The sequence below is a fragment of the Canis lupus genome, chromosome 2, assembly GCF_011100685.1.
Source record: "Canis lupus familiaris isolate Mischka breed German Shepherd chromosome 2, alternate assembly UU_Cfam_GSD_1.0, whole genome shotgun sequence".
Taxonomy (NCBI): Eukaryota; Metazoa; Chordata; class Mammalia; order Carnivora; family Canidae; genus Canis; species Canis lupus.
Genome location: NC_049223.1, coordinates 84,094,519 through 84,163,841, shown reverse-complemented (window position 1 = coordinate 84,163,841; position 69,323 = coordinate 84,094,519). Strand labels below are relative to the sequence as shown.

At 58.6% G+C, this 69,323-nt stretch overlaps 1 protein-coding gene across 1 annotated transcript; it reads left to right on the top strand.

Annotated features, from left to right (window-relative positions):
• Nucleotides 1-11,260: 11,260 nt before the first annotated feature.
• On the top strand, nt 11,261-40,299 carry DISP3 (dispatched RND transporter family member 3). Its single transcript, XM_038532028.1, has 20 exons — nt 11,261-12,320; nt 13,539-13,758; nt 23,146-23,282; nt 24,156-24,290; nt 24,555-24,715; nt 25,922-26,061; nt 26,920-27,068; nt 27,288-27,449; nt 28,207-28,368; nt 30,202-30,315; nt 30,993-31,129; nt 31,927-32,111; nt 33,632-33,762; nt 33,835-34,007; nt 35,040-35,166; nt 35,574-35,719; nt 37,340-37,499; nt 37,723-37,836; nt 38,254-38,420; nt 39,012-40,299. The coding sequence occupies exons 1-20, from the start codon at nt 11,261-11,263 to the stop codon at nt 39,372-39,374; spliced, it is 4,143 nt and encodes a 1,380-aa protein (XP_038387956.1). The 3' UTR covers nt 39,375-40,299.
• Nucleotides 40,300-69,323: the final 29,024 nt, after the last annotated feature.

Genomic DNA, 69,323 nt, shown 5'->3' with positions numbered 1-69,323 from the left:
CGTCCCCGCCTACGCATCATCACACAAACCACAAGTCGAGCAAATACAGAACATGTGTCATGTGCCAGGCACCGCTAGATGCTTTACGCCCATTAATTGACGTGAACCCCACAACAACCCAGAGGCGGGTGTTCTTATTCCACCTCGCGGCTGAAGGGACCGAGGCGGGAGACGTTGGCTCACCTCCCCAGGGTCGCACAGCTGGCTAGGAGGTAGGTGGAGCCCACACAGCCCCGTTAGCAGCTTTGTTCTGGGGACAAGGAAGGAGAAAATCTGGAACCAAAGCCAGAGGGAGGAGGAGCTGCTGGGCAGCAGCAGGCTGCTTCTGTTAAACCTCCGGGCCTTGTCACGCTCGCGGGCATCGGCGCCAGCAGGAGCTGCCACTCTGCCAAAGCCTGGAAGGAAGGAGCCGGGTGCGGGATCCCGGGACCGTCCCCGGGGGCCTTGACCACAGCGTCGGGTCTCCCTGGACTCGGGGGAGAACCCACCGGGCATGTGGAACCCTGGAGCACGCCTTTGATCTGGCATCCTGCTTCCCTCCTTTGTTCTTCCCCCTGAGGGAACCGGACCCGGAACCTGGGAAAATCAGAAAAAGCCGTCACATGGCGGATCTAGGGTCATGCCGTGTGCCTTGAACTTGACCCCTGGGAATGAGGAAGTGGTGGGGGCGAGGGGGGAAGGAGGGGCTTGGGTTCAGATGCCGGTGGCCGGATCTAGGTCTCTTATAGGGGATGCTCCTTGGAACCAGGGATGGGGTCCTGGGAGACAGTGTCCAGAGGCCTAAGCCTCCTCTGCCGGAAGAAGTCTTCTCAATCCCCCACCCCACAGTCGGCCCGGGCAGCCCCATTGCATGCCAGGCACCGGCTGCAGAAGCAGAAAAGCCTGTGTGTGTCCCTGTATTGCTCGCCAGAGTCTCCCATCCCCTCCCGGCATCTCCTGCCTGGAGCAGAGGTGACGGACGAAAGTGATGGACGAAAGTGACGGCTTCTCTAGGTCCCCTGACAGAAGTAGAAGGGGGACCCAGGTGTCCTCTGGGGCTCAGAGCACATGGTCAAGCAAGCAGGCGTTCTAAGGGTCAGGGGAGCACACTTGGGTGCTCTTCCCAGTTTGAGGTCTTGGCGGCGGGGTGGGGGGGGTGGTAGGGAAGGCTCATCCCCACCCGACCGTCTGCCCGAGGCACCCCACACACGTGCTGGCACCTGGACAACGCGTCCTTTGCCAAACCTTGCTGATGGAGGAGTCGTGAATGCCAGCTGGAAGCCGCTCCTACCTTGGAGGAGAGCGTGGTGATCTTGTCTCTGGGGGAGGCCGCTTCAGTGGGGCTGAGATGGGCAAAGCGTTTGGCGGACGGGTGCTCCTGGGATGTTGGGGTGGGGGGGCTGTGTCCCTGTCCTGCCTCCTTCTGGCCTTGGCACCGTCCCGAAGGATCTCTCGTGTTTTAGCTGGGAGAGCTCTGCAGGGCGACCACCCCGGTGGTGACGCTTCTACTAACAGCCGACGTATTCGGTGTTTACTACCTGCCAGGCACTAGGCTTGGAGCCTTATGGGGCATTACAGTTTCACCCTCACACCTGCCCTACGAGGGCGTCGCTATCATTATTCCATTTTAAGGATCAGCAGTGTGAAAGGCAGAGAGGAGAAGCAGCTTGCTGGTGAGCCGTGGAACGTGGGCCAGCTGGCCTCAGGGGCCGTAATCACAGCCACCATATGACGACCGGGTTGATCCGAGTCTCTGGGGATTGCAGCCGGAGTCCCTTAGGATCCTTCGGTAATCTGAGTAACGTGTCGTATGGGGCTGTGTCCCGGTTGGCAGGGCAGCACAGCTTGACCACTTGCTTCTTGACTGCCAGGCAGCCAAGTGGATCGTGTTGGGGTGTCCAGATGTGAGCAACATCTGGCAGGCTGGCAGGACTTGTCTGGCTTTCCTCCAGATGTTTCCCCTTTTCATCCCGTGTAGACACAGCTGGGACTTGGGTCCCCCTGGACATGCCTGCGTGTGTGAAATCCCTGGTTGAAAGGCGTTTGCTGGTTTTAGAGCATCATCCTGTGACTTCCCAAAGGCAGGGGGGTGGTTTCAGTCCCCGTCCGCCCTCCGGGCCCGAGACACATTAGGCGCTAACCTGGAAAGAAGCCAGGCTTTGGGACAGCAGCCGGAGAAGAGCCCCCTGGCCCGTCTGCAACCGGGGGAGCAGGAAGGAAGCTGCCTGGTGAGGGTTCCAGAGCCTCCTGGAGGAGAGGAGTTCAGGGTGCCGGCCACGTCACAGCACATCTTTATGGCAACTAGCAAGCGCCGAGGAGCGAGTGCGCTAAGACGATGAATGAATGGATTCGCGGGCGAGTGAGTGAATGGCGAATGCAGCGTTGCTAAGTGGACGTCGATGGCCAGGGCCTTGATTGGACAGAGCCTGGCCCCAAGTACTGGCAAAGGGAAGGGACCTGACCGTGCCCCCTGGGCGCCCTTGACCCTTGCCCTCCCGCTGCACACCCCACCCCACCCCGCTCTGCAGGACCCTCTGGTCACTGAGCAACTCTGGCCCCTGGCCATCGGGACCGGGGGCTGCAAAGCTGCTGGAGGTGGCCGCCCCAGCACCTGGGACGTGCAGCGCTCCCCACCTTCCCAGTTGCTCCCCGAGCCCTAGGCCGCCCCGCTTTCTTGCTTCTGTGTCCTGGCCCTTTGGGGATTTTCCCAAACGACAGCTGGGAGGTGTGTCTGAAAGCTCCCGGAGTCCAGCCCTCCCGTTTGACAAAGTGCAAACTGAGACCCAGGAAGGAGGGCTTAGCCCGAGATCGCAGGCAAATAGGAGCCAGAGCCCCGTTATCGTGGAAGGATTTGGGGGACGCTGCCCCACAGAGCAGGGCAGGGGTGGGCAGAAAGGGGCTGAGGTTCTTGAGCCCCGGAAACTTCACTGGGGTCTCTCCTGGCCTCCGGGGCTGGGAGCAGCGGTGAGTTCCTGGGGCGCCGACTCTCCCAAGCCTCCCAGGGGAAAGGCAGCAGAGCGGAGGGGTGAGGTCCGCTCCTCGCCGGGCCCTGGCCCTGACTGCCCGGCTCCCACCCTCAAGTCCTGCGTCTCTGGGCAGGTGTGTCGTCGCGGAGCGTGGGCCGAGCCCGCGTGCCCGCCCGTGTGTGCAGGGGTGCGGCCCCCCCCCACAGCCCGGTGCCCCCCTGGACGCCCCAGCTGACACACGCTCGTCCATCCATAGCGCCCCGTCCCCCTTCCCTGCAGGGCGGCCGCAAGCCCGGGGGGAGACGGGGAGGCCGCGGGTCAGGAAGGAGGGCCCCGCAGCTCGCAGCGTTTCAAACACGGAGGACTCCGAGGAAATGTGGTGCGGTGACGAGAGTGGCAAGCTGATCAGAGATCTGGTTCAAATAATCCCTTCGCTTCTTTTAGCCTCCGTTTTCTTGTTTGCAAATTAGAAATAATCCCTAAGATTTGAAAACCCCATGGAAATGACGGACAGGCTGTAAGTTGCTGCAGAGACGCGAGATCGTTCGGTCCCCCCGGAGGGCAGGGGCAGGGGGTGGCTCTGGCCTGGGACACGGGGGCCTGGGGACGCGAGGGCATCTCCTTGCTGGGTGCTCTCATCCGGCTCTCACCCTTGGCCCCCGGCGAGCCCCGCAGCAGGGGCTGGGGCAGCCCCAAGGGCTCAGAGGGGACAGTGGCCCTGAGCTTTCTCCCTTTTTTCCAGGCAGTCAGGCTGGGGCACAGCCTTCCCAGTCGCAGTGGCCTCTCTGGCCTTGAGCCCTTTGCATTATGTGCTTTGTGTCGTTCAGCTTCCAGTTTTCCTCCAAGCTTATCTGCTGTGCCGTGAGGTCAAGAAGGCTCTTACTATGTCCCTGCACCCACAGATGTGGTCTGGGCGTGCTGCGGGGAGGGTTAGGGCCTCCAAAGCCACCCCCAGACCTAAGGACCCTAAGCACATTGCTTAGCTGGTGTCATTGCAGGCCCCTCCCTGCATGTCCCCGAGCCCCCAGTTACACAACAGCTCCCAAATAGGGTGAAAGGGAGCCCTTTCCCCGTCCTTTGTCTCCTTGTCTCGGGCAGAGGCTGAGAATCCGAAGGGAGAAGGTTTGAGGGCGTCTCGCCCCAGAGAGGGGAGCACCGTTCAGGGGTATTAAGTGACTTGCTCTGAGTCACACAGCAGGTTGGCGGTGGCCGGGGGCGGTGCATCCCTACGCCCAGCCCCGGGGGCCGCTGCTTCTGCCCCAGATGGGGACCCCCTGCTTCCGCCTCCTTCCTCGTGCTGAGCTCTGAGCCGCGGGGACAGCCGGCTGCAGCCAGGGATGGCAGGGAAATTGTTTTACATTTTTGTTAATCAGGCCTCAGAGGAAGAGAAGGACCCCAAGCTCATCATCCACGAAGGAATCCAATTTGGCTTTTATGGCCTTGGTTATTGGTCGTATTTTGTGGGGATCTTTTTATTTTTCATTAACCCAGTGGTCTGGGGGCTGAGGAGCCGACTGGCTGCGGGGCCCAGGGGGTCCTCCGGGCTCACGCTGAAGTCCAGACAGCGGCCAGGACGTGGGAGACAGTGGGAGGGGGACAGGTTGGCCGAGGCATGTAGTGAGGGATTTCAGGAAACTTCCGGCCCTTCAGGCAAGGGGCGCCTGGGGCCTGGCTGTATTTTATGGGCTCTGTGTTACCGGTTTTATTAAGCTTTCGTTGCCTTTTCTTTAGAGATGCTGAGGCTGCTTGAGGGGCTCGGGGAGCAGGACTCGTGGGTCTGGGATATGGGGCCTGAGCTCCGAGACAGCGAGGGGGGGTGGGGGGAGGGCAAGAGGGGGCCACCCGGGGCGGCTTTCCTCCGGCCAGTGGAGCACAGAGGCTCTGGGCTCTGACATCGGCTGCAGGGGCCGGACCCCAGCCCCACCCTCCCGGAGCTGAGGCTGGATCCGCGGTGGCCTAGTGCCCGGTGCCTGGTGCCACAAAGCACCAACCCCTCCCGCACGGCAAGCCCTAGGCCTTCAGGCGTCTTTCGCTGCTCGTTGAAGAGCAGGTTGGCCGATGTGGGCAGCCCGCGTCCCTCTCTCTGACTGACGTCCCGTGCCGGGCCCGGATGCCATCACTCCTTCGCTCCCCGCGGCTGGAGGAGTGAGCCCTGGCCAGAGATCCGGGAGGCCGAGTCCATCCCGGGACCGGGGAGGGGTGCGGCAAGCCTGCAGGGGGGCAGGTGTGGGCCCTGGGGTGGGGGAGGCCGCAGCCTAGAGCCCCCGCTGGGAGAAGTCACTGGGGACTGGGGAGGGTGACCGGGCGGCAGGGTCTTTCAGAGAATCCTGGGCCGCTTGCAACAGAATCAGCTGCGGAGCAGGTGTGATTCCTGGGGCTCCAGGAATGTGCAGATTCCTGGGGCTCCCCCTTGTCCCCCGCCGCCCCCCCAGAGTCTGATTGACCGGATCTGGTGGTTTTAACGAGTGCACCTGCCGATGGACCCGTCGTGGAGGTGAAGGCCAAGGTGGTAGAGAATACGCGTGGGCTGTGGCCAGCCTAGGGCCCTGCCCGTGTCAGGGGCAGATTTGGGGGTCTCCGGGCCTCTGAAGTTCATCGTGATCGTACCTGCAGCTGTGACTCAGCAAGCATGGTGTCACCATTGCCATTTTACAGAGGAGGACACCGCAACTCCAGGCCCCCGCCAGTGGCAGAGCCGCGGTTTGAAGCCAGGTTTCTCCGACTGCAAAGTCCGTGCTTAGCCCCCCAGCCCCCGGGCCCGGCCCTGTGTCTCGGTACCCCACATCCTTCAGCGCGGGGCACGAGAACCCGGGGCGGGGAGCCGGCCGGGCCCTGGCGCGCGCCGGTACTGGAGTCCCCGGTGATGTATTGACCAGAGCAAAGCTTATTTGCCGGATGTGTACTGCGCCGCCGGGCTGCCAAGCCGGGGCCTAGTTTCCTCACCAGCTGTCAGCCCGGGGAGGCCAGCTGTCCTTCACGCGCTCCGTCCCCGCAGCCCGCAGCCCGCAGCCCGCCCCGCTCTGCAAAACCAGGACTCCCCGGGGCTGGGGCAGGGAGGATGGGAGATTTGGGGTCTTCTGGCTGAGGGAGGGGCTCGGACGAGCCCCAGGAGCCACCTAACCACACCCCTCCCTCCGCGGGTTTGGAGGGCATTGCTCATCTCATTGGAGATGCTGGGTAAGGCTCCGGGGTTTTGGAGAGAAGACTGTAGGAAGCCCCCGCGTCCCTAACACGGCTCTTGGGCTGAGAGGGGGTGACTGGTGTCAGAGGGGCCTAGGCGCCAGGGGGCGGGGGGCAGGCACCTGGCTGGGGCACCTGGGGGGTGGCGGTCTCTCAGATGATGGGACATTGGGACTCAGGAGGGCCCTCCCCTCCCTTCCCCACTGCGGATGAGCTGCCTTCGCCAAAGGACCAGACCCAGGGGCAGGGAGCAGACGACACAGGTCCCCTCCTCGGCGCCGGGGGAAGCGGGACTGGATCTCTTTTCCAGCTTGCACCCAAATCTCCCAGCTGAAGGGTAGGAGAACCCGAGCCCCCGAGACGCCCCCAAGGACTGGCTGCCCCGGGGAGGCAAGACGCCCCGAGCCGGGAAGAAAAAGCTGATTAGCTCCTAATTGCCATTAAGTTATATATACATATACGTATTTCAAGTCGAATCTGCATGTCTAATGTGATCTTTTTTATTACATTTTAATAGTCTGGCTGGGATAAGGGGATGAAGGAAGGCTTCTGTCGCCTACGATGGGGAGGAGGGACACGGTCACCGGGGCTGCAGGCGGAGCCATGGGCTGGAGGGCAGTGGGGGGGGCGCTTGGAGGATCTTGGCGGCGCCGTCGCCTCCCATCAAAGCCCCACTCCGTCCGCCTGGCCTGGACTTGAAGAACGCTTCTTTCCCTAGACCTTAAAAATTGCTTTCCTGTTTGGCTTTTTTGGGGGCACCTGTGTGGTTTGTCCTGGGGACTGCCACCCGCCCCCCGAATTGGGCGATGGAGCGGATGGAGCCACAGTCCTGGCTCTGCCCCTGAAATAAGAGCTGCAGAACGTCCCCTCCCTTGGCCGGGCCTCGGTTTCCCCAGCTGGAGGATGAAATAGTGGGGCTGGCTGTGCCCTGGGGTCCCCCCTCTGTTCGTCTCGGGGGACCCGGGGGTTTCCAGAGCCAGTCACTCACTGGGCGTTTGCCGGTCCTTCTGCTGTCTCGCCAGGGTCTGTCCTGCTGCGGCTCGGCCTCCCCCTCCTCGTGTTCTCTCCTTAGTGGACGCAACCCTCCTCCCAGGCCCGCGATAGGATCTCCTCCTCAAAGAGTTGAAGGCTGTTGGCAAAATCCCGTCCACACACATACGTACACATTCTATTTTTAAACAACAATTCTCATTCTAAAACTAAGGCTGCACCTAGGTGATTGCAGAAAAATTGGAAATCAAGAAGTATAAAAAAGAAAATAGAAATCACCCGTAATCCTCCCAGATGGAGATAAACCAGTGTAAATGGTTGTTTGTTTGTTTTTTAATACATATACATGTGGATTTTTTGTTGTTGTTGTTATAGGATTGAGATCATGCTTCAAATGTGGCTTTGGGTTGCCCGCGCGCCGTCCTTAAAGCTGAGCCAGGCTCCTCCTTCCCAGGCCCCGAGGGGCTGCTGTTCCGCGGCAGGCGGCTGCCTGCTGGCTTTTCCCAGGAGAAGGGAGAGCTTGTTTTTGTTTCGTGGACGGGTGTCCAGCTTGGCTCCTGGGCTCCCGGAGGCCCAGAGTTGATCTCTGGCCACGTCTGTGAGTGTGAGTGTGTGTGCGTGTGCGTGTGACAGAGGCAGAGCGGGGCAGGCGGACGGCGTAGTTGTTAGAAGCACCCCCGGGCCCACCCTACTGGGAGGCCGGGGACCCCAATGGAAATCGGCTCATGACGGGCGCCGTGGACGTGTCCTTTCCACGGAGCAGCTGGAGCTCCTCGCGAAGATAATCAATTCCCGCGGCTTGAGAAAGGAGAATCCATGTGCAGTTTGCTGCCCCAGCTGGGGAGGGCCCGGGAGGTGGGTGGTTGCCCACTGAGGCGTCGCTGTCAGCCCCCACCCGGGGGCCGGCCTCCCTGGGCGCCGGAGGGCCTCAGACCTCACCCACCCTCGTTGGCCTGCAGACCGGGGCTCCTGTCTGCTCTCTGGGTGGGGGATGGCCCCACCAGGAGGACCCGGGTCTTCACCACCCCAATCCTGGAGGATGGAGACAGGGCCCGGGACGGGAGGGACATGCCCAGGGCCACACAGGACGTTGGGGGGCTGAGCCAGGCCAAGCCCTTTGCCCACTGGTCTGGTGTCACTTCTCACGTGGCAGCTTCTCTTTTCAGGGGGGACTGAGAAGGTGGGGTGGGGCCGGGAGGGAGCATGATAGACACGGAATGCACCCCATCCACTTCCTGCATGTCCATTTCGTGCCCTTTAAGATCCTCCCCGTCCCCACCCCGGGCACAAATAGCCCGACTCCCAGCCATGTGGTCGTATTGTTTGGCGACTCTCCTCCGTCCAGGAGGAAGTTCTCTCCAACGTCTAGCTCAGATTCTCCCGAGATTCCTTTGCCTTCCTCCATGCGACATGTGCTAAGCGCCCGTCACCCTGCCCCACCAGGTACTTTAGGCCACAGGAACCCAGCAGCGAACCTAACAGCGAAGTCCCTGCTCTCGCGGAGCCCAGGCCCACCCAGCTGGGGGGCTCTCACCGGGAGGCAGAATGGCTGTGCCCAATTTTCTGGTCGCTTAAATCCAGCAAATGTCGTCTGCGGGGCCTGGGGTCACAGGTAGGGGACAGGGCTCCATCGCAAGTGTTTCAGGGACCGTTCCTGTGTAAGCAGTCACCCCCAAACTTCGTGAGGAATGGCAACCAGTGCATTATGCTCGTGGAGCTGTGGGCCAGGGGTCCAGGACGGGGTGGCTTGGCTCTCCTGGCACCTGGGTCTCAGCTGGGAAGGCCTGAGGGCTCGGGTGACTCCTCGACCGGAGGGGTCTTTGCTCACACGTCCGGTGGTTGCCGCTGTCGGCAGGAGCTCCTGCCGTGGTGACTCGGCTTCCTCCCAGCACAGCAGCAGGGTTCCAAGGACAAAGTGTCCCAAGGCAGCCAGGGGGAAGCTGCCTCCTGTCCCTTGGCCTCATCTCGGAGCACCCTTGCTGCTGCGGTCACAACACCCCACCCCGGCCCCCAGACACAAGGGGACGGAGGGCAGACGTCACCGCTGGATGGGGAAGCCCAGTCATCCCGTGAGAAGAGCACACGAGATGAGGGATGCTGCTGTGATCACGGCAGCAAGTTCAATGGGCCACGTGGGTCTCACAGGAGGTGGCTGGGGGCTGGGGTCACCCCCTGTGGATGTCATCCAGCCCCCTCTGTGAGGGGTACCGTGAGCCCCATTCTGCAGGTGGGACAGCTGAGGCTCGTAAGCCTGCTGTAAGCCACACAGCTGGGGTCTGCAGCCAGCTCTGCCTCCACGGCCACAGACCACAGACCCGGACGCCTGGGGAAGAGTGGCTGAGAGGATCCCACACCACTCAGAGAGTGCGGCTGTGACCCAGAATCCTGGCCTCAGACCCCCCCCACTCATACATCAACACATTGTAAACTGTACACCCCGAAAAGCTGGAGACAGGGCACATGGACCCCAGAAAAAAGGCGAAAGTGGCGTCGGCATCCTCCTCCCCAGGCTGGGAGTGGGGCCGCGGTTCCCACCGGCCCCACCTGCACAGGACCCCCTCATGCCGCCCTCTGGATGCGGGGTGAGGCCGAGCTCAGGAGTTTCTGCGGGTGCAGACTGGGCCCCGCAGCATCCCCGTGGCAGGCGTGCTTGGGGCAGGCAAGTGCACTTTGGCTGTCCCATCACAGGCATCTTGCATATTCGGGGAGCAGTCCCCGCCCCCTCGGGGCCTCTCTCCCTTTCACGTCTTCTGCTTTGCCCTCCTTGTTCCCCCACCCACCCACCCGCCTGCCCCACTCTGTGCCTCTGTCCCTTTGCTTTCCTATTTGCATCGCTGTCTGCCCACCGCCACCCAATTCCACCCTCCCCGCTGGCTCCTCTTTCCAACGGTCTCTGTCTCTCATCTCCCCTTGCCTGTCTCTCTGTCTCTGCTTCCCTCCTTCCCCTCACCCTCTCTTCCTCACTTTCTTTGGGCTGTCGGCAGCCCCCTCTCTTCCTGGACAGACCGTCTAATTGAAATGGAGCACTCTAGAGAATGTTAATAGGAAAGGCAGCATTAATTAGCCAGCTCTGGCATAATTAGCTTCCTCTTCTCAATGCCTGGCGTCTAACTGGATAATGGGTCTCTCTCCGTCCAAACAGAGGACAGGAGGGACAAGGGGGACAGGCCATGCCCGGGGATGCTGGAAGGCCTCCTGCCTTCGGGCCACCCTGCTGGAGTCCTCAGGCTGCCCAGCCTGCCCTCTCCTGCCAGGCCCTCCTGCTGCTTGTGCCCAAGTCTTGGGGAGACAGATGCCCGGCCCCTGCTCATGCCCAAAGGTCTGATGTTGCTGGAGCTGAATGTTAAGTGGCCCGAGCCTGACAAACAGTGGCTGCAGCTGCGGCGTCCCAAAGAGGGGGTGGGGAGCCATCGAGAGTTCTTGAGGAGAGCTGTGACAGGCAGCCAGCTCGGGCACAGCCCCATGGGCCCTGGCTGAGCACGTTACAGCTCCCAGAGGGGAGCAAAGAAATCTGTGTAAGTGACAGATAATAACATGCTACACAGACTGCAGAGCGCTTCCCCCTCTGACCCCCGCCGTCGTGGGAGGCGGGAAGGGCCACCTCTATTGTATACACAAAGACTCTGAGGTTCGGAGAACATGCCGGCGTCCACACTACCGAGACCCAAACTCGGGTCCATCTGACTCCAAAGATCCTGTTCTTTCCCCTCTACCCTGGTAACTTCCGCAAGGTACTTCGGCGTTGGTTCAATAAGAGAGGTTACGGTGGAGTGAGAGACGCCTCATGTTGGCCCGGAGTTCTAAAATCCGAGCGTGAAGCCAGAGTTGGGACATCCTGCGTGGCCCACGATTTCCGTCATACGTGACGTCCCCTTCCGTGGGGAGGACCTGTGTCTTCCGTTCGCACCTGGGCTGTGATTGCTCCCTTTTCTGTGACCTTGAAAGCCAAGACCTAGCTGCGGGAGGTGATGGGCAAATAAACATTTTTTTTTTCTTTGTCTCGTGCCCCAGAGATTAAGTGCAGTGGAGGTGAATGTGTGCTGGATGCAATTCCGTGGTAGTGTTTGTGGGCGGTGGGTACCGGGGCGGGCACCATCCTCTCCCTCCCTGCAGCCTGCTGACCCCCTCTCCCTCTCCTGTAGGCTATGGACCCGGAGGATGACCCCTTGCTGCAAGACGTGTGGCTAGAAGAGGAGCAGGAGGAGGAGGAGGCGGCGGGCGAGGCCTCCGGGAGGGCCCCGCGGGCAGGGCCGCGCGCCGAGCCCGCGGGGCAGTGTTGCTGGCGGCGCTGGGCCTGGCCTTCTGGGCCGCCGGCCTCGGGCTTCTGGAGCACCCTGGGCTGGGCCTTCACCAACCCGTGCTGCGCGGGGCTGGTGCTCTTCCTGGGCTGCAGCATCCCCATGGCGCTGTCGGCCTTCATGTTCCTCTACTACCCGCCGCTGGACATCGACATCTCCTACAACGCCTTCGAGATCCGCAACCACGAGGCCTCCCAGCGCTTCGACGCCCTGGCGCTGGCGCTCAAGTCCCAGTTCGGGTCCTGGGGGCGCAACCGGCGCGACCTGGCCGACTTCACCTCCGAGACGCTGCAGCGCCTCATCTCGGAGCAGCTGCAGCTGCTGCACCTGGGCAACCGCTCTCGGCCGGCGACCCGGTCCCCGCGCGCTGCCCCCGGGGGCGACCCCGGCCACGAGCCACCTGCCGGGCGCGGGGGGCGTGTTCGGCGCGAGGCCCCGCCCCCGCGGGACCAGGCAGCCAACCAGGGCGAAGGCCCGCTGAATCGGCGGCCCGAGGGGGGGCGGTGCCGACGCAGCGCCCCGCCCCCCGCCGCGGCCGCGGCCAATCAGAGCCGGGCCCGCCGAGGGGCCTCGCGCTGGGACTACTCGCGCTCGTACGTGAGCGCCAACACGCAGACGCATGCGCACTGGCGCATCGAGCTCATCTTCCTGGCGCGCGGCGACGCGGAGCGCAACATCTTCACGAGCGAGCGGCTGGTCACCATCCACGAGGTTGAGCGCAAGATCATGGACCACCCGGGCTTCCGCGAGTTCTGCTGGAAGCCCCACGAGGTGCTCAAGGACCTGCCGCTGGGCTCCTACTCCTACTGCTCCCCGCCCAGCTCGCTCATGACCTACTTCTTCCCCACCGAGAGAGGCGGCAAGATCTACTACGACGGCATGGGCCAGGACCTGGCGGACATCCGCGGTGAGCGGGGGCGGGGCCTGCGGGGGGCGGGGCCTGGGTGGGCGGGGCCTGGGGGCCCCCTGGAGGCCGGGAGGAGGGCCAGGACCTGGCGGACATCCGCGGTGAGCGGGGGCGGGGCCTGGCGGGGGCGGGGCCTGGGGGCCCCCTGGAGGCCGGGAGGAGGGCCAGGACCTGGCGGACATCCGCGGTGAGCGGGGGGCGGGGCCTGGGTGGGCGGGGCCTGCGGGCCTCCTGGAGGCCAGGAGGAGGGCCAGGACCTGGCGGACATCCGCGGTGAGCGGGGGCGGGGCCTGGGTGGGCGGGGCCTGGCGGGCCCCCTGGAGGCCGGAAGAAGGGCCAGGACCTGGCGGACATCCGCGGGGGGCGGGGGCGGGGCCTGCGGGGGGCGGGGCCTGGGTGGGCGGGGCCTGGCGGGCCCCCTGGAGGCCGGGAGAAGGGCCAGGACCTGGCGGACATCCGCGGGGGGCGGGGCCTGCAGGGAGCGGGGCCTCCTGGAGGCTGGTAAGAGGTGAAACCTGGCCTGGATCTCACCGCTGGAGGATGCGGTGGGACTGGGCTGTGCGGGCCGAGCCAGGAGGTGACCTGACCCGGAGGTGGTAGGTCCAAGGGCTGGGGCGAGAGGGGCTCCGGGGGGACAGGAGGGAGGTCTGGGCGCACACCCGGGTTGGGGGCGGTGGGGGTTAGAGAAAGCATGGAGTGGGGGCTCGGGCGTGAGGCTGGTTAGCGGGAAGCCCGGGTGCGGTGACGGATGGGGCATCGCTCAGAGAAGATGCGGCCGACTGGGGTGGAGGGGGACCAGCGTGGGGTTGGGTCGAGGCAGTTTGGAAGATGAGACTTGAAGGAGGCTAGAGAATGGGTGCAGGGCGGGGTGCGGGGGCTTGGGTGTGACTCCTAAGGGACCCGTGGACAGGGTTCTAGGCAGAGGGGGACCGGAACGGGAAGGTGGAGCTTTAGGACTGCAACGACTGAGCCTTGGAATTAGGTGAAGCTCGCATGCAAATAAAACGTGAATTTATCAGGAGCTGCCTGAGCAGGTCTGGGGGCTGCTGCCTCCCGGGCAGTGAGTTCTTTAAACCCTCACCCTGTCCCATTAGGGACAGTTGGAGGCAGCCTGAGGAGGAGTTTCCTCCATCGTGAGAAAGGAGTCGGGCAGGGTGACGTTGATGGAGGGCTGGGGGAAGCTGCCCCTCTGAGCTCCTGGGGCCCCCACCCCTGCAGGCTCCCTGGAGCTGGCCATGACTCACCCCGAGTTCTACTGGTATGTGGACGAGGGCCTCTCCGCAGAAAACCTCAAGAGCTCCCTCCTGCGCAGCGAGATCCTGTTTGGAGCACCCCTGCCCAACTACTACTCGGTGGACGATCGCTGGGAGGAGCAGCGGGCCAAGTTTCAGAGCTTTGTGGTCACCTATGTGGCCATGCTGGCCAAGCAGTCTACTAGGTAGGAGGTCCAGCTGCACCCCGTGTGTGTTTGCCCCTGTGCATACCAGGAAGGGGCTGTGCTAGGGTAAGAGATTATCTTCCAGGTGCTGCTTTCTCCTAAACCCCAGATCACCTACCCTCAAACTTCTCCCTAGGAAATCTTTCTGCCTGAATCAGGGGCAGAGCCAGACGCGTCCTCACCGTCACCGTGACAGCTGAAAGGCTCCATTTCTTGATCAGTGCTAGTGGATAGTGAACATGACCATTTTGGCGGAGGCAGGAAATCCTATAGCTCTTGCCCCTGCAGGTGTGGGGGTGTTGATGATTTTTCTCCTGAGACGGTGCTACAGGGTTTTCTGGAAAGAGTATTGCCCAGGGAGTATTGGCCTCTCTGCCTCTACTACCCAGGGAGATAGTTGGCAAGTCAGTCTACTTCTCTGGGCTACTTGTAAAATGGGGATGGTGAGTCCTGTTACCCTTCTGGAGGCATCAGGAGGAGCTGAGCCAAGAGATGTGAAGGTGCTCCCAGGCCATGGGCACCTCGGTTGTCCTCCAAACCTTGGGGTGTGTGTCTAACAATACAACTAGCCCCTTCCTCACCCAGAAAGGGTGAGATCGTTTGTCCGTCCTGATGGACAGTAACTGGAGTGACTCTCAGTCCCCTGCCCTGAGGAGGCCAGACCCAGGAGGAATCATTCTGCTTGGAATGCCCTTGCCCCTTCCATCACTCATCCATTACACTGACAATTACCGTGAAATCAGAGCCAACAGTGATGCAGGTACAAGCCCCTCGTACACAGCGTCTCATGTAATCTTCACACCGACCCAGTGAGGTAGATGCTACTATGGTTACCTCCGTTTTACAGCTGAGGAAATTGAGGCACAGCACAATTCAGTCAGTTGTCTGAAATGATAAAAGCTCGTAAATGGTGGAACGGCATTAAAATCCCGGCAATTAAAATCCGGCATTAAAAGCGGTGGCTCAGTGAGTTAAGCATCCAGCTCTTGATTTCAGCTCAGGTTATGATCTCAGGGCTGTGAGATGGAGCCCCACGTTGGGCTCCGGGCTGGATGTGGAGGCTGCTGAAGATTCTTTCCCTCTCCCCACTTACATGCCGCCATGCATGTGCTCTCTCTCTCTAGCTCTCGAAAGAAAGAAAGAGAAAGAAAGAAGGAAAGAAAGAAAGAAAGAAAGAAAGAAAGAAAGAAAGAAAGAAAGAAAGAAAGAAAGAAAGAAAAGAAAAGAAAAGAAAAGAAAAGAAAAAATCCAAGCTTTCTAATCTGAAGCCCTTTACCCTTTGGGTTTTTATGCCAGTCACGGTGCTAGGAGCCTCCTCCCAGCCATGTCTCTTTGCCAAAGAAACCCGTGTTCATCCACTAAGATGCAGCCTGGGCAGTTTTTCCCTGAAGCTGGATCAAAGGGCTGCTGTACCCCCTCCCACTGTGCCCTTCCTTCTCCCTCAGGAGGCAGGAGAGAGCATACGTGGAGTTAGATGTGTCTGGGGTCACATCCCAGCGACTCCACTTAGGTGTGGGAGTTTCAGCGAGCTCTTTCACCTCTGAGCTGCAGTTCACTGTAGCCCTTGGTTGTCTGTTTTTGAGTCGTTTAATTCCTTGTCGCTCAAAGGGCAGTCCTCAGATCAGCAGCATCAGCGTCTCCTGGGGGCGTGTTATCGATGCAGAATTTCACGGCCTTTCCTTGACCTGCAGGATTCCCTGGTGACTTGTTTGCACGTGAACGTTTGAGGACGGTCTAGTTGCATTATGTTTCAGTAGAGTGTGAGTTTGTGGGGGCCTGGATTGTTCCTGGCTCACTTCTGTAGGCCTAGCCCCTAGTACAGTGCCAGGAAGCCCTTAGTAGGGATTTGTCTTGGGAATGAGTGAGTGGATGGATGGATGGGTGGATGAATAAATGGAGGTGTTCCTGAGAGAGGTACTTGGCTGGATTGGGAAGCTGGGAGGGGCTGGCTACAGGAGGATCTTTAGGGTTTCAGGTACCGACAATTCCCTCTGCATGATATGTTCAGCTGCTGAGTCAAAAATCTTTGCCTGGGGACACCTGGGTGGCTCAGTGGTTGAGTGTCCGCCTTTGGCTCAAGGTGTGATCCCGGGGTACCGGGATTGAGTCCCACCTCTGGCTCCTCACAGGGAGCTTCTCCCTCTGTCTGTGTCTCTGCCTCTTTCTGTGTCTCTCATGAGCAAATAAATAAAATCTTTTTAAAAAACCCTCTTCCTGGGTAGAAAAACCTCTCTTCCCCTTCCCATCCCCCTAGAGCTTCATAGGTGTGGTGACAAGCCGAGTCCCTATAGAGCTTACTTTAGTATCTTCTCGTGGAATAATCAGATCTTTTTATTACTCTGTTATTGGTTACCCAAGAGACGGCAACATCACCTTGACTTACTACAGAATAATACAAATGATCACTTTTACTACTTCCCTGACAATACTAGAATCTTAGAACATGTTCACTGTGTTTATATCCCTTCAGCCATTTGCATTTTGTTGCATGCATTTTAATTCTATATACATTTAAACCCCGTAAGACATTACATTATTATTTTACTGAGTCAGTACTCATTTATATTTACTCACATATTTACTTTTCCGGTTGCTCTTCATTAGTTTCTACAACTTCATGTTTCCCTCTGGAATCATTTTGCTTGTATCTGAAGAACTCTCTTTAGCATTTTTTTTTTAGCATAGGTTTGCTGGTGATAAATTGTGTTGCTTTGCTTACAAAACATCTTTATTTTATTTTCATTTCTGAAGCATATTTCTGCTGTTATAAAATTATTAATGGGCAGTTCTTTTAATGCTTTAAAGCTGTTAATCCATTGTGTTCTGACTTCCATCATTTTTGTGGAAAAGTCATCTGTAAATATTTTCATTGCCCCTTTGAAAATTTGTCTTTTTTTTCCCTCTGGCTGCATTTAAGATTTCTTTTTGACTTTGATTTCACCAAGACTGGTGAAACGATGATTTATGTTGGTGGTGTTTTCTTTGTGTTTGTTGTGCTTTGGGTGCATCGAACTTTGTGAATCTGTAGATTGATAACTTTCATCGGTTTTAGGAGTTTCCTGGCTATTCCCTATTCAAATATTGCTTCTACCTTTTAGGATTCTTTTTTAGGATTCTAATTACACAAATGTTAGATCTTTTCAGAGTCCCATGTGTCTTCAGTGTTCTTTCCAATATTTTTTAAAATTTATTTTTATTGGAGTTCAGTTTGCCAACATATAGCATAACACCCAGCGCTCATCCCGTCAAGTGTCCCCCTCAGTGCCCGTCACCCAGCCACCCCATCCCCCCACCCACCTCCCCTTCCACTACCCCTTGTTCATTTCCCAGAGTGAGGAGTCTCTCATGTTCTGTCTCCCTCTCTGATATTTCCCACTCATTTTCTCTCCTTTTCCCTTTATTCCCTTTCACTATTTTTTATATTTCCCAAATGAATGAGACCATATAATGTTTGTCGTTCTCTGATTGGCTTATTTCACTCAGCATCATACCCTCCAGTTCCATCCACGTCTAAGCAAATGGTGGGTATTTGTCATTTCTAATGGCTGAGGAATATTCCATCGTATACATAGACCACAGCTTCTTTATCCATTCATCTTTCGATGGACACTGAGTCTCTTTCTACAGTTTGGCTATTAAAATTTCTTTTCTATGTTCTGGTATATGTTACTTTCCATACTTCATTGCTTTCTGTTTTAGATATTCCAGTTCACTGTTCTAGTTCAGTCTTCTATTATATCTAAGCTACCAATTAATATCTATTGAGACTTTAATGTTGATGTTATGCTTTTCTGTGGAAAATTTCCATTTGATTCTTTGTTACTGATCTAAATTCATCATTTTATTTATTTTATCCATATTATCCTTTCTGTCTTTAAACATATTATCATTATTTTAAAGTTCTTATCAGCTGACTTTCAATATAGGGATAACCTGAGGATTTGTTTCTGTAGTCTGTTCTTTCCCTTGGTTTTTGGTCATGGGGTCCTGCCTATGAGTATGCCTGGTAACTTTTATTGAGTGATGAACATTGTATATAAAAAACAAAGAGGTCCAGATTATGTTATTTCCTGCACAGAAAGTTTATCCTTCCCTCCACTAGGCAGACAGAGTCGTGACTTCACCTTAGATAGCCGACCATTTCACTGAGTCAGAGCTGTCTTGCAATCCTGCAAAGTCTCAATCTACCTTGTGTTTGCCCTTGGTTCTCTAGAATTTTCAACTGGGATCCCAGTGTATTCTGTAGAACTCTTTCTCCTGACAGGTTACAAACTCTAATATTTGTTTCTCAAAACTAAAAAAACAAAAACTCCATGCCACTTTTTCAGAGGCTTTCTGCTTAGGATTTTAGCCTAATGCTTCATGTATTTCCAGTACTCAGTACAAGTGCTCAAGGGGAAACTGACTACACACTCTGCTGGTCTACAAGTTTCTGCCCCAAACTGCTAATTCCTCTGACTCCTAGTCTTGAGTTGCAGCCTTCTGTCTGTGTGCAGAATCAGCAGATGCCTCCAGGAGAAAAACAGCTATGGAAGGGCAACTTACCTTTCCTGGGTTCTCTTTCTGGAGTTCCTCTACTTCTCATTACTTTAGGAACTCTCTACTGTCATCAAATAGATAATTTCTGGATTTTATCTGACTTTTTATAGTTCTTGGCAGAAATACTTATCTTCCATGAGCTATTCCTTTACATCAGAGAGTAAAAATGTGGGCTTGTGTGTTTTTATAGCCAGCAACTAAGATAGGAGCTAGAATTTTTAAGACATTCTATAAATACAGTATTAATTAATTAATTAATTAATTAATTAACAGTTGCTTGAACTTTCAGTGTTATATAATGAATGATCAATTAACGTATTTAGTTAAACAAAGTAGATAATCCAAAGATCTTTTCTACTTGACTTTTAAATGTTCCATTTGGTTTTTAAAACAGCTTTATTGAGACATAATTGACATAAACCAACTGCACATATGTAAAGTTTACAGTGTCGTTAATTTTGACGCACGTATACAGCATGAAACCTTAACCATAATCAAGATAGTGAACATATCCATCACCCCCAAAAGTTTCCTGTGTACCCAACCTGCCTCTTTTTGTCTCTCCACCCCCACCCCAGGCACCACTTTCTGTTTTCTATCACCATATACTGGTTTTTGTTTTCTAGAATTTTATATCCTTGGCATCATATGGTATGCACCCATTTGGTTGACCTCTTTCAGCCTAATTACTTTGAGTTGTATCCACATTGTTTGATGTATCAATAGTTTATTATTTTTAGATGTTGAGAGTAATCCAGGGTATGGAGATACCACATATTTTTTTAAAGCTATCTAATTGTTCCAGCATCATCTCTTGAAAAGATTATCCCTTCAACAAAGATTGCCTTTGCACCTAGGACAAAAATCTATTGTCTATATATATGTGAGTTTATTTCTGGATTCTCTGTTCTGTTCCACCAATCTATTTATTTGCACACTTAAAAAATATACACACGCACAGAGCTATTTCAAATTTTTAAAAATCCAATTAAAAACTATACATAGGGTTATTGAAGTTATCTATTTGCTCTCACATGAGTTTTGGTATTTTTGAGTCTTTCACGAAATTTGTCCATTTCATTTAAATTGTCAGATTTCTTAGCATAAGGTAGTTCATAATATTCCTTTACTATCTTTTTAAAAAGATTTTATTTATTTATTTGACAGAGAGCACAAGCAGGGGGAGTGGCAGGCAGAGAGAGAGGGAGAAGCAGTCTCCCCTCTCCTGGCAAGGAGCCAGATGTGGACTTGATCCCAGAACTCTGGGATCATGACCTGAGCTGAAAGCAGATGTTTAAACAACTGAGCCACTCAGGAGCCCTCTAATTATCTTCTAAATATCTGTAGAAACTGTAGTGATGTCACCTCATTCATGTTTATTTTCTCTCCTTTTTCATGATCGGTCTGGCTAGAGGTTTTGTCAGTTTTACTCAAAGAACTAGCTTTAGGTTTTCTTTGATTTTTTTCTATTGGTTTGGTTTTGTTTTTCAGTAACTTTTTCTTTGTTCTTCATTATTTCCTTTTGTCTGCTTATTTTACATGTAATTTTCTCTCATTCTACTTTTTTGAAGTAGAAGCTGAGGTCATTAATTTGCATTCTTTCTTCTTTTCCAATATAGGCTTTTATTGCTATAAAAATCTCAGTTCTGTTTTAGCACATCCCACAAATTTTCATATATCACGTGCTCATGTTCATTCAATTCAAAATATTTTCTTTTTTAAAAAAGATTTTATTTATTTATTTGACACCGAGACAGCACAAACAGGTGGAGTGGCAGGTAGAGGAAGAAGCAGTCTCCCCACTGAGCAAGGAGCCAGATGTGGACTTGATCCCAGAACTCTGGGATCATGACCTGAGCCAAAGGCAGACACCTAACCAACTGAGCCACCCAGCCACCCCTCAAAATACTTTCTATTTTCTCTTCTGATATCTTTTTTTGACCCATGTGTTATTGAAAAGTATGTTATTTAGTTTCCAAATACTTGGTAATTTTCCAGATACCGTTTTGTGGCTGATTTTTAAGTTAATTCTTTTGTGGTCACAAAACATACTTTGTATGGCTTCAGTCATTTTAAATGTATTGAGTCTTCTTTTATGGTCCAGATTTTGGTCTGTCTTGCTAAATGTTCCCTTGTACCCTTTAGAAGAATACATATTCTGCTATTGTTGGGTGGGGTGTTCAATAAATATCAATTAGGTCAAATTGGTTGATTGTGTTGTCTGGATGACTTGAACCCTTTATCATTTTGAAATTGTCTTCTTTATCCCTAGGAATATTCTCTGAAATTTACTTCATTTGTTATTAGCATAACCATTCCCACTTTCTTTTGATTTGAGTTAGCAGGGAACATCTTTTTCTATCCTTTTGGTTTTAACCTATTTATGTCTATATTTAAGGTGGGTTTCAGAGGAGCATGTGACTCTTGATCTTAAGGTCGTGAGTTTAAGCCCCACATTGGGTGTAGGGATTCCTTAAATAAATATTTTCAAAAATAATAAAATATGCTTATTGTAGGCAGCTAGGTCTTGGGTGTTTTTGTTTTTTTTTTAAGCTAGCCTGGTTGTCTCTGTTTTTTAATTGGGGTGTTTAAACCATTTTAGGTAATGCAATTATTAATACGGTTAGACTTCATAAGTCTTATTTTATTCTACTTGTCATACATGCTTTGTTCCTCTTTTCCTCTCTTTTGCCTTTTTTTGGACTAATTCAATATTTTTCATTATTATATTTTATTTCCTTTCTTAGCCTTTTAGCCATGATTTTTTATTTATTTTAGTGCTTGCTTTAGGCCTCACAGTATGCAACCTTAGATTATCACAGCAAACCTTCAGATTATTTTATACCACTTCATATATATTGTGATACCCTTACAGTGGTATACTACCTTTTTTTCCTCCTGGCTTTTATGTTATTGTTATCATGTGTTTTATTTTCATACATACTGTAAATACCAGACTATGTTATTATTAATTTTTGCTTAAATGGTCAATTATCTGATAAAAAAGACTTAAATAAGTCTTTTTATTTTATAAGACTTAATAAGAAAGTTTTATATATTTGTTCATGCCTTGCTATTTCTAGTCCTTTTTCTTCCTTTGTATAGATTTATGTTTCCATCTGTTATCCTTCTCTTTGTACCCGAAGGACTTCCTTTAACATCTCTCTCTTTTTTTAAGATTTTTAAAATTTATTCATGAGAGACACAGGGAGAGGCAGAGACACAGAGGGAGAAGCAGACTCCATGCGGGGAGCCCAATGTGAGATTTGATTCCTGGATATGGGATCACGCCCTGAGCCAAAGGCAGATAGATGCTCAACTACTGAGCCACCCAGGCATCCCTTATTTTTTTTTTTTTATGATTTTATTTATTTATTCATGAGAGAGAGACAGAGGGAGAATCCTTTAACATCTCTTGTAGTGGAGAGGTACAGGAGATGAGTTCCGTCTGTTTTCATGAAGTTGAAAAAGTCTTCATTTTGCCTTTGCTTTTAAAATATAGTTTTGCTGGGTATAGAATTCTGGGTCAACTGTTGTCCCAGTAGGTGATTATTGCTCCATTGTCTGCTCACTTACACTGTTGCTGATGAGAAGTCATCCTTATTTTGTTCTTCTGTGTGTGATGCATCTTTTTCCTCAGGCTGCTTTTAAGACTTTCTTTTGGGGGCACCTGGGTGGCTCAGTCAGCTAAGTGTCTGCCTTTGGCTCAGGTCATGATCCTGGAGTCATTGGGCTCCCTGCTCAGGGGGGAGCCTGCTTCTCCCTCTGCCCCTCACCTTGTTTGTGTTCTGTCTCTCAAATAAATAAAATATTTTTTAAAAAAAAACCTTTCTTTTGGTCACTGGTTTTGAGCAATTTGATTATGTACATTATTATCCTTTCATTCATGGGTTATTTTTGTGCTTGGAGTTAGTTGCTCAGACTTCTTGAATCAGCAGGTTTATAGTTTTCATCAACTTTGAGGAAGTTGGGGGATCCCTGGGTGGCGCAGCGGTTTGGCGCCTGCCTTTGGCCCAGGGCGCGATCCTGGAGACCCGGGATCGAATCCCACATCGGGCTCCCGGTGCATGGAGCCTGCTTCTCCCTCTGCCTGTGTCTCTGCCTCTCTCTCTCTCTCTCTCTGTGACTATCATAAATAAATAAAAAATTAAAAAAAAAACTTTGAGGAAGTTGGGGAGCCCAATAACCCATATATTAGGCTGCACTGGGGTCCAGCAACTCTCAAGGGGGTAAGTCAGGATAACCATAGGACCCATTTTGCTTCTCATCTCTTGGGGATTATCATCCTATGTTGTCTCATGTCTTATTTTATGTATTTTCTCTTTTTTTTGTTAGTTTCATGAGGAGGCTAAATCTAGATTTCACCCCATCACTTTATCTTGGCCAGAAGCAGGTGTCACTCCTGTTTGTATTTTAAAACTCAATGTGACCAGCCAGTAATGTTTTTGTTATTATTAAGAATAGTTGATGTGACCTGCATACTGAATATCCGTGTAAAACTGCATGTTTGGAAGCTGGCTTGAATTCAGGATTTTGTAGAGAATACTGAGAATTGAGAGATGATGTAGGATTTGACTATAATTGATTATTATCTGTGTCAAGCAGGGTCTCAGCCTTGGCCATACATTTGACTCACCTGGGAGATTTTTAAACACTGATGACTCAGCCCCACCACAGAAATTCTGGTTTAATTTGTCTAGAGTACAGCCTGGACATCAGGATTTTTGGAAGCCCCCAGGTGACTCAATGTAGAACCAAGGTAAAGAGCCACTGTGGAGGTGGATTGTGGTCCTCCAGGTGTCAACAGCTGTCCGCAACACACTTACGTCTTTCCTCTCTACCCCCCAGCAAAGTCCAGGTTCTGTACGGGGGGACGGACCTCTTTGATTACGAGGTACGCAGAACCTTCAACAATGACATGCTCCTGGCCTTCATCAGCAGCAGCTGCATCGCGGCCCTCGTCTACATCCTCACCTCCTGCTCAGGTAGGCCTCCTCAGAAGGCCCAGCAGGAGCCCGCCCCCTTTTTTCCTCCCCACGCTCTTCTGTCCCACCAAAGCCTGCCTTCTCCAGAATGCCAGAAATCGTCTTGAATCTGCTATGTCAGCGCCGGTAGGTTGGGGTGCTCAGAAGTCACCTTCCAACCCCAGGCAGGTGGACTGAGGTCCAGACACAGCTCGGGCCATACCCAAAGGCCCCCGCTCCCGGGACCTCATGTAGTTAACCTTTTTCTCTTTGACCATCTTTTCCTTGCCAAAAATTTTGTTTTGGGGAGTCTGGAGTATCGGAGCCTCTTTTATGGATTATTCTGTAGCCTGTTTCACAGTCCCAGGTCAGCTGCCCATTTGTCCCTCAGTTCACTTTAACATCTCACCTTCCCATGTACCCTGGTTACTTCTTACTGTGTATACAGTAGGCACTCTCTGTTGCCCAAGTGAATGACAGATTAGTAATACCTCCAAAAATGGAAAAGACATTCATTCATCCCTGTAACAAATTGGGCACCAACTGTGTGTCAGATGCTCCGAGGCACCAGAGATCCAGTGGTGCACATGGCAGACACACTTACTACCTACCCCCAGGGAGCCTCTAGTCTACGGGGTGATGGATGTTAAATATATAGTAAGTCCCTATTGGCAACCAAGGCAAGTTGTACTACGAAGCTGAGGGCCCGTGAACCACCCACTCGACGGCTTCCTCTGGCACGCTGGCCTCCTGCCTGGCCCCTGCTCCCCGCGCATGAGAACTGTTCAGGGCATACCAGGGTGGTGAAGGGCACTCTGTGGGGACAGCAGGCGTGAGGCAGGACCCCGCTCTGGGTCCTCCCACTCTACCCCGTGTGCCTCTCGCCCTGCCCAGTGTTCCTGTCCTTCTTCGGGATCGCCAGCATTGGCCTCAGCTGTCTGGTGGCGCTCTTTCTGTACCACGTGGTCTTTGGTATCCAGTACCTGGGCATCCTCAATGGGGTGGCTGCCTTTGTGATAGTGGGCATCGGTGAGTTGCCTCTGTGGCAGGGTGCGAAGGGTGGGAAGGAGGCGAAGATTGGGAATAAGGGGCCTCGTCCTGGGGACAGGGTAGGGCCGGGGAGCATGGATGGTGGGGTGTGGACTCTTGGTGGGTGGAGCCCAGAGTCGGATGGGTCTTTCAAAACTCCAGCCTGACCTGTCAGGCGGCCGCTCAGGGTTGGTGTGGGCCCATCGTGGAGGCAGCAAAATGGTCCTGAGCCTGCCCCTGCTGGCCTGGGGCTCCCACCCTTAGGTGTGGACGACGTCTTTGTGTTCATCAACACCTACCGCCAGGCCACCCACCTGGAAGACCCACAGCTGCGGATGATCCACACCATCCAGACGGCGGGCAAGGCCACCTTCTTCACCTCCCTGACCACAGCTGCCGCCTATGCAGCTAATGTTTTCTCCCAGGTGAGAGACTGCCTTTGTCCGCGGCCCAGCCTCCCCCTCCTCCCGTGGGCCCCGGGCTCCGCTCCTCCCACGCACCCCTTCTCTTGCAGCCAGTACAGCCGTTGCCTCAAGGCACTTGCCATGTCCCGAGACTCCGTTCTTGCTACTGGTTGCCATTCCCAGAGCTTGACAAATGTGAAAATCACAAGGATACAAATAGTGTTTATTACTGATGCTCATTAATAGCATCCAACCTCCGCCCGGAAGGGTGTGTGGCAGTTTCCAAAGCTCGTCCACGTTTAGTTTTCAAGACATAGGACAAAGGTACAACCACATCCCTGTTTTCCTAACACAGAAACTGAGGCCCAGAGAGGCAAAGTGACACAGCCGGTAAGTGGTGAGCCTGACCTAGGCCCCTGACCCCCGGCTGGGGCTCTTTCCACCTGCCAGCTTCACCCTGCGTCGTCATCCCTGTCACCAGCCCCATGCTCCATCAGGCCCCTGAGTGGGCTCGGGAGAAGGATCTGAGTTGGGGCCAGGTCCTTGGTGCCAGGAGAACCCGAGAGGCAGTGACCCCGGCCCCGCATCCCTGAGTCTTTGAAACATTTAGTGACTTGGGTCGGGTATCCCGTCTAGAAACCCCTAGATGCTTTGGGATTATCCAGGCCTTGCTAGAGAACTGCGTGCAGAAAACAGGCCGGGCTGGGTGCTAGGTCCACTTTGTGACTGGCCGGGTGTGGCCCGGGACCTCAGCCTCACTCGCCTCGCGTGTGGATTATTCAGGGACTGAAATGAACTGATCGTCAATGTTTTCCACCAACGGTGAAGGCCTGTGTGCCGGGGGTACAGCTTCCCTCTGGCCGCCACATCCCCGCGTGGGTCCCTGGGACACCCTGGAGCACGCCTGCTGCTCCCCGGCCCTGGGCCACATGTGGGCCTTCTCTCCCTACCCTCCCTGACGCACGGCCTCACGGGCTGCCTCCCTCGGACACCCTCACTGTGTGAGGGCCGTTAGCGCACGTGCCCCGTGCCAGGCACCGCCGTGGGTATGGACCGGAGCCTCCGCCCCAGAGCTGGGGCTCCCCATGTCCTCCTGGGCTTCCTTACCCCCTCATCCTGCGAGCGGTCTGGGGTCCTGAGTGCCTGTGGCTGCAGAGTCCCAGGCTCCCGCCCCGGGCCTGCCCGCGCCACACCCCACCCACACCCCCTCCACCTCTCCGTTGCCAGATCCCGGCCGTCCACGACTTTGGCCTGTTCATGTCCCTCATCGTGTCCTGCTGCTGGCTGGCCGTGCTCTTCACCATGCCGGCCGCCCTGGGCATCTGGAGCCTCTACGTGGCGCCGCTGGAGACTGCCTGCCAGACCAGGTGCGCGGTGGCCGCGCCCTCCGCTCACGGAGCCTGCATAACGGGCCCTCCGGGGCCACCCAGATCACCACCGCGCGTCGAAAAGTTCGGTGACCCTTTACTGAGCACCTTCTGTGTGCCCAGCTCTGTGCAGGCCCCTACTGCGGGGACGAGGGCGGGAAGAGCGCCCGGCCCGGTGGTTACCAGCTGGGAGTTCCTGCCCCGTGCCTGGCAGTGGGCAGCGCGGTCTGCGGCCTTAGTCCCCGGGGCCCTCGGAGCGGGGTTCCCTTGCTTTGCCCATTTCACCGATGATGACACAAGGGCCGGGGCGGGCGACATTCTCAGGGTCACCCGTTCAGTAGGCAGCAAAGAGGACATTTGAACCCTGTGCTGTGACCGGGCCCCGGGCAGCCGCCACGTCAGGTGCGTCTCGTATTCTCGCCCTGGTGGAGAAATCCTCTTCAGACACAGCGAGCTGTGTGCGGAGCTGAATGTGTCGCCCACGGTTGCTGCCGGAGGCCCAGGCGTTGGGGTCTTGGGGTCTTGGGGGCCGGGGAAGGAGGGTGGCCACACAAAGTCAGGCCTGGGCGGCTGGCTGGGGTTGGGTGCCGGGAGGACCGGGGCTCTGGCTGGGGGCAGGGCACACCACACAGGGGATCCTCTTCCTGGGTCGTGGCTGCCATCACCCTTGTCTCCCGGAGGAGTGGCACCCATGGTCCGGGGGGAGATGGCACGTGCAGGAAACGAGGCAGCAGGCTCCTGGAGTCTGTGGCGAAGGCCCCCAGGAGGTGTCTCAGCCGGTGGTGGCCGGGCCTTGCCCTACCGTCCCTGCACGCCCGGGCCCTCGGGGCTCACCCCTCCGCCCCACTCTCCCCACAGCTGCCACCACAAGTGTGGGCGCAAGAGCTCCCTGCACTTCCCCGGGGATGTGTTCGCTACTGCCCAGCGGGCCGGGGGCAGCCCTGCCCAGGGCCCCCTGCCCTACCTGGACGATGACATCCCCTTGCTGAACGTCGAGGAGGAGCCCGGTGAGTCCTGGTGCAGGCCTGCCCTGCGGGCCCTGGTGACACCCGGCCCACGTCTGCCGGGGCGTCACTTTGGACGAGGTGGTGTGAGGACAGGCGGGTCCTGAGGGCCTCGGGGATCCCCACCGAGCGCTTGGGCTGTCCTAGAGAGGGCGGGGCCCGGGGTGCACCTTGCCCTGGCTCTGGGCCAGCCTCTGATGGGCCGCGGCTCTGCCCTGGCAGTGTCGCTGGAGCTGGGGGACGTGTCCCTGGTGTCTGTGCCCCCCGAGAGCCTCCAGCCAGCCCCCGACCGGGGCAGCCGGGGCCAGCTCATCGCCCAGCTGCAGGAGCTGCTGCACCACTGGGCCCTGTGGTCCGCCGTCAAGAGCCGCTGGGTGATCGTAGGTAAGTGGGCTCTCCACCCTCCTTCCTCTCTGATCTGGGCTTTTCTCTAGCGCCCGAGGTGGGGGGACAGACCCCCCAAGGGACACAGAGGCGCTGGGAGCTCAGCCCCCTCCTGCAAATGACCCTTGGTTGGCGCCCGGCTCCCTGGGCCTCACCCCCCATGCGGAATGGAGCTGGGCCCGCAGAGCTGCTGTTTCTGGAGCCTCCCGTGCCCAGGCCCCACCCGGGCGGTGGAGCAGAGCACTTAACGCCTTCGCCCTGAGTCAGAGCCGCTCGGCCAGGTTGGAATCCTGGTTCTCCCATGTACCGGCCGGGCTACCGTGGCTGCGTCAGTCGGAGCCTCGCCTCCTTCCCGCTACTGGGGATAAGAGCAGCGTCTGCACTAGGGCGGTGGGAGGGCAGGCCCGTGCAGGCGCGGAGCTCGGTGCGGCGCGTGGCATGCAGCGGGGGCTCAGCAAACACTGAGTGCTGTTCCCGTAATCGCCGGCGGTGTCTGAGGCCGTGGATCAGCTGCACGTGCCGGCTCCTGGTAAACTGCTCAGCGTCCAAGACTGTGAGCTCGTAGCTTATAGTCTGACCCCCACGTGACGCAGGTAGCGGCCAGCCCTGACCCCCACCCGGATGGCCAGTCCCTGACAGGCTTCACCGCGGGCCGGCTCCCTGGGGACCCCGCCCCCCCGTGAAGGGAGCATCTCTGATCCAGGGCCGTGAATGCCACCGGGCCCGGCCCCGCCTGGTGTGCATCCTCTCCTGGCAGGGCTCTTCGTCTCCGTCCTCATCCTGTCCCTGGTGTTTGCCAGCCGGCTCCGCCCCGCCAGCCGGGCCCCCTTGCTCTTCCGGCCTGATACCAACATCCAGGTGCTGCTGGATCTCAAGTACAACCTGAGCGCGGAGGGCATATCCTGCATCACCTGTTCAGGTGAGAGTTCAGTCGGGGGGTCCCCTGGGGCTCCCGCTCCCTTTGGAGTTCAGGCCTCAAAAACCGTGGGCCTGTGAGAGATGCGAGGTCCAGGCTCCCCGTCACTGTGCAACTCAGCACATCCCTGTGCCTCTGAGCCTCAGTGTTTTCCCATTTCCTGAAACGGGTATTTACCGGGTGCTTGGGAAACCATAGTGGGCAGGACAGGCTTCCCGAGCTCGGGGAGTGCATTTGCCTGCCAGGGGCGGGCCAGGGTTGTAAGAGAAGAACGGGGAGCCTGGGGAGCTCAGCATCACTGAAGGCTTCCTGGAGGAGGCTGCATCTAAGCTGAGACTCAAGGAAAGGGAAGGAGCTAGCCAGGCTGAGAGAGAAGAGAAGAGGGCTAGGCAGAGGGAAGCACCCAGGAGGACAGGAGGACAAGGCTGGGGCCAAGTTTGAGAGTTGGTCGCAGGCGCTGAGGCCAGCCAGGTGGACCCGGCCGGAAGGGAGCGCTGGAGTGAGCACTCTGCGTGTTACTCTGTTTGCCAGGGGGAGCCAGTGGGGGTGCTGAGCGGACAAGGGCCGTGACCGAGTCTCCAGGCGCTGTGTGGGGGCGGGCGGGAGACCAGGTGGGAGGCAGTGGAGTCGGGAGGTGCTAGGAGGTGGAATCCGGAGGGTCCGATGATGGAGTGGGCGTCGGGGATGAGCGAGGAGGTGAGTGGTCTAGTGCAGGCCCTCAGGACACGGGCGCCCGAGGCCTGGGCTGGGGCCCGGGAGGTTGGCCCCAGGTCACTCCGCGTGGCCAGGTCAGTGAGAACCCGCAGGAGCTGCTGGGCCAGCGCTCAGGCTCTTAGGAGAAGGTCCGCTGGCGCTGTGATTGCCTCCGCTTAATTAGGGCGGCGTTCACGTTATCCTGGCCTCCCCTCGCTAAGGGCCTTAGCCCACGCGTGATAATCGGCCACAGCTCAGAGAGGAGCCCGAAGGCCCCTCCTGAACCGGAGCCAGCCCCGGCCGCAGCCCCGGCTCCCCTCCCACCCCCTGGGCACACGCCCCAAACTCCATCATCACCCCTGCTGTGAGGCCACCTGCCACCCCTCAGGGCCCACTGTCGAAAAGCCACTCCCCTGACTCAGCTGGGGCCGAAGCTCCTGGAGGCGTCTGGAGGAGAGCCAGGGCGCCCCCCAAGTTCGGCCCCAGCCCCTCGGGGCTCTTGCTCTCAGGGACCTGATGGTGTAGTGAAAAGGGCTTTCAGGGCCAAGGCTGGACCCAGATGAGGCTGTGCCTCTCGCTCCCTGGGTAGGGCACAGGACCTCCCCGACCTCTGCTTTCTCCTGTCACCGGGGTTATACCTCTAGGAGTATTGTGACGATTGCATCTCCGAAGGTGTAAAACTTCTCTCATTAAATGACAACAAAAGAAAACAGAAGATTCATCCCCAGTGATTGAGGCAAAAGAGGACAGTGTCCTGTGGTCTCCACTGGCTGCTGAGGTTCCGTCTCTGACCGTTCCACTCACCGAGCGTTTATCAGGAGCTCAGTGCATGAGATGCAGCCTCCCGTTCGGCCTTCCTGCCGCCCTGTTGGTTTGGTGTCGCCCGGTTGCCGGAGGAGGTCTTGGGGCACGGCAGGGACGAGGAGGGAAGGTGTCAGAGTGTCCCTGGACGGAGCTGACAGGTCCTTCTGCCTTAAGATTCCTGCAAATTCAGTATTTGGCATTGTTTTCCGTGGCATCCAGTGTCGCAGACCCCTGTCACCCTCCCCAAGCCAAGGGACCCATGTCCCGTGTCCCTAGGGTTGCCGTCTCTCTCAATCTCTGCCCTCCCCTGCCACTGTCCCTAACGGGATGTGGGGGCAGGTCTGTTCCAGGAGAAGCCCCACAGCCTGCAGAACAACATCCGCACGTCCCTGGAGAAGAAGAAGCGGGGCTCAGGGGTCCCCTGGGCCAGCCGGACTGAGGCCACCCCACAGGGTTAGTGGGGAGTGTGGTCTGGCTGGGGGGGGGGGGCTTCGGGAGATCTCACCCCCTGCCGGGGTGTCGGGGCCCCGTGGGGAGAGCACGGTCTGTTCATGCTCTGGTTCCCCTGTGAGAACGAGAGTCTGTTCTTGGGGGTCACTGAGAAGGGGTTGGGTTGGGGGGTGAACTCGAGGCGCTGCCCACTATCCCCCAGCTCCGAACGCTGGCATCCCCTCCTGCCGCCGTCCCAGCCAGGCCTCCGGCACCCAGGATCCCGCCATGTGTGCCAGACCCATCCCGAGCCCCCGGGGCCGGCTCCTCCCTGCCCAGGGCCCCCTCAGAGGTGGGATGCTGGGGCACATGCAGGAATTAGCCCCCGTGGGGAGTCGTGCGTGTCCCGGTCACCCCACCAGCCCTCTGTGCCTGCCATCGTCCTTCAGCTGGCAGCTCCAGCCCCCCCTTCACCTTGCTTCCCTCTCGGGCGGCAGCACCACTGCCCTAGCCCTGCGGCAGCTCTTCACCTCCACGCGGCCCGTCCCTGCCAAGCCCCCCAGCTCGCTGCGTCCCCACGTCCACCCCACACCCCCGGTCAGCGCCGCAGGCTCTGTCTGCAAGAGGAACTGAGGGGGGCCGCGCTGGGTCGGGGGAGGCCGGCCCGGTGACCGTGCAGCGCCCCCCCACTTGTCTCCCAGACTCCCCAGGCACCGTGTATGTCTCCAAGATGAAGAGTAGAGGCCACCCGGCCGTGTACAGGTTCTCCCTCAACGCCAGCCTGCCCGCCCCGTGGCAGATCGTGTCCCCCGGGGACGGGGAGGTGCCCTCCTTCCAGGTGAGCGGGGCTGCCGTGCCGGGCACCGCCGGGTCGGGCATGGGGCTGACCACGTGGAGTGGGGAGGCAGGGTCTGTGAGGACGGAGCAGCTGGAGGCACGTGACCACCCCCCAGCCGGGTCTGTGGCCCCTGCAGAGGGGCCAGCAGGGGCTTCCAGGCAGCCAGACCTGGGTTCGAGTCCTGCTGCCATTTGTAATCTGTGTCTGGGCAGATCCTTCACCTCTCTGAGCCTCCCTGTCGTCCTCTGTGAGGCGGGGTACAGCCGGGGGGGCCTGTGGGGGACGAAGCACACGGGACACGGGAAGTGCTCCAGCCCCCAGGGGACAGCCTCCCAGGGCCGGCCGGCCTCCCGTGTCGCCCTCAGGAATCGTCCATTTCTTTGACAAGTTGCGCCGTCCAGGGGCACAGTTAGCTTGTTGAGGGGTCACGTTTCCCTTTGAGTGATGACACGGCTGAGGCCGCCCCACGGTTCCGGCCTAGAAAGCTGCCCCTGCAACGTGCACAGAGCCGGCCCCTCAGGAAGCCCCAGCAGACGTCTACCCCCCCACACTGATCCTCTCGCCCCAGCCCTTCACGGGCCCAGGCCGCGGCCCCCCGGCTGCTGCGGGCTCAGGGCCCCGCTCCGCCCCGGCCCAGGACGTGCTCAGCGGAGGCTCAGACAGGAGGAGCATCTGCCCGGTGTGCGGACTCGAACCCAGGCCTCCGAGCCCCTGCCCCCGGCCGCTGGGAGGGGCGGGGCCTGCGGGGCGGCCGAGCCCCGGAGTCACTGTCTTGTCTCTGTTGATCCACTGCGTAGGTGTATAGAGCGCCTTTGGGTAACTTCACCAAGAAGCTGACCGCTTGTATGTCTACAGTAGGGCTGCTCCAGCCGGCGAGCCCCTCCCGCAGGTGGATGGTGACGACCCTGGCCTGCGACGCCAAGCGGGGCTGGAAGTTCGACTTCAGCTTCTACGCGGCCGCCAAGGAGCAGCAGCACACCAGGTAGTGGCCTCCGCCGGCCCGCGGGACCGGGGCACCTCGGGCACCTTGGGCACCTCGGGCACCTCGGGCACCTCGGGCCGGGCACGTCCTCGCCCGCCCGCCTTCAGCCGGTTCTGGTCCGGGCCCGCCTCCCGCAGCTCCGCTGCTCGTCCGAGCCCGGCAGCTCCCGTCCCAGGCCTGCGCCCCCCGCGCCCTGCCTGCCAGGCTCTTCCCTGGCTCCGGGGGCACGACGTCCCCCTGGGAGAGCCAGTCCCTGCCCGAGCCCCGTCCCGGGGAGAAGCACGCGGCCCCCCGCGGCCTTACCCCTTCCCGGCCCCCACGGCCTGGAATCGCTCGGCCGCGGGGTTATGAGGCGTCTCCTCAGGCGCAGCGGGGACCTGCCCGTCCCCCCGCTGTGTCCCCAGCACCCGGCGCAGGGTCGGCCCCCAGGTCTCAGTGAGCACTCGCCGGACGAGGGGCTGCGGCCGCGCTGCACCTCCTCTCCGGGCGCCGTCCTCACGCTCTGTACATGGTTAATTCAGCGCGTATTTGACTAACGTGCCCTCGCCCCTGACGCAGGACCGAGGACTCCGGAGCGGCCGCGTCTGTGTTTACCTGCATGCGCAGCTCCTGGTGCTCCTCCCAGGAAGACGGGCTCCGAGCAGCCGGGCGCCCCGTGTTCTGGCCAGGGCCCCGCATTCGTGTGTCCCTTGAGGCCGATCCCATGGTTCCTGGAACAAACCTGGGGTGCCGACGTGTGCGGGCGCCCTGCTGGTGCCGGGGATACGGGGGTGACCAGGACAGATGTGGCTCCGGCCCTCAGGCGGCTGGCGGGGGACAGCGGCTAGCCGGTCATCCACAGCATCCTTGCAAACGATGGCGCGGGCCCCGCTCCACAAGGAGGGGCGCTGTGGCCGTGGGCCCTGCGCTGCTGACACGCGGGGCTCGGGTCCCCGACAGAGCGCGGCCTCGGGGTGCCGGGCACCCACATAGCCCCGAAGCCACGTGGGGAGAGGTGGCTGCAACGGCTCACTCGCTGGGCCCTCCCGGCCCGGGTACCTCGGCTCAGGGGCTGGGGGTCCCCCTGCCTGTGCTCCCGGAGCCCAGGGCTCGGCTCACTCTGTGCACACACAGCAGCCGGGATCAGGTTGCCCGCACGAGCTTAGAACCTTCTAGAAAGAACCTGGGGCCACATCAGGTCCAGGGGCGAACAAGCCAACCACAGAGCCCCTGCTTCCCACGGAACCTTGAGGCTCAGCCCCGGCTGAGGTTCAGGCGGGCGTGCTCCCGAGCGGGGACGCGAGGCGGCCGGGGGCCCTCTGGGGACACTCGCACCCCCTGGGGGCGGCCTGGAGGCTCCTGGTCTCCACCCTTCATGCCACGGGGAGGCCGTCGAGCAGGCTGTGTGGTGCGTCCCGGTTGTGGTGAGACCACGGGGACCCGCCAACCCCCACCCGGTGCAGCCCCCCTCACCCTCCCGCCCTGGCACATGGGGGGCGTGCGTGCCTTCCCGCCTCAGCCAGGCCCCTTTGCCTCCGCAGGAAGGTGTACTTCGCTCAGTCCCACAAGCCTCCCTTCCACGGGCGCGTGTGCGCGGCCCCTCCCGGCTGCCTGCTCAGCTCCAGCCCCGACGGCCCCACCAAAGGCTTCTTCTACGTGCCCAGTGAGAAAGGTACGTGCAGGGAGGCTGCCGCGGGGCCTGGGAGGCCGGGCCCGGCCCCACACGGATGCGACTCCCCCGCAGCGCCCAAGGCCCGCCTCTCGGCCACCTTCGGCTTCAACCCCTGCGTGAACACGGGCTGCGGGAAGCCAGCCGTGCGGCCGCTGGTGGACACGGGGGCCATGGTCTTCGTGGTCTTCGGCATCATCGGCATCAACCGCACGCGGCAGGTGGACAACCATGTCATCGGAGACCCGGTACGTGGGCCCACGTCGGGCAGCTCCAAGGGGCTGGGGCACAGCCGCCGGGAGGCCACCAGCCCAGCGCCCCACATGCCCTCTGGCTCCTTGCACAGCTCACGAGGCCCAGACGCGGCCACCGCGGGTCCTGGGGACGGCCTTCGGGGTTGAGCTCAGGATCACCCAGGACTCTGGGTACATTTTGGGCCTGAGTCGGTTGCCCCTTGTGTTGAGGGGCTGGAACGGAGCCGAGGGAGATGCAAGTGTGTAAACTGCCCCCCCCCCCACACCCTCGCTCCCCCTCCCCCCCCCCGCGCCCACAGCCCCCGCTGCATTGGGTTGCTGCACGGTGCCCTGGGCTGGCCTCTTGAGTATCTGGAGGCGGAGAAACTGAGGAGCTGCTGGGTCCGTGGGGCTCGGGGTGGGGCCGAGCCCGTGCGGTCAGAGCTCCTGCCCCGAGCAGTCGGTCTGGCTGGGTGTACGGGGTGTACGGGGTTCACACCCAGGGTAACTCGGGAGCCGGGTGGTTGGAGATCCGTGTGCTCAGTCCTGACCGGGAGCCCCCAGGTGTTCAGAGGAGGGTGGGAAGGCGGGAGCAGACGCAGCAGGTGAGGGAGCTTGGGGGTTTGGCCGGGCAGAGCCAAGAGACGGCAGGAAGCCCTGGTGAGAGGTGAGTCAGTCTGTTGAGCCTCTGACTCTTGATTTCAGCTCAGGCCATGGTCCCAGGGCCCTGGGATCGAGCCCCACGTCGGGCTCCGCGCTCAGCGGGGCCTGCTTGTCCCCCTCCCTCCCCACTCCTCCCTGCTCGCTCACTCTCTCTCTCAAATAAATCTTTACAAATAAAAAAATGAGTGTGACTCAAAGCATGGGTGAGCCCAGGGGCCCCGTGGCGGGTGGGCGGCGATGGGAGCAGAAGGTGCTGGTGGAGCAGGACAGAGCAGGCCCGGGCAGGGGTGGCGGGGAGCTCTGGGGTTCTTCCCGGGGGTGGGCCCAGGACCGCGTTCCCGACTCACTGAGCCGCCTGCGCCCGCTTGTGTCTCCTCGGGAAAGGGCAGCGTCATCTATGACAGCGGCTTTGATCTCTTCAAAGAACTGGGGCACCTGTGTCGCCTGTGCAAGGCCATCGCGGAGAACTCGGAGCTGGTGAAGCCAGGCGGGGCCCAGTGCCTGCCCTCAGGTGCGTCCGAGGGAGGACAGCCTGGGAGGCCGTGCTGCTCCGAGGGCGCACAGCGGGAGGGCACGCACGCCTGGCCTGGGTCCTGTGGGCGCGTCTGCCGGTCTGTCCACACCGGGTGAGGGCGTGTGAGGCCTCTGGAGCCGTGTTGTGCATCAGCACGAATTGGTGCCGAGGTGCACGTGTGCGGGGACGAGCGCCGGGTGTGTGGGCACAGCTGCAGGAGCCAGGGCAGGGCTTGGCACAGGTGACCTGGCGCGGTCACGCCCGGTGCCCTTGTCCACCCGATGGTGACCGACTGTGGAGGTTTCCTCTCAGCGCCGCCGCAGGCCACGGTCCAGGCTGGGAGGTCGGGCAGGGCCGTGCTCTGCGGGGTCCCGGGCCCGACCTGTCTGCCCCTCTCCCCGCAGGCTACAGCACCTCCTCCTTCCTGCAGATGCTGCACCCCGAGTGCAGGGAGCTGCCCGAGCCCAACCTGCTCCCGGGGCAGCTGTCCCACGGCGCGGTGGGCGTCAAGGAGGGCCGGGTGCAGTGGATCTCCATGGCCTTTGAGTCGGTGAGCTCGCGGTGGCCCCCGGGCCCAGTGCTCGCCTCGCGTGTGTCCCGAGGCCCAGCCCCTGGCCCAGATCACAGGGGTTGCTCTTGGGGGGCGGATACTGCAGCCAAGAGGTGGGGGGACTCCCCGCAGGTCACAGCTTGTGCGTGTCGGCGTCAAGCGTCACACCAGGCAGCTGACCACAGCGCTGCCCTTTCTTCCACGGAGGCTGTTCCCACCAGCCTGGGGTCTGTTCTGTGGCCTCCGGGCTGGGACGCTGCTGCGCTGCTGGGAATCCCGGACGCTCCCCTCTGCCCCTCGGGGGTCCGGGTGCTGGGCCTCCCCCAGGAAAGCTCGGGAGCCAGAACCAGCCGTGCACGCACCTCACGACTTCCTCTGTCATGCCGAGGCTCCCTGGACCCTGCCCAAGGGGGGAGGCCCCCGTGCACACCCGCACACGTGCACACCCGCATGCACACACGAGGGCCAGCGCACCTGACCTGGGCGTCTGCGGGCCCCGTGGTCCCGAGCCTGCACCTGCCGCCGCGTGCGGAGACCCGGGCCCGGTCGGGCTCTGATCCTGTGTGCTCCGCGTCTCCCTGGCAAATCCCTCTTCCCCGCCGGCCTCAGGCTCCTCCCTGAGGAAGGGGCTCCGCGATCCCCGGGAAGCAGCTGTGCCGTCCCGTAAAGACGCGGGAGTGACAACCAGCTCAGTCTCTGGCCTCCAGCCCTGCTCTCCTTCCCACCGCAGACGCACCAGGCCAGAGTCAGGAGGCCCCCAGAGCCTCTCCGGGTCCCCCTCTAGGGAGCCCCAGGCCAACGGGCGGGTTTTTTAATTGGGCAAAATCCGCGTGACAGAATTGACCGTCTTAACGTTTCTGAAGCGCAGCTCGGTGGTGCTGAGTGTACTTACGTCGCCCGCTGGCCCCGCGCCGCCCGCCCCAGGCCTGCGCCATGCGGATACTGGGTGCTCCTGAACGGGCCGCCCCGGGTCCCTGCCGGCTCGTTTCCCCCAGCGTGGCCGCCTCCCGTGTCACAACCCCCGTCCTCTGGAGGGCTGAAGCCCTGGGCGGTTCAGGGAGGGCGGAGCCCTTCAGGTGCATCCACGCAGCGGGATGTCCCTTCCACGCCGACCCCACGGACGCTCACACACACCCGTGCCCACGGACGCCCTGGAGCCTGGGCCGCACTTAGGGAGCCCAGAAGTGGGCGTGTGAGCGCCCGGGGCAGGCCCTAGAGTGGCGGAGGTCCCGGTCTCCCCCACACCCCCGAAGGCCCCCGTGGGGCTGGAGACCGGCCGGCCGCTGGGCGGAGGCCGCAGCTCCCAGGGAGGCCCCGAGCCCGGCGGAGCCCAGCACATCTGGGGCTCCAGGAAGCCTTCCTGGGCGAGCTGGAACCCGGGAGCTGGCCGTGCGGGCGGGGCGCCGTGTGGGCCCGGGCGGGAGCCGAGCGCTTGGGGGCTCCGGGAGCGGCCGCTGGGCCTGTTGGAAAGGGACGGGCGCTGTGGTTGCGCCAGGACCTGCTGCCCGTGTGTGGCTCACACGTGCTCCCGGGGGCTGCTGGGAGGTGGCCGGGGGCCCAGCCGTCACCTGGCAGGGGGAGTGGGCGCTGCCCCCTCTCACCGGCTCGTGTGCCCCCCAGACCACGTACAAGGGCAAGTCCTCCTTCCAGACGTACTCGGACTATCTGCGCTGGGAGAGCTTCCTCCAGCAGCAGCTGCAGACGTTCCCCGAGGGCTCGGCCCTGCGCCGAGGCTTCCAGACGTGTGAGCACTGGAAGCAGATCTTCATGGAGATCATAGGCAAGAGGCAGCCCAGCCCCCCGCTCCCCCGCGTCCCCAGGCCTGGAGGAGCGGGTGCTGGCAGGGTGGGTGGAGAGGTGGCCCGCGTCGTGCCTGCCTTCCTGGCGAGGGCCTGCCCTGGAGGCCCGCGGGTGGGTCCTCGTACGGCCCAGGGAGCGGGCCAGCTGCTGTGACCGCCCACCCGTGGAAGCCCGGCTGAGGCTCCTCTGCCCTTGCCTTCCAGGGGTGCAGAGCGCCCTGTACGGCCTGGCCCTGTCCTTGCTCATCTGTGTGGCCGCGGTGGCCGTGTTCACCACCCACGTGCTGCTCCTGCTGCCCGTGCTCCTGAGTATCCTGGGTATGTGGGGGGGCGGGGGGCAGGCATCAGGCTTGGGGCCAGGAGGGGCGGGGGCCGCAGGCCAGCAGGCTCCTCTCCACCCTTGGCTGTCCATATCCTCAGTGAAGGTTTCCCAGCCCCCCCCCCCCCCGCAGAAGGACCCTCTGTAACAGACGCTCACAGGACCTGCCCCCCAGTCTGTGCTCCCGGAAGAGACCCGGGTGTCGCCGGGTGGCCGCTCCTGGCCCAGTGACCTGCTGCTGCACCTGCCCTCCCCTGGAGCCTGGCCCTCCTGGTCCCTCCTGTCACCAGAGGCGGGGGCCCCACCATAGGTGTCGCCCGTTCCGCGGGGCCCTCTGGGCTCGCCCGCCGCCCTCCAGGACTGTGTGGGTGAGGCCGGGTGCAAGCCGCCTGCCCGTCCCTGCCCTGCCCCTGCAGGCATCGTCTGCCTCGTGGTGACCATCATGTACTGGAGCGGCTGGGAGATGGGCGCCGTCGAGGCCATCTCCCTGTCCATCCTCGTCGGCTCCTCCGTGGACTACTGCGTCCATCTGGTTGAGGGCTACCTGCTGGCCGGAGAGAACCTGCCCCCCCACCAGGCCGAGGTGAGCGCCCTGCCGGCCGTGCCCAGCACGCGCCCTGTCCCCGGTGCCGCGAAGGGGCCCCTGAGCCGGCGGGACGGCCCCGGGCTGAGGTCTTCACGCCTCATCTCCGTGCCCAGGGCAGCGCGGTGGGCCGTGGGCGCCTCCCTCCCCGCCTGTGTCTCTAGTGGGCGTGCGGGTGCGGGCGATGGCCACGGCCTCCCTGCTTCCCTGCGTCCGAGTCTCCCCCGGCCCTGCCCCGGGCCCCACCGCCCCTCCGGACCTTGGGCGCTCAGTGCCAGCACCAGCGCTGGGTCTCGTATGTGTTTTTCCTAATCGGCGCGAAAACATTCACGAACATACTTTAAACCAGCTCTGTTTTTAGCTGCTTTTGGTCAAGAGAAGGAAATCCGCGCCAGTCAGGGCCGTTTACGAGGACCTGCTGCGCACGCCGGCCGCAGCCTGGGGGTCCCCACGTCACGGGGACCGTGCTGCCATCACGGCCCCGTCTATGGCAGCAAACCTGGGCGTCCGGGAGCGCGCCGGCCCCAGGCAGGGAGGGCCTGCTGGCGCGTCAGGGCCTCGGCCCCAGCCTTGTCTTCACCTCGCACGCAGGACGCCCACTCGCAGCGCCAGTGGCGGACGCTGGAGGCCGTGCGGCACGTGGGGGTGGCCATCGTGTCCAGCGCCCTCACCACGGTCATCGCCACGGTGCCGCTCTTCTTCTGCATCATCGCCCCGTTTGCCAAGTTCGGCAAGATCGTGGCGCTCAACACAGGCGTGTCCATCCTCTACACGCTCACGGTCAGCACGGCCCTGCTCGGCGTCATGGCACCCGGCTCCTTCACCCGGACCAGGACTTCCTTCCTCAAGGCCCTGGGCGCCGTGCTCCTGGCGGGGGCCCTGGGCCTGGCCGCCTGCCTCGCGCTGCTCCGGAGCGGCTACAAGATCCCGCTGCCCGCCGGGGCCTCCCTATAGCCCCGGCGCCGGGCCCCGCCTGGCGCTCCTTTGGTCCGGCGGGTGTGGGACGAGGCGGCTGTCCCGGCCCGGCTCCATCTGTCCTGGCCCAGGCCCGGGCTGGGCAGGCCGCGTCGCTCCGTGCGGGGCCCGTGGGAAGCCAGCCACCACCCCATCCGACGGCGGGAGAGCCGGCGCCCTCCGTGCAGGGTGCCCCGGGGGCGACCCTCGTAGTGCCTCAGCGCTGCCCGCAGCTCTCCCGTGGGGCGTCACGGGGCCCCCGTCCTACAGACGTGAACACTGAGGCACTGGGCGGCGGGTGGACTGACGCGTGGCTGGGCTGCCTCCGTGCCTCCCTCGGGGAATTTGCAGGAAGAGCACAGCGGTCCGAGGGCGGGGGTCTCGCAGCCCCCCGCCTCCCCGCCCCCTGCTCCCTGGCGCCAGCGCTGGCTGGTCCTGTGTCCCTCCCAGGCCTCCCGGTCCTGGGTGCGAGTGCAGGGCCCGGCCTGGGGCTCTGCATGTCCTGCCCCAGCCCCAGCCACCAGGGGCTGCTCCTCCCGGGGTCTGCAGGGCCTGGCGCAGCTTCCTACTGACCCGAGTCCCCGTCTCCCCCCTCGACTCCAGGGGTGGGCTTGGGGGAGGCGGCCCCGGGGGTTGCTGGCTGCGCCGCAGGGGTTCCCGTGGCAGTGACACTGCCGGCCGCTGCCACTAACACGAGCACTGCAAGCACCGCTGGCTCCACCGCGTTCTTCACGTTGTAGTAGCTACGGGGTCGCCGGTGCTCGGCCGGGACCTGGCACGAGGGGTGGGGCTGGGCCTGGACGGAGATGGAGGTGGGTACAGGGTGCCCCCAGGGACCCCGGTCCCAGAGCCCCTGCCTGCCCAGGCAAGGTTGGGGGCCTCGGGGAGGGGGTGGCGGTGCGGCTCAGTAGATGCACCTTCTTAAGGGGCTCGTCTGGCTCATTACCTCGGGCATTTTTTAAAAAAGATTGTATTTATTAGAGAGGGGGCGGGCGTGGGGGGACGCAGGCTCCCTGGGAGCAGGGACTCGACCCCAGGACCCTGGGATCATGGCCTGAGCGAAAGGCGGACACCTGTGAGCACCTCTGGTGTGCCAGGTACTGTGCCCCCCATGGGGTGGACGTTGCCCCCTGGGCATGAGGAGGCCGGACACAGGCTGGGCTGGAACCTTGGAGCCCTGAGGGTGGGACGGACGTCACGGGTGTCCTCCAGGCCAGCTCGCCTGGTCGTCTGTAAATACTAACTGGGGGGCTGGGTCTGCAAGGAGAGGTGCCGCCTGGGACCAGGTGGGATCTCCGTACGTGTAGAGGGAGCAGCACACCTTTGGACTCGGCGGCTCGGAAGCCAGACCCCGAGCAATTCATGGCACCGGTTACCGTACCCCACGTCCTCCTCGGGATCTGGAGCCGCCTGGCGGGGCTTAAACAACAGACGGACGCTCAGTTGTGGAGGCTGGAGGCTCAGAATCAGGGTGGGCAGGGTGGCTCCTGGAGCTTCTGCGGGAGTCGGTTCCAGGCCTTTCTCCCAGCTGCCCGGGTCGGGGAGGCCTTGGTGTTTCCTGGCTCGCGGACACGTCAGTCCCGGCTCTGCCTCCGTCGTCACGCGCCCACCGTCCCTTCCCAAGGACACGGTGGTGTCGCATCAGGGCCCACCCCAGAGACGCCACCTGCAGAGACCCTATCTCCAAGTAGGCGGCCGGTCCCAGGCACCAGGGTTAGGACTTCGGTGCATCTTGGGGGGACACGTTTCACCCCAGGACAGGCAGGGCCCGGCACGCCTCTGCTGCCCCGTCCACCACCCGGAGTGCGTGCTGGCGCTCCCGTCGTACGGATGGGGAAGCCGAGGCCCTGAGACGGACGGGCTGGGTCACACAGCCGGTGGCGGTGGGGCCAGACGGGACCGCAGCCAGTCCGCCCCAGGGCTGCGCTCAAGCACTAAGGGTCACAGCCTCTGGGAGGACAGGAGCAAGGCCTGGTGGCGGGATGCTCAGGTTGGTGGTCAAGTCCAGAGGCCCCGGGATGGACGCTCGTCACCCTGAACGCTTGCCCGGTGGCCTTCAGTGAAGCCCGAGCCCCCCAAGGCCCAGCAGGAAGCACGGAGGCCCGGGGACAGGTCGCGCGTGGGGTGCACAGCCCCAGGGGGCTGCTCAGGGGTGCGGGCCAGCGTCCCTTCTGGTGGTTGCCGCTGTGGGAGGAACAGGCCGGCTTCTGGGGGGGGTTCGGGTGGGAGCGGGGCCGGGAGGCGGCTGGCAAGGTGACCAGACCCCCAGGACGTGCTCGAGCAACCCCGTCGTCACCTGGCTGCTCACCTGGCCCAGCGCGGAGGCGGAGTCGGTGCAGATGGTTTGCCTGCAGCCCGGTGATGCCCGTCTGTAGAGAGACCCTCACGTAGCCCTGTTGCCTCTGAAGAACCATCCTCTCCCTCCCTCTTGGCCTCTGCTTTTTTCAGAGTGTCGTGGGGGCCTCAGTGTCCCCATTGCCCCGGGCACGGGCTGCCCACTGGGTAACCCTGGTGACCCTCGGGCTGCCCCGGGAGCCGGTCCGCAACCTACAGATGAGCACCTGGGCCCGGGTGGGGGGGGCGGGTAGGGGAAGGCAGATGCGGGCAGCACCCTGCCCCCCCCACGCTCGCCCTCTGCGGGGACGTCTCAACTCCAGGCCTTCATTTCCTCACAGGAACTGACCTGTCCCGGTCCCTCGGGCCCTGCACCTGTCCAGCCCCCGGCCAGTCAGGCTCTGCCCCCTCCGTCCCGGGGCGGGGGGAAGGTGTGGGCAACTCCCCGGGGCCACATGCTGGGCCATCCAGTTGCCGATAAACAAGTGCCCCTCTCGTGTCCGGGAGTGGCTCGCAGGGCCCCGGGGGTGTCAGCCCCTTGCGAAGAACCTTGACCTCCCTTTGCTGCTGACGCACAGCTCGGGGGTCCATGCACTTTGGCTGAGCGTCCACGAGACGCCCTTGCTCAGCTCGGGGTGCCGGGGAGCGCCTGTCACCTGCAGAAGTTCCCTGAGCCGCTGCTTCTCCCCCTCCTCCCCTGGAGGCCGGGACATCCCGATGAAGGCCGCTTGTCTGGGGGCGCCTGCGCGTCCTGGTCCTTTCCCTGCGTTCCTGGGCACTCCCGCAGCATTCCTGGGCAGGCCCCGCGTCTGACTCCAGGGCCCCCGACCCACTGCCCTCAGTGGCCGTCCCCCACCTGCGTGCCGCCCCGAGGGAAGGGAGCTCCGGGCCCAGAGCTGAGAGTCCAGCACCCGAGGGCGAGCCCCAGCCCTGCCCGGGCGGCCTTGAGCAAGCCCTGGACGGCAATTCAGCCTGGGGACGGGGCAGGGCACAGAGTGATGCCCAGAGCCCTGACCCCCACTGCTACGCCGGTGGGACGGGAGTCTCCTGAAGTCAAGGAGGCCCCCGCGTCCGTGCCCTCCCGCGGCGGCCGTGCCCTGCCGGTCTTGTTCTCGTCACTGTTCACGTAGCAGGATGCCCGCCGGAGCTCCACGGCGCGGGGACTTCCTGCGCACCTGCCGTGGGCTGGGCACGGGGATGCAGGAAGGCAGACACCCACCCCGACCTCGTGGACCTTACCTCGTGCCGGGAAAGGAGCTTTGGTAAAAGAACCAGAGGGCGGTGAGGGATACGGGCCCGAAGCTATGGGGCGGGGCTGGCGGAGGGGTCCCTGCGGAGCCTGAGGACCACTGTCCTCGCCTCTGGGGAGCTGGTCCACCACACACAGGCCGCCTGGGGCCGAAGGACCGCCTCCCAGGCCGCTGTTAGGCCGTAAAACAAGGGCTTTGTTGGACTTCAGAGGGGATGAAGCCAGAGCCTCCCTGGGGCAGCAGACTCGGAAAGGGGCAACCTGCTGGCCCAGGACGGCACCCGGCTCAGAGTGACACGCAACCCGCCAGGTGAACCAAAGGAGCAGCGCCCATGAGGCAGCCCCGGCCACTGCCGAGAAAGACGCGCTGAAGAACAGTGTCCTCTGCCTCCTGGGGCGCCCAGCGGAGTTCAGGTGCCGGTCACACCCGCTCAGCGGGCTAAACGCCATTGTCGTTGGCATTCAAGGCCCCACGGAGGCCTGTGAAATTCTAGCCGCTCCGAACGGATGTGCAATATGAGGCCAGCCTCTGGGGGCCGAGGGTCCACCCTCCACCGCGTCTTGGGGGGCTCAGGCCTAGTCTTTGCGCCACCCCGTCCTTCAAGGCTCCGCAGAGGGGTGCCCGGGGAGCCTCTTCTGGTTCCCCCATCCTCTGTGCAGACTTGACCGTCTCCTCCTCCTCTGTCCTTCATACACGCCCATCCTTCCCTCTTCTGGTCGCCGTGCCTCGATTTTTATTTTGAGGATCTTCCCCCATCCCAGACCTGTGGGCAGAAGCTGGCCACTGTCCCCCGCGCACACTGCCCCGATTACCCCCTTACGTTACCCCCCCTTGTAACCCAGGGTCGCCCAATCAGTGCATGCTGCCCGCGGGCCACAGTGCTCTGTTGAGGGCCGGACACCCCGCCCAAGTCAGTCCAATGAGTGTCTTCCTGGGAACTTACTGGGACTCTGGCAAAGATAGACTCTCTTTTGACCATTATTTCCACATCGTGGGAGGAAAGCCGAGCCTACCCAGGAGTGAGGCCAAAACAGAGGAGAGCAGACCTCAGGATAGAAGTCAAATTTCTGGTAACATTGCTTAAGCCCCTGGATCCAGCCATGCCTGAAGCTGAACACACCTAGATAGCTTTTTTATGCCAATCTCCTTTCCCTTAAGCCACTTTGAGGGAGGCTCTCTTTCACTTTGAATCAAGAGTCCTAACCAGTCTCCCCCAAAGGCTTCAGGCGTTTATCATTTACGGGTTTAAGCCCAGCTCTTACGGGTGACATTCAAAGCCTGCCGGGACTGCCTCAAGGCCCCTCAGGTCACCTCCCGGGTCCTCCAGCCTCCCAGACTGCTCACCTGCCCCAGGCTTTCTCCACTGGGCGGGTGCTTGGGGCCCCCGCTCTTCTCCCCACTAACACCCGTCAAACTACGACCTGTGGCCCAAGGTTCCGCTCAGACGCTACCTTCTCCGTGAAGCCTCCCTCTTCTCTCGCGGCTGTGGGAGCACCGAGTCCGTGCGACCCTGATTTGCGCCTGCATCTGCCTTTCTGGCGGGCAGGAGGCCCCTGAGGCAGGACAACGCCGTGCCCGACCCCCGACCCCCGACGGCCCAAGGAAGCTGGACTCTATCCCAGCCCAATGGGAATGTGATGAAGGGTTTTCTCTTTTAAAACAAGAGAACATTTTAAGTTTATCCAATTGGTAAAAATCGAAGCATCTGATGACACCCTCCGTCGGCAGAGCTATGGGGGAACCCGACTAACCGTGAAAATCACGCCGCGTGGTCCTTTGGACTCGGCAGGCCCGCTTCTGAGAATTTATCCCGCAGATAAACTTGCGCTGGTCAAGTGTAGACGTTACAGAAGCTGAGCCGGTGTCGCCAAGGCCTGGGACCCCTAACTGTCCCTCAGCACGGGGACCGGTGGGATGCGCTGGCCCCTCCCGACACCAGGACATGCCAGCTGTAGGAGAGCGAGGGAGCTACGTGCCCGTGAAACCTTCGCACAGGGCACCCACCACTGCAAAGCGTGTGCAAGACCTGCTAGCTCGTGTGTCTAAAAATTAAAAAAAAAAAAAGAAGAAGCAGTGGGGGCGAGAGGACAGATACTCATTTCTGCTTGTTCAGCATTAGGAAGCCCTGAGGGAAGCATGGGACGAGCCCGAACACCACTACCTGCGGGTATGGGCCGACCCCGCAGACGGCCGGCAACAGCTGAAGGAAGACTTTTTCTAATAAATCTTTTCACATTCTTGGATTTTTTGACCGCAGGAAATGCAGTACCTGCATCTTTCTTTTTCTTTTTTCTTTTTCTTTTTTTTTTTTTTAAGCAGAGGAGAGCTGTAGGTTTCATTTGCTCCTTAGAGAGCTCACTCGGGCTGCAGGGCAGAGGGGGGCCTGGAGGAGGGGGAGCGAGTCAGGGAGAGCAGTGAGCAAGAAGGGGAGGGAGCCCCCCCTCCCAGAAGAGGCGCCGCCGAATCCGGGCACCGCTGGGAGCTGGCCGGGCGGCAGCTGCTCCCTGCCCCGTCGCTGAGCAGGAACAAGGGACAATCACCCACTCTGGAGCCAGTTGCATCAGAGCCTTTGGAGTGATGGGGAGTGTGGCGCTGCCTGGCGCCCGTCCCTCCCCCTCCCCCGGAGTCCGGCAGGCAGGGGCTTGCTTGGGACAGGCAGCCCAGGGTGATGGAGAAACCCGGGCGGGCCCCGCGACTGCTTTGGTACGGAGCCTAGAACCCGGGGTTTTGTGTCCTCCTTCCGCCTCCATTAACTGTGTGAATTTGAGCAAGTCATTTGCTCTATCTCCGCCTGTTTGCTCATCCCTTAAATAGAATAACCCGCGTGCATGGTTGTCGCATTTTGAACGAGGTAAGATAATGCCGAGGGCTTGGCCGCATCGAGACCCGCTGAACCATCGTCACGACCGTCATTGTTACAAAGCAGGTTTCAACCAACTCAGGGCAGCATTGATGTTGCAAAGCACCTCAGTAAACAGGAGCCATTTGCTCCCCAATTAGCTTTTCTTCAACTCTGGGGGGAATGTGTTTCCTTGGGCCACCGATGCTGGGTCTAGCTTTGTGACTCTAAATTGTCTGTTGGGATGCTGGCAGGAGTAGAGCAAGCCAAGACCTGAAATATGGGAGCCTGCGGGGACTTGACGGCTCCTCCGAGGGAAAGCCATGCCCAGGGAGCCCGCTGGTTCCCAGAGGCCGAGAGCTGTGGCACAGACTTGACCCCAGCTGGAGCCCGGAGCCAAGAGAAGCTGGTCCTTGCACAGATCTCATGACGCCCAGCGGACCCTAGTGATCGAAGCCACCAAGTTTAGGTAGTTTTTGGTTGGCTGGTTAGATTTGTTTTTGGGTTTTTTTGCAGCTTTATTGCGACAATAGCTGATGGAAGCACCAACCATGACTTGCACAATAAAGTTGAAGGTCCTTCAAGGTCTTTTAGCATCTCATTGACAATTTCCCCATTTTTATCTCACGCCACTGCCTCCATTTTGTACCTCAGGCCTCAGCCGAACCAAGTTTCATCCAGTCCTGGTGCACGTGGTGCCGTGGCTCACCCCCAGCTCCGCAGACCGTCCCCCCTGCCTCGAGCACTCCTCCCCTACTGCACCTTCACCGCAACTCTCTACCCCTCAGGACTCAGCTCCCGCCAGGACGCCTTCAGGGGTGCCCCAAGTCTGGGCTGGTTGTCCTGCGATGTGACCCCATAGCCCTTTGGATTGCTTCTGCCCTGTATTTTCAGTGACCTTCTACTTGTCTCTCTCTCCCCACGAGGTCATAGTCCATGAAGGCAAAGACTGAACATCCCCAGCTCCTGGCATAAATACACTCACGGTAAATATGTGTTGACCGAATGAATTCCCTGTGCCTTGAAGCCTCCGTCTGCCCACCTGTAGAATGGGAACTGTCTTGTCAGAACTGGGCCAGAGCGCTGCCCTTGCGTTGCTTCGCTGCAGGAGGAGGAATGAACAGGTGCCTGTTGCTCTCCACCCACTCCATCCCTCGTTGCCGTCACCTCCTCCCCGGCTCTTGTCAGAAGGACCCGAGGTGAAGGATGTGGCTTCTCAGCAGACCGGGGAGCCTTTGTTCTGCACAGGCCACCTGACGGAGGTGCTGCTTGTACCTACCTGGCTTGCGTGGGGAGGGAAGGGCCTCTGCCCAGGCTGCCCCCGGGCGCCCCGCTCTGCCCGCCACAGTGCCCTCCGGGCGCATCTGCCTTGGCTTGGCGAACACAACTCTGCAGGGCGGGCGGAGAGGGAGGACTGGGGGCAGCTGACGTGTAACTGGGTCCCTCCCACATGCCTTGAAGTCGATTCATCCCTACCACCCTCCCCGAAAGGAGGATTGTATCCCCCATTTTTCAAAGAAGAAAGTGAATCACCCACCTTCTCCAGTGGTGGGATTCTAACCCAAGCTGGCTGACCCCAAGGTCAGTTCTTCCTGCATGCAATGGCCTCCGCAGCCGGCGACGATCTGCCGTGCCTTGGTGGTGCCGGCAGCGTCGACAGGAACAGAGAGCATCGATGACACTCTTACAATAAAAAGAGAGATGCGCTAAAGTGTGTACAGCACTCTGCGGTTCCCGAGCTGCCTGCCGTCTCATCAGTGTCTCACGACTTTGCCAAGCAGGCCGACCAGCGCCCCAGTTTACGGAGGAGAAGCATGAGGCTTGGGAGGTGAAGTGATTTCTTCCAAGATCCCACAGTAAATGAAGTTGAGGCAAGACTCTCCCCGCCTTGTCCCCTGGATCGCTGAATTCCAAGGGTCCCACTCGGGGACTCTGGGCCGCAGGGGGTCCTTGAGGCATCTGATACCTTGGGACACATCCTTTCCCCGTGGTCAGACCATCAGGCTGCCTGGGATCCAACCCGTGGAAGCCACATGAGCTGAGTCCCGACATACCAGTCTCTACTGCTGCCTACCAAACCACTTCAAACACCAGTGGCTTAAAACAACGGCCATGTATTTAGCTCATGAGTCTGTAAGCTAATTAAATTAAGCTGGGCTCATCTGGGTGGTTGTTCTGATCCTAGATGCTCCCTCCTGCGTCTGCAGTCAGCTGTGGTTTAGCTGAGTGTTTTTGCTTTGGGGGCTCGGCTGACCGTCAGGCCGGAGGAACAGGGGTCACGGGACGATGTGTCACTCACCAGGCTTACTCACAAGGCGGTGTCGTGGTTCCCAGGGAATGAATGGGAGTGCACGAGGCCTCTTACTATGGCTCGAATTCTGTTCGACCCTCCTGTTACAGGTTGAATCCCAGATGATGGATTATCAAGGTTTGTTTTAGAAAAAGAGAGGAAGCACGGGTGGAGGGGAGAGAAAGGACACATACATTTGCCAACACCAAAATGCAATTTATAAAATGAAAATCTGGTGTGACATTCAACTAAATTAACAATTTATAGATAATTCACTAGGCTTATACCATTAAGCAAATGCATTTTAAATTGATTTCAAATTAGTGGGCTAATGATTTCCCCCAGGTCCAGCCTCTGCCAGGCCCCCAGTGTAGTGTTTTTAATAAGAGGTAGGTGTGCAATAACAGCCTCTTCATTCCATAATTGAAGCCATAATTGAACTTGAGGTCATATCCAAGGGCCCTATTGATCTACATAGAGAGGGAAAGTGCTGACAGTGACCATCTTCAGGCCGGGGTGGGCAGGGGGGACCAGGAGAGAATCCTGCAGCTGTGAGATCACTTTTTGTATGACCCGCAGGTAGCCCTGATGGCTGATGAAGAAGTTAAATAACCTTGAGACAGGCAGAGCTCCTAATCCCAGTCCTGCAGGGACTCCCTAAAGACATGTCGAGGACCTATGCGACCCTCCAAGATTCCCAGGGCCCCACGGTAAACACCGCACCCTCTTTTGTCCCACCATTGCCTGCCTGACCCCCAACTCCCTAGGCCAGAGGGATCCAAGTCAAGGTACACCACAAATGTGTTCTACTATCCTTCCTCATCCTAAGTTTCAAGTCCTTTAAGTCTCAGGCCAAGAGCTTCTCCAACCTCAACGCAGAAAGGCAGGGTGGAACGTCTTTGGGTTTTGTTGGCATAGCCCTGATTGCTTCCATTTCATAAAGTACAAACCATTATCCATCTCTATTGTTACCTCTAAAGGGGCTATAAGAACCCTTAGCTCCATCTCAGGAGAACACTGGAGTCTCGTTTTATTTTTTACCAGCCATTTGGGCTGTTCAGAACCCAGACATCTTTTCTCCAAAGGGCATGCCAAACAAAAGGAAGTGAGAGGGGAAGCAGAGAGGGAAAACAAGAGGTCCAGAGGAAAGGAGTGAGGGAGAAGGACAGAGAACCAGTGTTTTTAAGAGGGGAGCATAGAACAACTGAGAGAGATTTTACAAGGAAGTAGACGTGTAATGGGAAATCTCATGACCCCAAGGCCAGGGAGTATAGCTAGGGAGGGGAGGCAGACTGTGAGCACTGGGTCTTCTAATGAACGGATCAGTGTTTAAGACGATCTGTAAAATACTCCACGTGTGCCCTTGAGATTGTTGAGCTGTCAATAATACAGTCCAAATTTGAATCCTAAAATTATTTAAACATTGTAAACTAGCAGTCGACACAATGCTCCCAAATCTCATAAAATCTGGAGAAAAGACAAGAATGGGAAAGAACAAAGGAGAAGGAGCTTGATATTTTCCCTGCTACCTAACCCCATCTCATTCTTGGGGCATAAGATTCCTTGCAGATTTTTAACTGAGCTCCCAAGAGTCCTCCATTGCACTGGGAGATAAATTCCACGTTCTCAGCTCTTCTTGAACAGATTCTTCTCTCAGACATGTAACTGGGGCGTGGAGGAAGAAGGAGAAGGTTATTCAATCGAGGCTCTGCGTCATCTCGTTCACATTCCATCACAGGAGTCAGTCATGGCGATAACCAAAGACAGGAAAGGTTCTGAGAGAAGAATGTCTCTGGTTTCTAGGAAGAGACTAGTGGGGAATAGTCATTGAATCAATATTGATCAATAAAATGTCCCAGGAAAATCTAAAGCCACATTATTGAAACAGAGTTTTTCCCTAGAACATCTTCTCTGTTGATCAAAAGAATGAAGAAAGGCAAAATCAGAAAGGAGAAATTCATTTTTTAAAAAATGACTGTGAATTGATGCAACCCCCTTTAGAAACATATCTGTATACTATGATCCGCAATTTCACTCCTGGGTATAAACCCAACATAAATGAGTGCTTTGTCCATCAAAAGGCACACACAGGAATGTTCACAGCTTTATTCATAACAGCCTCAAACTGGGAACAACTCAAATGTCCATCAACAGTAGAATGGATCAATAGACTGTGGTTTATTTACACAAAAGAGTATTATACAGAAATAAAAAAAAAAGAATGAACTACTTCTATGCAGTGACATAGATGAATCTCAAGACACAATGTTGAATGGAAGAAGCCAGACACAGAAGAGCAGATACATTTATGTGAAGTTCAAGAACAAGAACGACTCATCTATGATGACATGTCAGAAAAGGGGTGGGAAGCAACACAAAGAGGTGGTGCTAAAAGTGTTTTGCATTTTTATCTGGATGGTGGTTACACACGCACACACACTTTTACTTAAGATGCGTGTATTTTATACAAGTCACTCCTCAAAATGACTAGCAGATATTTTTAAATGGTCACTCCACTCCATCAGTCCAAAATTTGAACCATCATCTGTCAATCACTTCTTGAGGGCCATGAAATTCACAGAGCTTGTGCTTTATCTTCCATCTTGAGGGAAACAGGAAACACACCTGCCCATTGCGCAAATGAGGATAATGAGGCATGGGGCACCACTGCAGGCCATGCAGTGTAAGGCTCGACTGACAGGTGTCATGGTGAACGCAGACTGTGAACCACGACCTGTGGCACCTCTGTCCTTCCTCGTGGCATTATTGATGTGGCTCACAACGCCTGAGGCTGGACGTGCCCCGTGGAGCTGCCAAAAGTTCTCATCATCCCATAGCCCTGCCACTCTCCCTAGAGCAGAATAGGATGGCTGTCGCAGCAGCTCCTGGATTAACTTCAAGAGATGCCAAATTAGAATTGAATTACAGACCAGCCTGGTGGTCTCCAACAGCTGCCATTACGGTGACCCAACCCTGGCGGGGCTTGGTGACCACGTGCCCCGGGGGGCTCGCAGAGGCTGTTTCAGCACCTCCGACAGAGGTGGCCCGCCCGGGAGGCCCGGGTGCCCAGCGGAGCCTATTATTTCAGCACCAGGGACAGCGACCCATGCATCAAATGGCTTCAGACGTTGACTGGTCTGCGGACTGTGCGGTCGACTGGTTTGCAGTCTTCCCACAGCTGCCTATTTACACACACCGCGACTGCTTCCAGCTTCCTATAACAAATTAAATTCTGACAGCGTTAAAAATGTATGTGTGATGGGAAGATTGGTTTGGAAAACACTCAACACTTACTTACCTCCCTTCCACCTCCACCTCCTTCCTCCAATCCAGGTGCTTCCCGAGGGACCCGCACTACAGGGAATGCCCAGGTAAATAGGGTTTCTCATATATAGAATTGTCAGTGGAGCACACGGGTAGAAGAACAGAACCCCTGGGACCCAACTTATTTTCCCTTTGAAACCTAGATGCGAAAGAACACCTTCCTCTCTGAGAGAGTGAAAAGCAAGGTCATTTAGAAATCTTTCCTTTAGGGACACCTGGTTGGTTCAGTGGTTGAGCATCTGCCTTCAGCCCAAGTCGTGATCCTGGAATCCCAGGATCGAGTCCTGCATCGGGCTCCCTGCATGGAGCCTCCTCCCTCTTCCTGTCTCTTCCTCTCTCTCTCTGTCTCTCATGAATAAATAAATAAAATCTTTTTTAAAAAAAAGATATCTTTCCTTTACATGTGCACTATCAATTAATTAATCCATTCATTTAATATTTATTGAGAGCCTAGTGTGTGCCAGGCCTGTGCTAAGCGCTGGAGAGAGAGTGGTGAGCCAAATAAATTCTCTGCTCTCATGAGCGCACAGTCTAGTGGGAGGAGAAGACCAGTAAACACATAAATATATCAATAACGAGGATAATTTCAGTTCTACTGTAAGTTCTGTAAAGAAAACAAGTAGAGAAATGGGCTGTGTGGTGACAGGGTGAGGACTACTCTCCCTAGGAGAGTCAAGGAAGGCCGCTCTCAAGAGATGATGTATGACTTGTGTTTTGAACAATGGGAAGGAGCCAGACTTGGGAAGAGCTGTCAGAAGTGGGTTCCAGGAAAAGGGCTGAGCTGGAAACAAACGTGACATGTTCAAAGGGTGGCAAGGAGTCCAGTGCCGATGGCGTATAGTGCATGAAGGGAAGACACGGAGGAAATAAGGTTGGAGAAGTGGAAGGAACCCGACCTCGTGGACCTTGTGAGTCATACGAGACGTTCGGATCCTAAGCATGGGAGGGATCTGATTCATGTTCCAAGCAGCCTGCCTTTTTGGCTGCTTTGGGGAGAATGGACTGGGGGAGTGGGAGGGGAAGCTAGCAGACCAAGTTAGGCTGCTGCAATGGCCCACTGAGAGACGGTGGTGATGATAATCCCTTCTCATCTCCCACCACTCGGAATTTTATCTCCAAAATGAAGAATGCACTTCTCTGAGCCATCCACGCTCCCTTTCTCCAGTCCCTCTTGTAACCAGTGCCACACACGGGTTATTGTGAGATATTATGAGGGAACATGCACAGGTCACAATGGTTTATTTACCATTGAAAGAATGAATAAATAGTGGCTTTAGAGACACCCGTCTCATCCAGAAATAGGATCTGTTGCCTCTTTGATGCCAGTTTTTCTCACTCTTTCAATTCCTGGGCTACCACTTGGGGAGGAAGGACATGCAGAGCACTTAATCCACTCCTCATGGTCCATCATCTGAGAAATAGCCCCCTCCAGTCGGTGGGAATTGTAGGCTCATGCTGATGGGATGTCAAGGGGGGAGACTATACACTATCAGTTATGCAATGAACAACAGCATCAACATATATGATATTTAGAGCATTAATGTAACAGGGATATTACTTCCCAAACCAACCAGAAGACCCAGGAAGACCACCATGCATAGTGTACAAGCCCATGCTCTACCCAACTAGGCTTGCCAGCCATGGGTACCTTGGGAATTTGCGTCTAATACGACCACCAGGAAGGGAGCAAACTGAGCAACGAGGGAACAGACAAAGATCACTTGACTTAGCATCGGGGCCTCTGGCATTTGATCTCATCTCATTCACTAACTCACTTGAGGATGTCAGGCGGATCCTTTCCTTTCCCTGGGCCTCATTTTTCTCAACTGTGAAATGAGGGGTTTGAATTTCATTACTTTCCAGCTCAAGAAGTCTTTAGAGCCGCAATGGCCCTAGGACCGTAATTTCCCACATTCTTTGGTATCTCTTCTTGTACTCCCCAAATCCCAAAAAAGTATGGGAAGCATGTAATATCATGTCTATCGTTCAGGATGGAAAACTGAGGCCTCGAGGTCACACGTACTATTCACAAATTTTACCAAGTGAATGAGAGAGGACTTAGATGCAATTACAACTCACTCGGGTAAATCCTAACTCTTCCAGGAGCAGCTGACAGCAGTGCATTCTGCGAGGCTTCCTCACCTCACCCCGGATAGCCCCTTCCCCTTTCCCAGCCCCTTCAAGCCCCTGCGGGCCCCTGGCTGCCCTGCAACATCTCTGGTCATCCCCAGGACACTTCAGGCTTGAGGCCATGGGCAAATTCCATCATGACCAGGCCCTTCCACTGGGCTCATAATTGGAATGTGTCAGCTCATTAGCATGGGGAGAGAGGACAGCGCCGGGGGCTTTATTCGCCCATCCTGATTTAGGAGGTGTTCCCTTTGCAGCGCCTGGGCCTTGGAGGAATCTGCGCCCCGCCTGCTTGTGCCTGTGTTTGTTGTGGAAATTACCACTCACCCGTACATATAAATCTGCAAGAGAGCCTCTTGTCATTTCTAATAGTTCCACAGGCTGCAGTGAGAGGAGGCTGGGCAGAGCCGAGGGAGGCTATGTGGGAGGCGAGGGACCTCCATCTTTGTGCTCACATCACAGGAATCTCGACCACCCAGAGCTCATGTAACAGGTTCCAGTCGTCCAGAGCTTGCAGTGTGCCCAGGACTGTGCTCAGGGATTCCCATGTGTGTCATCCCGTTTGAACTTCCCATAACCCTTGGGGTCCCTGGGTGGCGCAGCGGTTTGGCGCCTGCCTTTGGCCCAGGGCGCGATCCTGGAGACCCGGGATCGAATCCCACATCGGGCTCCCGGTGCATGGAGCCTGCTTCTCCCTCTGCCTGTGTCTCTGCCTCTCTTTCTCTCTCTGTGACTATCATAAATAAATAAAACTTAAAAAAAAAAAAAGAACTTCCCATAACCCTACGAACTCCACATTTTAGATGAGAACAGCGAGCCTAGGGGAGATTTAAGTGTCTTGCTCAATATCACAGGAATGGAAAGCAGCTGCTTGTAATTGCCCAACTTCTAGGTTATCTCCACGGTTCCCGGATCCTTTCGGGGATAAAATCACAGTGAGAGGAGAGGAAGGAATGGGGGTGAGATACTCCACGGGAGGTGGAAACCCCCCAAAGCAGTCTCCCACTATTTCTCCCCTGGAAGATGTTCTTCCTCCCTCTGGGGGAAGTTTCTCCCCCACAGAATGAGACTTGGGCTCCAAATCTTGGCCCTTTCACTAGTTTTGTGGTACAACCATCCCTTTCTCCCTTGCTTTATTGTTAAGAATTCTTTCAGTTGTGCCAGAAACATGAAAATCCTAGACGAGACCCGGATGGGGCCATGACTCTATCCAGAGGCTCAGCAATGTCGTTAGAACTCTGTCTCTGTCTCAGCTCTGCATCTGTCTGCTTGGAATTCTTCTGCAGGTGGAGCTGCCCCAGCCAGTAGCCCAGAGGGTCACCATAGGCCCAAAATTTCATGCTCCCAGACAAGAAGAACACCATTGTTGACAACCACGCCAAGATCAAGTATATGTGTGTTGTATTTTTCCATTCGTGGCCCCCACAATAGGTCCCATCCCACGTGCTCCTTTACAATGTAACATTGACACTCCTTCCATCTCGTGGTTGAGTTTATGGGCCTTCTCCTTGAATCCGGACAGATTTCACAGCTCCTTCGACCGCCATAATATGGCAAAAGTAATGCTTTCCCTATTTCCAGGTCCAGCCCTTAGAAACTGGCTGCTTCCATTGTTTTTGCCTCTTGAGACTCTCACCTCTAAAGCTCTGGGCCCCCACTTAAGAAATTCAAGGCTACCATGTTTTTGAGGAAGCCCAGGGCACGTAGAGAGGCCAAGGGCAGGTGTTCAGGACTGATGGCCCCAGAGGAGGTTAGACAACCAACACCAGTACCAGACATGTGCGACATTGCCTCAAGATGATTCCTGCCCCTGGAGTGAGTCCTCTTTGGAAAGCTCCCACACGTCATGTGAACAACGACAAGCCACCCCTGCTGCGTCCTTCCCCAATTCCTGACCCACAGAATCCAGGATCATAATAAAATGGTTGTTTTAAGCGACTAAGTCTAGGTGTAATGGGTTATGCAGCAAAAGATAACTAGAACTGTTTGTGTACACGTGTGCGTGTGCGTGTGCATGTGTGTGGGGAGGGTGTTAGAGAGATTGTTTCCCACGGGACTTAGGACGTGGATGGATAAGCACATCAAACAAACAAGCACTACATCTAACACCTGAAGAACTGCCCATGGGACCCACCATTTCCAAAGGTACCAACTTTCACCACTGGCAGGAGTGATTATGTGAAAAAGATGATGTGATCCGTTGCAGGTGTTAGGCCTCATATTGCCCTATTATCCTGGCAGAGCGTTAGGGCACTTAGTAAGCTCTTCTGTATATTCCCTCTTCTTCTATCCAGTGAACTGGCTGCTTCTCTAAACCATGTCCCCAGACAGGGTCCCCAAGCTGCCCAAGTCCAGGGTTTACCACTCACCTATTTTTTCCTTATAAATGGCGCCCCCCCCCCCCCGTTATACTATGTCAGTGGCATTGACCTTGAGGTCCATGTCCTTTTAACCCACCAAACCCAGGCCAGTCCTTCTCACAACCCATCCAGCCCCTTCCTGGGCTCCCCTCACTCCCCTGCTCCCCCTACAGCCTCCTGGATTCAGACTCAGGAACACTCTTTAAATGCAGCTCCTCTGTTTTTTGGTTTGTTGTTGTTGTTTTTTTTTCATTTCTGTGCTTATTCCTTCCTTTCAGGCTTTGCAAAACTGGCCTGTCTCTGAGGTTTCTCTCTCTGTTTTCCTGAATGCTCAGATGCTCACGAGGTCCCCAGTTCTTCATCCTCTACCTCCCAGAATCATCAATCCACAAGACAAAATCGAACTGCCTTCCCCCAGGTACACAGCACTAAGGCTAAGAGTGTGGTCTGTAAGCCAGCCTGGCTCTAACTCCTGGCTCTGTCCCCTGCCAGCTGTGTGTTCCCTGGCCCCTTAGTCTCACTGTGTCTCATTGTCCTGTCTGTGAAAGAGAAATGACAACGGCTCCCACCTTGTGCCGTTGCTATGAGGCTTAAAGCGAGATAACCCAGGTAAAGGACTCTGCACCTTGCTCCCCTTAATTGAAATGAGGCAGGGGCTCTCAAACTCCCCTGTTTAAATATGAATTCCAGCAATGCTGGGTTTGTTCGTGCTCATTCATGCAGGAGAAGAGAGGCAGTGCCCATCACCCTCCTCTGGTTTCACAAAAACAACTCACAGATATTTACGCCTTCCAGAAAACAGACATATCCACTTACATATTATCACCAGGGTAATAAATTATTAAGTAAGACAATCAATCAAAATTATGAGGGGGTTTCTTTAAGAGTGAAAACTGTTTACTAAGGAGTATTGCAACCATCTCCGAAGTCAGGCTGCCATATAAAACTCTTTTGTTCAAAATAACATTTGCAAGGATGGATTTTTCATGCAGACTAGAATCTGCTTTCCTATAGCTGCAGGGAAAGTGGGGACTTTCTTTTTTTTTTTTTTTTCCTCTTATCTTGCTGAGATTTCTTTCACCAGCAGTTATAAGGACCTACAGTTTCAAGACCCAATATTGGAATTCTATTAGTCAGCACAGAAGGGGGAAAAAAGCAGTCTTGAGGAGGTCAAAACTTACAATATAAAAGAGGAAAAAAGCAGAACAGTGTTGTTAAATGAAATGTGGGGTATTTGATCATTTTTATTCATATATTGCACATAATAACCTTTACTACATGGTAGGAGTTATCTTGGTCTTTGGGCTTATGACACGTAACCCTACTAAAACCTCCATCTAAACGGTCAGTGGCACCATGATGAAGGAATCCAGGAACCAAAAAAGTCACTTAAAATTATTTCCATTCTGCAACTGCATATTTCAGGCCTTTGGAAGGGGACACATAGGCAGAGGAACATCCCAGTCTCCTTGTCTTTCTCACCCATATCCGTACAGTATTCAGTTCCCCTGGTGTCTCCTTCCTGCCAAATCCCCGAGTCCTCACTCCAACTCCTGAGCTACAGATTTTCCAGCCTATTTTCCCTGATTCTATATCTCAAAAGCCAAAGAGCTGGACTGATGACGTGGACTGGGGAGAGGGACAAATAGGGGTGGAAGGAACCCAGGAGAAGAGAACCCCCTTTATCAAGTGGGCAGGGACACATGGGGACACCCCAGCTTAACCCTTTCTGTCCTGCTAAACCCCCGTGAGCGTGACAAGGACCCTCCGTGGCTAGTGTCTCTCTGCTTCCCAGGACATCAACGTTCTCGGCTTGACATTTATGAGGCATCGCTCCAACCCTGATTCACGGGGGACCGCGGCACATCACAGAGCTGGGGTGCTGCCACGGGGAGAAAGTTTTCCTTCTCTCGGCCCCAGCTGTTCATAGCAACCAGCCTAGAACATTGGGAAACAGCCTGGTGATGCTCTTAGTCTCACTCCAGAGCCAGGATGCTGGCCCCACTGCCAAATCCCAGTGCAAATTGGAATGAGCCCATGAGGTCTCACCCGCCTGCCCAGCCTAGCCCAGACCGACGTGACACTCAAACAAGGCAGCACCTTGGAAGTCCGCCTTCCCCTGTCCTCAACAGGAGATCTCCCGCCACCCACCGACCGCAGCTTCCAACACCCCACCATTCAGCTTAATTCTTTGGTTTGGGAAATTGCCTCCTAAACATTCCTTGAGAGCAGGGACCCCTGGCACTGGGATGTGAGCGTCTTGACCACAGGCTCTTTGTCTGGCACATAGTAGGTGCTCATGAATATGGACTGAATGACTAAATGGGTACCCGCTGATGGAAGCGCCTGGATTAAAGTAGATCATGTTACTCTGACACCCGGCAGAGAGCAAGTTCTTTTTTTTTTTTTTTTTTAAGATTTTATTTATTTCTTCATGAGAGACACAGAGAGAGAGGCAGAGACACAGGCAGAGGGAGAAGTAGGCTCCATGCAGGGAGCCCGATGGGGGACTCGATCCCGGGACTCCAGGACCACACCCTGGGCCGAAGGCAGATGCTCACCCGCTGAGCCCCCCGCCCCGGGCGCCCCAAGAGAGCAAGTTCTTAAAGGGCTGCGTACAGAGGTCCTTCATTCACACGCGTGTCAAATGCCAGTTGAGCCTGGCGAGTCACACGTGGGCTCTGTGCTAGGCGCTGAAATGCGGGGGATCAGGGCAGGAACCGTCCCAGTCCCCGTGGGATGGAAGGAGCTGCCCTGGTGGACGTGAGGACGCCTCTGCCCCGGCTCAGAGCAGAGCTTAGCCCCCCGCCGCCCCCCCAGAGGAGCAGCTCCCTCCAGCCCCCGTCCCTCCCCGCCCGCCGTCCCCCAGGAAACCCACAGAATGAGAGACCAGAGGTGAGGGAGGGAGCGCTGCCGAAAATGGCCATTATCAGATTAGACAACCCCGCGGCCTCCAGCCAGCACCGCCCACAGCCCCAGCTACCAATTTACTGGGATGAAAAAGGCTCATCCATATTTCATCTCAGGCACTCGGCGTCCTCAGCTGCTGTCCCTTCCTTCAGCGGGCCCGTTCCACGCCTCCCTGCCTCAGAGACGGCCCCAGACCGAGGGGGACACGCCGGCCGGGAGCCCACAGCCATCTGCCCGAAGGCTGCCCCCACCCCCTGCGACACGCACGCGCTTCGGGGGACTGGAGCCCAGACCTGCGCCCCCCACCGGGTGTCCCCCCTCCCCCAGGGGACCTGGTGCTGGCCACAAACCTAATGGTGTCGGCAAATCAGCCCGGGGGATGGGGGGTGGGGGGCCCGTCTTGAGTCCCCGCAGGCCGATCTAGGACAAGATCGGGGATTTTCAAGCATGAAAACAACCTCGGAGATTCGGGAACGGCTCTTCATTTTCTCCCTCCACCAGCAGAGTGATGGGCATTTGCCTTCTTTCTCCCTCCTTGCAGAACCGACTAGAAACTACAGCAGCAGAGGGCTTGGCAGGAACCCAACAACCAGTGGAAACTGCGGGATCTTAGTAGCTTGGCCGAGGAGCCAGCTGGACAGTACGGGGGCAGCAGGCGCGGGGCCACTCGGTCGGTCCTCGTCTGTGCGCGGCCAAGGGAGGGCTGGAGAACCGGGATCGGGGGGTGGAGGCGACCCTGAGCCTCCGGGGCCACAGGGCCATGATTTAGGGGATGGGAGGTGGGTGCTATCGAGACGCTGGATGAGCCCTTCCTTGCCCTGGAATTAGTTCGCTCAGTTATAAAATGAGGAAATTGAGTCAAGTCAGCGATTTTCCAGCAGGAGCGTCCCAGAGGGCGGGGATGTGGGGACTCGCGCGGCTGGCACGTGGCGCCAAGCTCAGACCGAGGGGCGCTTCTGAGCAGAGCTGCGGGGGTGTCCTCGGCCCACCCCGGGGGGTCCCACAGGGACTTCCTGGTCTAGCTGAGCGGAGGCCCCACGGCACCCACGGAGTCCCCATCTTTAGGGTGGAGAGCCTGGCAGTTGGCGTCTTCCAGAAGGCACCCCAAGGAGACTGGGAGGGGTGAGCTGGAGGGAGGGAGAGAGCAGGTGGGGCAGGGACACCCTCCGCTGTCCGCCCGCAGGGAGGGCACGCCCGACCCCCGCTGCCCCGCACCCCTGCGCCTGCGCCGGCGCCCAGAGCTCCCTGGAGGCCCGGAGCCTGCGAGTCCACTTAGGGTTCACTGGCTCTGGGCAGGGAGGCCCCGGGGGCGGGAGACACCGAGAGGCAGCGCCAGGCCCGGCGGGCGTCCCGCGACAGAAACGGAGAAGAAGCCGCTCGCGGTGAGGAGGCCCGACGGCAGCTGCGCAGCCCGGGCCAGGCGTGGGGCGACCCCGGCCTCTCACAGCCCGGGACGTCTGGCCGATGCTGCACGGCCCTCGCGCGACCGGCCGGCCACCGGGCATCCCATGTGCACGGAACTCGCCACACACGGGAAACCCCTCAGCTGCCGTGACGGCGGGTGCGGGAAAAGCAAGACGTGGAGTCGCGTGAACAGCATCCGCCTGTGGGAGGCAAGCTACGCGCGGGAGAAGACGGCAACCTGGAAGGAGACACTCTGCAAAGGGACGGCGGCGGCCCCGGGGCTGAGCGACCGCGACCTGCACCCCCTCTGTTCCGCGTTCCCCGCATTTCCCGCGCAGAGCGTGACTGCTCCGGGACTGGCGGCAACAAACGTTACTCTTTTTTTTTTTTTTTTTGAAAGATTTTATTTATTTGAGAGACAGAGAGAGAATGAGTGGGGGAGGGTAGAGGGAGAAGAAGCAGGCTCCTCGCTGAGCGGGGCGCCCGACCTGGGGCTCGATCCCAGGACCCTGGGGTCACGACCTGAGCTGAAGGCAGACGCTTCACTGACCGAGCCCCCCAGGGGCCCCCAAACTTTACTTTGAAAATAAAAAGACTTTAAGTCTCTTCAGCACGTGAGCTTGCTCCTTCCTGCCGTCACGGGGTGAGGACAGGCCGAGGCCCAACCCGCCTGAGGCCCAGACCCGCGTCTCCTGCCGTGAGCTGCGTCCCTGAGCCCATTACTCTCCCCGGAAGCTCAAGGCCGACGCCCCGGTAACGGTTCCCACGGCCAGTGCTCCATCCACGTTTTGGGGTCAAGGTGGGGAGGCTCCCTGGCAGTTGGGCAGCCCCTCCCAGCCCGCCCCCCGCGCCCCTACCCCCTGCTCGCCAGCGGGTAACTGAAGGTCGCAGAGCATCTGGGCGTCGTTAGCCCGTGAGACCCAGAGGTGGAAAGACAAACGGAACCGGAACCGGGGTGTGAGTTTTCAGGAAGGGAGGCGGGGCGGTGGGTGGGGCTGCCTGCAGAGGCTGCTGTGGGGACTCAGCAAGCGCCCGGGCGTGAGGGTACACGCGACAGCCCGAGCCCTTTCTGTGGGTTCACAGGTGGAAGAAACGGCCCCCGAGAGTGGATGCAGGTGGACTGATTGGGACACGGCGTCTTTGTGGATGTGATGAAACCGAGAATCTGGAGAGGAGGTCATCCCGGGTCCGCCCAGTGACGCGTTTCCTACAGACAGAAGAGAGACACGGGGACACACAGAGGTGACGGTGCCGTGCAGGGCAGGGCGGAGGTCCAGGCGACGGGGCGCAGGGGACGGCGGGCGGCCACCAGGAGCTGAGCCTCCCGAAGGAGCCAGGCTTCGGCCTCCGGAGCTGTGAGACCCGGGGAGCCCCTGGTACCCGCCATTTGTCTGCTGAGATGGGCTCCTCTGTCCCCCGCATCTGACAGGGAAACTGAGGTCCAGCCGGCTACACGCCTGTCCCGAGGTCGCATGGCAGGAGAGGGGAAGGGCTGGGGCGGGCTGGGAGCCTCCCAAGGGTCTGGGCCTGGGCCCTACCCGAGGCCTGCTGCTCTGGGCTCAGCCTCGAGCTCCGTCCCTAACCGGCTGTGCCACCTGCACAGGGCGCCTGGCGCCTCCGAGCTCAGCTCCCCCAGCAAACCAGGGACCCCGCGAGAGCCGTCAGCAGGGCTGTCCTGAGGGTTTGAAGACGAGTGTGAAGCGAGTGTGCGCTGATAGCCTCTCCGTGTCGGGGACACCCCTCACCCCGTGTGCTCCCGGGGACCCCGCATGGTCTCCCAGGCCCGGGCCCCCGCCAGCACGCGGCCACGCTCACGGCCCCCAGCAGCCCGGCAGCGCCAGCTCACGGCCACGCAAATCATGCTCGGACATTAGGGTCTGGCCAGCTGTGACTTTACAGGCCAGGAGTAGACGCTCCTTTCACAGCCCCCCAGCCGGGGCCGGGCTGGATAAAACCTCTTTTAGCAGAAATATGCGGACTCTGCAGGACGGCCCCCACTCACGACGTCTCCCTCCGCTCCCCACTCTGTGAAGCTGAGGCGCCAACGCAGCGCCCTCTCACGTCACCCCGTAATCCTCGGCTTACAGTTGTCCCCGGGCGCATCCACCTGCCCATGGCACCCGGACGGCACTGCCACACGGCTGGGGTGCTGCCTCCCCGAGCGGGTCACCGGGTCTGTGGGGGGACAAGGCTGGCACGGGAGCGAGACCCCAGCGGCCGGGGGCTCGGGCATCTGCCTTGGGCTCAGGTCACGACCTCGGGGTCCCGGGGTTGAGCCCCACGTCGGGCTCCCTGCTCAGCGGGGAGCCTGCTTCTCCCTCGGCTGCCGCTCTCCCTGCTGTGCTCTCGCTCACTCTCTCGCTCTCCCACTCTCTGTCAAATAAATAAATTAAATCTTAAAAAAAAAAAAAAAGGGATCCCTGGGTGGCACAGTGGTTTGGCACCTGCCTTTGGCCCAGGGCGCGATTCTGGAGACCCAGGATCGAATCCCACATCGGGCTCCCGGTGCATGGAGCCTGCTTTCCCTCTGTCTGTGTCTCTGCCTCTCTCTCTTTCTCTCTGTGTGACTATCATAAATAAATTAAAAAAAAAAAAATTAAAAATTAAAAAAAAAAAATTAAAAAAAAAAAAAAAAGAGGACTGCAGGTACTTCTTAGCACCCACGGGCCTCCAGTCCCAGGTGCCACTGGCCCGTGGAGCAGGTCCCTCACCTGAGCCAGGCTCCCGCAGCAGGCGGACGGGACAGTTTGGACGAACTGCAGGGGGTCGGGGCAGAGAGTGGCTGAGGGCAGGTCCCGGGCAGGAGGCAGGAGGCAGGAGGCCGTGTGCTCTGCAGGCCGGGGCGAGCCTCCCACCGCGTCCCCTCCTCCCTCGTCACCGGGAGCCAGTGAACGGCGGCCCCAGGGCCAGCCAGGAGCTCAGGCCGCTGCCCCCCAGGAGATGCTCAGCTCTGTGGTCTGACCCCGGGCACCCGTCACCCTCGAGCATCGGCTGCCCGCCGGCACCTTGCTCGCCTGGCCCACTCCCGCCCCCCCCATACCATTCCCATCCTGCAGATGAGGAAACCCGAGGCGCGGGGCGGGGGGGCGGGTGCGGTGGCGAGATTTGCCAGGCTCAGCAGATAAACGGAGGGGCCGGGATTGAGAGCCACGTGCCGCCCCCGTGTTCTCACCTCCCTAAGTCTCCTGGGGGGCAGGGGCCCCTCTATCTTTGCAGGGAGACCTCTACCGGCCGCGGTCACGCGGGTTGCCCACCCCTGGGAGGCTCTCCGGCCGAGGGCAGGTTGCGAGCAGCCTCGGTGCCCCCAAAGCCTAAACTATGCAGCCTATGGGCTTTCAGCGGGACAGGTTTGCAGCCCTGAGCCTCGGTTTTGTGGCCTCTTGGGTGGCGGTGGCCGCGAGGGCGCTCTGGGGCCCGAACACAGGTCACGGCCGCTCCCCCTCACGCACCCCCCCACGCCCCCACCAGAGCTCCGCCCCTTCCCCCCCAGAGACTCGAGTCCTTAGCAAATCGAGGCCAATTCCCTCCCTGCCCCGCTGTCGCCCACACACCCCAGGGCGCCCGTTGTGCCAAGCCCCAAGCCCCCGCTCGTGGAAAATGTTTCATTTCAAGAATGAAACGTGTTTTTTAAAAGGATTTTCGTTACTCTGTTGACACTAAATCCCCCAATAAATCTCCAGCCCTGCAGCCGCACTCAGTTGGAGAAACGTCGCTAAGTAAACAGTCGCTAATTTGCACAGGGTCCGGCTCTGACCCACTTCTGGGGCTTGCCTTTCGCAGAACACAGACTCTCCGTGGCGGCGCCTATTCATCCCCGACCCAGTTTCCTTCCCTGTGTTCCAAGGGTTGAATTCTCTTCAGCCCTAAGCAGACACTCTGTTTGTTATTTAAATTATTCAGTTTACATATTTAAGCATCTGAATTATGCTTTATTTACAACCGCGGGTCAGTTAACAAATACAAGGCCCGCTGAGGTGGGCACGTCCCGCTGCGCAGGCTGTGCACTGTGCAAATCTGGGAGCCACTGCTCACACTGGCGTCTTGGATTTGTGTGTGGGTGAGGATTATGGTCTAAAACGTTGGGAAAAAAATAAATTAATTTAAAAAATAAATAAATAAATAAAACGTCGGTCAGCCGTCTTCAGGAAGGGGCACGCTTGTGAATTTGCAGGAGGCGCCCTGGGCCGTGTTCTGAGCAAGCGGCTCAAGCGCCGTCTCAGTCCTGGTGGAGCTCACGGTCTAGGAGGAGAATCAGACGTCGAGGGCGACGGTGAGAGGGATACGGACTTGGGGTGTGCTGGGGGGGCTGCAGGGGGCAGGGCGAGCGGGGGTGGGCTGGGAGGAGGGGGCGCCCGGCCCAGGCCTTGGCCGCGTGGAAGGCCTGAGGCAGCAGGATGTCCCTGCGAAGGGAGGGCCCCGCGGACTCACGGTCTGGGCCCAGCAGAGCAGGGATCTGCGACCTCGGAGGAGCCCCCAGGGCCTGTGGCTGACCGTCCCCAAGAGGGGACACTGCCGGCAGGACAGGGGACGGGCAGGAGGCCGAGGCCGGCCACCTCCCCGCACGGCACCTTCCCACCTGCGTCGGCTCTGATCAGTGTGGCCTCGAGCAAGTTGCGGACCCTCTCTGAGCCTCTGTTTCCTCATCTGTCAGGCACAAGCAGAGGACCTCACGGGGCACCGCCGTCCCCCCACGCCTCCCTGCGTGCAGGACAGTGGGCCCCCCGACCCCGAGCTGTCCTCCGCACGTCAGCAGGAAACATGGGACACAAGCCCTCATTTGGGGCCGAGAACCAGAGCGTCCGCGGGGAGGGCTGGCAGCTGTCAGTCCCGCCGGCGGTGCAGGCGATTACCGGCTGCCATCGGGGTGGCAGGGTCGTGTGCGGGGTGCAGAGGCATGTGACACCCCCCAGTAGGTGGACTGAGCTTCCCCTCGTCTGGACGGGCGCTGGGCTTGCCGACGAGAAAACCGAAGCGCTCATGCCTTGGGGAGAGCGTTGGGCCTCGGTGAGACGATGCCCAGGCTTGGGGCCCAAGGAGAGAGGAGGGGGTATGACCCCCCCAGGGGCCAGGCAGCCTGGACTGCGCCCTCCCCCTGAACGCCCGAGCAGGCGCCCTGAGCCACAGGAGCGGCACTGAAGCCCCGTAAACGCATGACCCCAGGGGGGCCCTGCCACCGGTGACACCGCCTCGGCCACCACGGGCCTTGGCCTGGGCCTGGGAGGGGCTGCGGCAGCCACGATGCCACCGCCGATGGGAGCCTATTGGCCGGCGGCGGGTGGGAGGGTCTCTCTGGGGCCCGGGACCCACTGGCTCCTTGCTGCTGGAAGCTGCTGGAAGCTGCTGGAAGCCGCCAGAGCTGGGTTTTGTCCCCGTCCTGAGCGTGGCATCGGTCGGGTGAGGACTGTCCAGACGGGACCACACACGTCCCTGGGAGCGAGGGGAGCACGCGGGTCACCCTGGGCCGTAGGCAGAGCCTGAGGTCGTGGCGCTGGGGGCCGCCTCCGGGACTTAGGGCCCTGAGGCTACTGGTCAGCAGCTGTGAAACCCCAGGGAGCTCACTGCCTCTCGCCATGCCTCAGTTTACCCAGATACAGGATGGGCTGGAAGAGAAGCACCAGCCTTCGGGTTTTAGGGAGGACCCCACAGGGTGTTTGCAGTAAGATTCATGGGTCAGTGTGAGTTGGGTATTTCAGGATATAAAAGCCTACGTTGGGGCGCCTGGGGGGCTCAGTGGGTGAGCGTCCGCCTCCGGCTCAGGGCGTGACCCTGGGGTCCTGGGATCGAGTCCCACGTCCGGCTCCCTGCATGCAGCCTGCTTCTCCCTCTTCCTGTGTCTCTGCCTGTGCATGAATAAATCTCATGAATAAATCAATAAAATCTTTTAAATAAGTAAATAAATAAAAGCCTACTTTCCCTCCCATGTGCACACGCGCTCTCTCCCTCGTCCCCCACACGCTCTCAGACTCAGTGGAGAACCGGCTGCAGCGGGGTGGGGGGGGGGCAGGTGCACCTTGAGCCGCGACTGTGGGGCCTCCGGGCGCTGGGAGCCCCGGGCCCCTTGTAACCGGTGCAGGGGGCACAGCAGGGCTCATGTTTGCCCGGGAGCTGAAGTCTGCACCTACGGAACCGAAAAGATCCTTTAGTAGAGCCCATGCGCGACGCAGGTTAATGGGGAGGAGAGGAATTCCCGGGCTGGAGGAGATTCGAGGTGCTCAGGGCAGCCGGGTCCCCGGGGAGCACCCGCCCCGCCTCCTCCGTCGGGGCCGCCGGGTGCCGGGTATCAGGACTGAAGCCGCCGCGCCCAGCCGCTCTGGTGTCCCACAGCACAGCCGTGAAATCACAGGCTCACCCCACGGCCCGTCTCTGCGGGAGCAGGACAGGGAAGGGAGCTGAGGCTCAGACGTCGAACAACTTGCTCGAGGCCACACGGCTGGGAAGTGGCCGAGACTGGCGGTGGGCCGCCTGCCCACTGCCCCCACCCGAGGACGCGGGGAAGAAGGTACCGAGGCCTCGGGAGGAACAAGGTCCGCCGATACCTCAATTCCGGACTCCCAGCCTCCAAGCTGTGACACGATACATTTCTTCTTTTTTTTTTTAAGATTTTATTTATTTATTCATGAGAGACACGGGGTGGGGGGGCAGACACAGGCAGAGGGAGATGCAGGCTCCATGCAGGGAGCCCGATGCAGAACTCGAACCCGGGACCCCGGGGTCACGCCCTGGGCCGGAGGCAGACGCTCCACCGCCGAGCCCCCCAAGCTGCCCTGAGACAATAACCTTCTGTCGTCTGGGCAGCCCAGCCTGTGTCCTCTGTGAGGGCAGCGCTGGGATGACGCCCGGCCACAGCCCCAGACGCATCCTTCCTGCCTTACGGCCCCGAAGGTGGGTTCGGGGTCAGAGTCAACACCAGTACCAGACCCCTGGGAGTTCCCCCGTCGCCGTCCCCACAGCCCTCCCGTGGGAAGGGGGTCCTCTCCCTCAGCCCCTGGAGGTAGAGCCCTAAAAAAAAAAAAGGAAAAGGCGTCCCCAAGCGAGGCATTAATAGACACACAGACGGTCCCTACACCTTCTCTTAGAGAGAAGAGCCGACTTTGCAGGCCCGGCCACATCGGGAGTCCTCCCCCCTGGGGCGTCCGGGTCGCCATGCGGTGGGCTCTGACCCTGGCAGCCTGGCCACCGCCAGCGGGGTCGGGGCCTCCGCTGTGTCCGCGGGCCCTGGGGGGGGGGCCGGGTCCCAGGAATCAGAGCGCAGGACGGGGTGGGCAGAACTGGCTCCAATTCCTTCCGTCCTTCCTTCCCTCCCACCCTTTCTTTCTTCCTTCCTTTCTTTCTTTCTTTCTTTCTTTCTTTCTTTCTTTCTTTCTTTCTTTCTTTCTTTCTTCTTCTCTTTCTTTCTTTCTTTCTTTCTTCTTTCTTTCTTCTTTCTTTCTTTTTCTTCTTCCTTTCTTCCTTCCTTCTTTCTTTCTTTCTTTCTTTCTTCTTCTCTTTCTTTCTTTCTTTCTTTCTTCTTTCTTTCTTCTTTCTTTCTTTTTCTTCTTTCCTTCCTTCTTTCTTTCTTTCTTTCTTTTTTTCTTTCTTTCTTTCTTTCGATAAACTCTTTATGGAAATTCAGCATGCACGTGGACCATCGCGCATTCCAAGCGTTCAGCTCAGTGGATTTCCTCAAGCCCAGGCCCAGACAAATAGATCCCCGATCGAAATACAGACCAGAGGTTCCCAGGGCCTCTCATGCCCCATCTAGTCACAGCCCTGGAGGGAGACCCCGGCAGGTGGCCCCTCACACCCAGGCTAGGGCCTGCGCCGTCGGAGGCCTCCCACGTTGGAAAACTTCTCTTGAAATTCCTCACTCCTCGCCTGGTGGCTGAGGCAGCCAGCGCTTTCTGGACAAAGCACCCCACACCCAGACCGGGATCTGCGGGGGCCTGGGTCCCCGTGTCCCCGCTGGTGTGCTTTCTGGCCCCCTGCCCTGCACAGAGGACCAAGCAGGTCCCCCCCACAGGGCTCTGGACTCACGTCCGTGGATGGTCCTGGGGCCCGACAGCGAGCCCCGGGCTCTGGGGGGCGGCCTGGCTTCCAGAACAGTCCTGCTGGCCAGCATGCTTCCTCCGGGAGACTGTGCAAGGTCAGGCCACGAGGATGGTGCTCACATGCTGACTCACAACCTCACTGACCCTGGGTACGGGGCAAGCTCGGGGCTCCAGGTCCCCTTGGGCCGTGGGCCCATCTGCCTTCTGGCTGCAGTGACACCTCTGGTCTACAGCACCAAGGACAGCAGGGCTGGAGGCAGGTGTCCCCGACCCTGTGTCCTCCAGCCCCTGCCACCCAGGCCAGTGACCTGGCCTCCTCCACCAGGCTCCACCTGTCACGCAGTCCAGGAGGCTGCTGTGCTCTATTGGCCTCGAGTCGTTTGGGACGAAGGACAAACACCCCTTGCTCGAGTCCACGCCCCCACTTTCCGCCCGTGGGAGCTGGCGTGGAAGGCAGGAGTACAGCCGGCCCCGAGAGACCCCGCGTTCTGGGAATGCCGTGCCTGCGGCCCCCAAGACGAGCCGCTCCCCGTGTGTGCTGTAAACACCCCAGCGGTAGGCCTCACGCTCCTGAACACGCGTTCCCACCCACGAGCTGGGTGAGCCCCGCATCCGTGCTCGTTGTCACCAGGGTGGGAGGCAGCGTCCAAGAGCCGTCAGAAGTCAGCCCTCGGGGAGCCCGGAGGCATCCTGGTAAGTGCACGAGGGACCCGCGGGGCCCAGAAGGCCCACGCATCTCCGTAGCCACAGTCCTGAGACCCAGCAGCGTCCCTACCCTCTCCTCCTGGTGCAGAAATAAAATGAGCCGGGAACGGCCCGTCTGACGGAGAAGAGCCCGGAGCGCGGGCTTCTGGACGCCGACAGAAGACCTGGGGTCCGGTCACCAGAAAGAAGCTTCGCCAGAGCCGCGAGGAAAGTGACCGTGCAGGAAGCCAGCACACGAGGAGCTCGCCGGCCTTCACCTGAGTCTCCATCAGGAAGCCACCAGCCCCCCCCGGGCCCGCGCCGCAGAATATTTTAGTGAAATGGTCTATCGAGACGGGGGTCCTGCCAAAAAGACAAAACCAGAACCTGCCCCGAG

Excerpts from the sequence above, each read along its gene's own strand:
- DISP3 (XM_038532028.1), top strand. The coding sequence starts at position 11,261 with ATGGACCCGGAGGATGACCCCTTGCTGCAAGACGTGTGGCTAGAAGAG. Across the intron at positions 13,759-23,145 it reads CTGGCCAAGCAGTCTACTAG|CAAAGTCCAGGTTCTGTACG; the intron begins GTAGGAGGTCCA and ends TCTACCCCCCAG. Across the intron at positions 34,008-35,039 it reads ACCATGTCATCGGAGACCCG|GGCAGCGTCATCTATGACAG; the intron begins GTACGTGGGCCC and ends TCCTCGGGAAAG.